The sequence below is a fragment of the Gymnoscopelus braueri genome (assembly GCF_963280865.1).
Source record: "Gymnoscopelus braueri genome assembly, chromosome: 14".
Taxonomy (NCBI): Eukaryota; Metazoa; Chordata; class Actinopteri; order Myctophiformes; family Myctophidae; genus Gymnoscopelus; species Gymnoscopelus braueri.
In genome coordinates, this window is record NC_137619.1 from 40758671 (window position 1) to 40829882 (window position 71212).

General features: G+C 40.3%; 4 protein-coding genes across 7 annotated transcripts in view; 2 read left to right on the forward strand and 2 right to left on the reverse strand.

Moving 5' to 3' along the window:
* Positions 1-432: 432 nt before the first annotated feature.
* Positions 433-12243, forward strand: snx5 (sorting nexin 5). Its single transcript, XM_080448975.1, has 13 exons — positions 433-606; positions 1476-1580; positions 2027-2137; positions 2512-2633; positions 3073-3196; positions 6547-6642; positions 7192-7297; positions 7865-7940; positions 8253-8292; positions 8398-8484; positions 9546-9705; positions 10301-10386; positions 10511-12243. The coding sequence occupies exons 1-13, from the start codon at positions 568-570 to the stop codon at positions 10559-10561; spliced, it is 1203 nt and encodes a 400-aa protein (XP_080305101.1). The 5' UTR covers positions 433-567; the 3' UTR covers positions 10562-12243.
* A 5903-nt stretch (positions 12244-18146) lies between these two features.
* rrbp1a (ribosome binding protein 1a) lies at positions 18147-41841 on the forward strand. 4 transcript variants are annotated; one of them, XM_080449233.1, is made up of 27 exons: positions 18147-18425; positions 21254-22067; positions 23423-23571; positions 23732-23854; positions 24626-24778; positions 26809-26927; positions 27386-27539; positions 30048-30186; positions 31355-31536; positions 32785-32819; positions 33280-33355; positions 33647-33684; positions 33818-33899; positions 34018-34058; positions 34176-34257; positions 34353-34427; positions 34524-34616; positions 34716-34805; positions 34952-35044; positions 35143-35214; positions 35529-35624; positions 36236-36319; positions 37734-37817; positions 38644-38727; positions 39919-40017; positions 40412-40555; positions 41320-41841. In XM_080449233.1, exons 2-27 carry the CDS (start codon positions 21272-21274, stop codon positions 41356-41358), a joined length of 3222 nt encoding a protein of 1073 aa, XP_080305359.1. In that variant the 5' UTR covers positions 18147-18425; positions 21254-21271; the 3' UTR covers positions 41359-41841. The 4 variants fall into 4 exon arrangements, with proteins under 4 accessions (XP_080305359.1, XP_080305361.1, XP_080305360.1 ...); XM_080449235.1 differs by having other exon boundaries at positions 37734-37811; XM_080449234.1 differs by having other exon boundaries at positions 33650-33684.
* A 2452-nt stretch (positions 41842-44293) lies between these two features.
* On the reverse strand, positions 44294-49040 carry cfl1l (cofilin 1 (non-muscle), like). The gene is made up of 4 exons (XM_080448866.1): positions 48890-49040; positions 47346-47638; positions 46993-47069; positions 44294-45103 (listed from the first exon to the last, which is right to left on the reverse strand). The coding sequence occupies exons 1-4, from the start codon at positions 48890-48892 to the stop codon at positions 44988-44990; spliced, it is 489 nt and encodes a 162-aa protein (XP_080304992.1). The 5' UTR covers positions 48893-49040; the 3' UTR covers positions 44294-44987.
* Positions 49041-51411: 2371 nt separating this feature from the next.
* LOC308100643 (uncharacterized protein) overlaps positions 51412-71212 on the reverse strand; it is a 24215-nt gene continuing 4414 nt past the window's right edge. Inside the window, 34 exon segments of the mRNA XM_080449708.1 lie at positions 51412-51692; positions 51927-51985; positions 52080-52196; positions 52430-52508; positions 52810-52878; positions 53064-53128; positions 53223-53280; positions 53377-53442; positions 53611-53647; positions 53937-54148; positions 54324-54335; positions 54543-54715; positions 55537-55697; positions 56541-56615; positions 57659-57744; positions 58002-58194; positions 58196-58372; positions 60162-60295; positions 60477-60595; positions 61211-61280; positions 62497-62915; positions 64023-64139; positions 65829-65907; positions 66361-66425; positions 66680-66764; positions 67151-67193; positions 67638-67922; positions 68561-68572; positions 68669-68852; positions 69833-69993; positions 70092-70166; positions 70256-70341; positions 70442-70525; positions 71023-71191. Coding sequence (XP_080305834.1) covers positions 51669-51692; positions 51927-51985; positions 52080-52196; positions 52430-52508; positions 52810-52878; positions 53064-53128; positions 53223-53280; positions 53377-53442; positions 53611-53647; positions 53937-54148; positions 54324-54335; positions 54543-54715; positions 55537-55697; positions 56541-56615; positions 57659-57744; positions 58002-58194; positions 58196-58372; positions 60162-60295; positions 60477-60595; positions 61211-61280; positions 62497-62915; positions 64023-64139; positions 65829-65907; positions 66361-66425; positions 66680-66764; positions 67151-67193; positions 67638-67922; positions 68561-68572; positions 68669-68852; positions 69833-69993; positions 70092-70166; positions 70256-70341; positions 70442-70525; positions 71023-71191 — 3850 coding nt within the window. The 3' untranslated portion in view covers positions 51412-51668.

Here is a 71212-nt window from a genome sequence, read left to right on the forward strand (position 1 = left end):
TTACCTACCGCTTAACAACAATAATTATAACTAATTTAGACATAAATATGCCGTTATAATGAGAGGGTGTCGCAAGAGCGTAGTTATGACGACAGAACAGGATATAACAATACGAACCATCCGCCACGGACACGTATATCTCGCGTGACCAAAGAAATCGCCAAACCTACCTGTGGTTTCTATCTACTGATCTTTACTCATATCCGGTCTAGAGCCTATCTACTGTATCCGGGGATTTCCACATTCACATACACCTAAACATACAGGCTACTTTCGTATCCGTTATGGACCGGATCTGCAAACTACAAAGTGAACGGATTTCAGTCTTAAAAACAGAAACAAAACAAAGTGAAACATGACTGATGTGGCACAAAAACCAATCAGTGTGTTTTAAAAAGTGACATGGTCCAATCAAAATAACCTAAGGGCGGGATTTAGTCTGTCATCGGGATGAGGGCGAGAAGAGCGATTTGACAGGTTGTGTCGGCTAACTAGCCTGCCAACAAGGAACATTCTTCTGACCTACTAGTCATTTTTAGTTAATTCGTTTGGTTTAAGGATTTCGTTATGATGGCATCTACCCCAGATGAGAGTGACAAGGAAAAGGTAAGTCATGCGAGCTCAAAAAAGTAACACTACCCGCAGGTTAAGCCCCGTTTGGCACAACGTAGCAAAAGCCACAGCACTAGCTAATGTGATGCTAAGCAATGTTAACTTCTTGTCTCACTACTATCTGTATTCGTTGCATGTTGAGTTGTACACTGTACAATCCTCAGTGTTCATTTAACTCTATGGTGTTATTTGGTTCCATTTATTTTGTACAGCTCTCAGACTTCCAGATAGATAAGGGTCTATTTGGTTCGATTTGTACAGTCAGAGTTAAATGAACACTAAAGATTGTATTGTGTATAAGCTAGAAACAGAACAATGGATAAAGTCCATTTATGGTCACTTTATCATAACATAAGCCAAGCTGCTTTGTGCTGCTCTGTGCTGGTCTGCCTGCAATGACAAGGAAGTCAAGGTCTTATTAAAATATCCACATCCCCTATTCCTCATTGAACTACTTGCCCAATACAACAGGTGCAATTGGCATTTGATACACAAAACATTAGACTATTCACACATTTGACATGTGTCAAATGTGTGAATTACAGAGAAGTACAATTATTACTTAAGTTGCTTAGCGTAGTCTCTTTTGCTTAGAATTTAGTCTTTTTCGATTAATTGAACACACAGGACCCCAATGGAAACAAGCCATAGTGCTTTCTTGGGTTAGCCTTTTAGTATCCTTTTGTATGAAACTGTACCTCTGTGCTTTTTGTGCAAACTGTTAATAAAGTATTCAATCAATCAATCAATAGCAGAGATATGTACAACTAGTTAGTTATTGTCTGCATCAAGTTTATAACATTGTCTGTTATGTATAGTAAGTAAAGAGCTTTGCCTAATGTATGTTGTATGTTCCTCCTTAGACACGCTCTGTGTCTGTGGACCTAAACAACGATGCCTCTCTGTGCATCGACATTCCTGATGCACTCTGTGAAAGAGACAAAGTCAAGTTTACTGTCCATACTAAGGTAAAAACAAAACTCATCTACTGTAGACATGCAAACAAAATACAATACCCCCTAATCCTGAAAGCTTTTCTTTGTTGCTCTGTGTTTCCCCTACTATTATACATGCCCTGGCCAACAACAATCCCTGCCAAGCAAACACAATCCTTTTCTCAGATATTAAAACCATATAACCTACCCATTAATTTGCAAATCTATAAGCATTACATGACGTGACCTCAAAATGTTACTTAATTACAGAGAAACTATCTAGATATAAACATTTTTATATTAAGTTGCATAAAAACAAATATGATCACCAGACATACAGTACAATAAAATGGTTGGTATGATGTGCCCTTCTGGGCCTGGAAGAAATTCTAGGGGAAACACTGTATAGAATCTTGTGAATACATTTTGCCTACCTGGAGTTAAGTGCCATTTTGCCATTTAACCAAATTCCTACACAGACCACGCTGAGCTCTTTCCAGAAGCCAGATTTCTCTGTTCCGAGACAGCATGAAGATTTTATCTGGCTACATGACACTCTGGTTGAAACCGAGGACTACGCTGGCTTAATTGTGAGTCAACATACAGTATCACCGTATTTTCCTGTCAGAGAGTTCTATTCGACTGTCAGAAAACACTAAAGAATCCAGGACAACAATGGTTGAAGGCCGTTTTTATTTCTTCATTTTCATGTTATGAATGGGATATTTCTGCCTAAAATCCATAACCACTTTAAACCTAGCATCCCTCTTTTGGGCATGTCTTTATAGGAGCTGCTATCGAAAATAGCAGCTCTACAAGCCCTCAACTTCTAGCACTGTGGCATATTGGGAGCTTGTAGATTGGCTATTTCCATTATTTTCAGAAATAGGGCTTATGTGGTTAATGAGAAATGAAATGTGTATTCAGTCATGTACATTCTCCTTTAATTATGTCTCATTTATAGATTCCCCCAGCCCCTCCAAAGCCTGACTTTGAGAGTCCAAGAGAAAAAATGCACAAGTTGGGGGAAGGTGAAGCCACAATGACCAAGGAAGAGTACACCAAGATGAAGCAAGAGCTGGAGGCGTGAGTGTGGCATATTATCTAAAGCCTAGTAGTTTATACTCCGTAGTGCCTACTGTATGTGTGATAAATTAAGCTTCAGTCAAGTTCATTCACACACTGTTGTACAACAGTATGCTAAATTGATTTTTCAAGGAAATGAAACGTGACAGGTGAAAGGCATCAGGTTTTTCGCTTGAAATCACTATTCATTATTAAAAATTATTCCATTTAGTGCAATATCATTAATGCTTTATTTCCTTTTCTGAAAAAAACGTCCTTGTTACTATAAAGGGCTATCTACATCAAGTTGATGGCAGATTCCACACTACAACTATAATGACAACGATATATGGTGGTTATAGTGCTTGGTGTTAATGGCCCTTTAAAAGTTTGTTCCAGGGAAAAACAGCTTTCTTTTTTCCATTAGTGATTATGTGCTGTTTGTTTCTCATGTCTTCAGAGAATATCTGGCTGTGTTTAAGAAGACTGTACAGGTTCACGAAGTCTTCCTTCAGAGACTGTCCTCTCACCCAGTTTTAAGCAAGGACAGAAACTTCCAGATCTTCTTGGAGTATGACCAGGATGTGAGTACCTTGTAAACCATATTGCTGATTTCCTTTCCTGGACTGTCGGTTGGACAGGAAGTAGAGAGTACAGCAGACTTGTGACACATGGCCTACATCCTGCTGAGGTCAGCTTTAATTCCTATCTACTCTGTCAGCGCTGTTGATTTGCTGCAGCCAGCTTAGTGTTAAACCTTTTGATTCATTGACATTGACAGAATGTAGTGCTAGATTTTGCTTAAACTATATATATATTTTCAAGATATTTTTTTCTGCTTTAATCTTGATAGTGACACTGAGAGAGAGAGAAAGGGGATGACATGCATTTAAAAGCCTGGGGTCGGATTTGAACCCAGGCCGGCTGTGGGAAGGACTATAGCCTTATTTAAGTGGTATACTATGTGATCCAGTGTTGGGGAAATAATGTATGAAGAAAGATTTAAGCATTTTGAATTTAACACATTGAGTGCCAAAAACGGTCCGGACCGTTTTTGAGAAGCCATGCGTTGTGTGCCAAAAACGGTTTTTTTTTTCTTCTCAGCACCAGGAGATATCATTTTTCGAAGATTTAGACTCCAATCCACTTCCTGGTTAACTTATGACTTCAAAAGCCTGTATCTCGGCTCCTGTGTACCTTTTTTCTAAAATATGTATTTTTGACTATTTTCGACTATTTTCAACTGGCTGCAACTATGGAACGGATTACCTAATGTTTTAAATGTTTTCCCCCCGATTGTACGAGACCTCTATGTGTGTAATGAGGGGATCACCTTGAGGACGGTGATCACTGAAAATATTTTGTGACTACTTGAAAAAGGTTCAAAAATGGTTAAAAATCCAGGCACCGACTGTACCCTGTTTTAAAAAGACCCTGGCACTCAATGTGTTAAGCAATTTGGATTTAATATTTCCTGGGTGCTTAAAATTGATACATTCCCAGGAATATATTGGTTTGAAATCAGGAAGCCGGTATTTCATACACAAGCTTAAGTTCATTTCTGAAGCAAGAACCCTCTGAACAAAGTAATTTGCTCACAATATACAGGGTTCCCATACATCCTGTCAAAGCAGGAATATTTTTGATGCACTTTTCCAGTTCCAGACAATGGTCCAATGTCCTTGAAAATTAGTAGTAGTTTGCAGATTAGTTCAGATTAGATTTACATAAGGTAATCATACACAGGAATCGGTAGTTGTAGATGTTGTGTTCAGATGTAGAGGTTGTGTTCAGATGCACCCTATCAGAAGAATGCTATACCTTGCTAAATTGTGTCATTTAGCCAGCAGCATGTTTTGAAACAACTCAAACAGTTGGATGTCTTGAACACACATGCCCCTTGAAACCTGTAATAATAATGCATTCAAACTCGAGTCCACTGAAATGTGACTATTACACTTTCAGCTGATTCTACTAAATCAGTAGATTTCTAGATTTTTCAAAAATGTTCAAAAATAGCAGATGTACAAGATCGCAGAGACTTAGCCGACCATGTGGCTAGCCTGTGAGAGAGGGATTTGAGCAAAATGTCTACCAATTCATATGAATTATATCAAAGATATTTAAAGCTCTTCAAAAGTAAGTATAATGCCCATAGTCCTTTTTTATGTGAAGGAATTTCTACAATAAGACAAACTTTTATTGTGTGTGTGTGTATTGGCTGCTTCTACCCATATTTCTCTTTTTGGGGGGTAATAAACAGTAACTTGAATCAATAATTGACCTTGAAAGTTGTCCCATTGCGATGTCAATGAATCATAAAAGTCTCTAGTGTATCTGCAGCAGTGACAGGGTCTGAAATTAACAATTGCCAAATGCAGGGTAGATATATCATTTGGGGTGTATTATGTTTTGGAAGCCACCCCACTCTTTGGGTGGCTGAGTTATTTTGCAAGAGAATATCGGCATTTATGGTTCAGTGCCTAACAAAAGATCAGTATTGATGGCTCATAGCACAGGCAACTTTACCGCAATAAAATATCAGCATTGATGGCTCAGCGCAAGTAAGATTTGTAACAAAATATCAGCCTTAGTGGCTTATTGCACAGTAATTAAATTACATTTGTTGTTGAGAGACTGGCACATTTTATCTTGTTTTTGCAGTGGGGGTGGAAATGTTATTGTCTCCGCCAGGCCGAAAGGCATGGCGAGAGAGTATGTTTTACCCTCCGTCCGTGTGTCCGTGTGTCCGTCCGTCCGTCCGTCTGTCACCAGCTAATCTCCGCCACCGTTGGCTTGATCGCAGCGAAACTGTGCACACACACTCCCTGGATGCCAATTCCGAACTTCTGCCCCAAATGTTTCACATGGGCCTTTTATAGCGCCACCAGGAGGCCGATTTGTGCAAAACATATTTTTTGACAGTACTCCTACAGATTTTGTCCAAAAATCTTGCAAATCGGTACACAGTATCTCTATAGTCATTAAACAAAAAAATTCTTTCAGATTTTTCATATTCCATCCTGATTGGCTAAAAATGGCTTCCAAAGTTTACAGGAGTGCTCCATTTTCAACAAAATGCCTCAAATCATGAACACAGCATGCAATTTCGGAGAAATTTTGCACGCGTATTTCCACTATGCCGAGGAAGAAATGCCACTTGAAAATGTTCAAATCAGCCTCATGGTGGCGCTATAACAGGCCGATTCATGTTTTTACCTATAACTGCACCGATCTGTGTAAAACTTTGTATGCGCACTCCCTAGAGGTCAAGGAAAAACCTTTGCCCTGCATTTTTCCCATCTGCTTTTTATAGCGCCACCAGGAGGCCGACTTATGTAAAACACATTTCTTTATATTACTCCTTCCGATTTTATCCAAATTTCACGCAAATCGGTACACATGATCTCCATAGTCATGTGATCAAGTCGGATGTGTTTGATTTTTCATATTCCATCCTCATTGGCTAAGATTGACATCTTAAGTTTGCAGTAGTGGCTTGTTTTTAACAAAATTCCGCAAATCATGAACGCACCGTCCGATTGCGGTCAAACTTTGCACGCACATTCACACTATGTTGAGGAACAAATGCCACCCTTTTAACATTGGCCTGTTATAGCGCCACCAGCAGGTCTAATTTAGCCCAAAAAGAAGTTGCACAAAATGCCTCAAACCATGAATGCAGTGTCCGATTGCCGTGCAAGGCCTAAGAACAAATGGTACCCTTTAAACATTGGCCTATTACAGCGCCACCAGGAGGCCACAATAACCTACCTGACCTGGCGGAGACCTATAGTTTTTGTATTATGTTGAGGAATGGTGGTTAATGCTGAGATCCCAAGTCCCAGTATTCAACCCTGCAAGTAATCTTCTCTTTGGATTTGGGACAATTCATTATTGGTTTTCCCCTCTTCCAAAAAATGTCTCTCTGTAGCTCACTGTGCGAAGGAAGAATGCCAAGGAGATGTTTGGAGGTTTCTTCAAGAACATGGTGAAGAGCGCTGATGAGGTCATCATCTCGGGGGTAAAGGTGAGTCCTCTGCATGATCTGACTACATGTGTGACCGCATCAGACGGCACATGACACGTCATATCTCCGTTGTCGAGTGGAAACCTTGTATGTCCGGGAAAAAAATGACTTTTCCCGATGGATCTAATGGAGTTATGAGATCCTTAGTCATAAACTCTAATACGTTTCATTGTTTAAGCTCTTTGAACCTGGTGTCCCTATTTTGGGTATGTCATAGGTGAAATATGTCCAAAATGGCAAAAACAAGCTCACAACACGAACACGTTGCATCATTCATGACTATTTAATAAATTTTTTTTTAAAGTTTTAAAGTATAAGATTGGGCTTAATTGGTTGTAAAACCCACAGAGACATAGAGTTTGACCAATAACATTGATCTACATATAAAACCAATAAGAGGTTTCCACCCGATGACTATATTCAGATGGTGGCCATTTTGCCCTTACGTCATCATACCACCAAGTATGACATGAGAACAAAATGCCTGCTACGTGGTCGATCGACGGTTGTTTTGATAACTGTTTTTTTTTCTCCTTTCTTTTTTTCTAGGAAGTTGATGACTTCTTTGACCAGGAGAAGATATTTCTGCTTGATTATTACAGCAAGATAAAGGATTCCACTGCTAAAGCCGAGAAGATGACCCGCTCACACAAAAGTAATTAAGGGAACACCCTGTGACTAATGGTTCATGGGTGTGAACTGTGAATGCATGTCTATGATACCAGTGGTGTAAAGTAACTAAGTACATTTACTCAAGTACTGTACTTAGGTACAATTTTGCTTTACTGAAGTATTTCCAATTTTCTGTGCTTTTGCTTCTACTCCACTACATCTCAGAGGCAAATATTGTACTTTTACTCTATTACAATTATTTGAAAACTTTAGTTACTAGCTACTTTACAGATATAAATTATTTATATTTTAAAACATACATTAACCATCCCTATTTTAGGCTATTTGAAATTTACGATTTACAAGTTCACAACGCATCGCGACGGGTTGTGAGCTTGTAGATCGGCTATTTTCAAACATTTTTTTACTTTTACTTTTGGTACTTTAAGTACATTTTGATGCCAATACTTTTGCACTTTTACTCAAGTAACATTTTGAACACAGGCCTTTTACTTGTAACAGAGTATTTCTACATTGTGGTATTACTACTTTTACTTTCTCTTCCACCACTGTATGCTACATTACTGATCATTTACCTCTTTCATTTCAGATGTTGCTGATGATTACATTCACATCTCTGCCACTGTCAGCAGTCTATCTGCTGATGATAGTACAGCACTTAAAAAGTGAGTACAATCTATTATATTGTGTTTTGCAGAGATTCACAGCTTCTAAGATTATTTGCGGTGGTCACAAACCAAGATGGGCCGTGGATTTTAATTAATTGCAGGAAGAGTTATGTAGATAGCTGGTATGTGTGTAGATATGCTATTCCTTTTGACAAATGATGTAGCCCCATCGCTGTGATCTTTATATCACTTGAAAACAAGGCAGGTGTAGGCCTGTCACAATTATTACATAATCGCCTCATCGCAATTATTTGAGATGGTCGCAATTATTTTTTGCATAATCTTCATAATCCCTTGCATTTTTCTCAGGCACTTGGAGAAGTTGGCAGACTTGTTTGAGAAGCTCAGGGTAAGGAGAAGCTCATCTGCCAACGAAATGAGGCAAATGTTGTTACCTTTTTGTTATCTCCTCGTGCACTATACGATCTAACATGCTTCACATGTTGTCCCGCAGAAAGTGGAGGGTAGAGTGGCGTCTGACCAGGAGCTCAAGCTCACAGAGCTGCTAAGATACTACATGAGAGACATCCAGGCAGCCAAGGTGAGGCATGTTTATCTTCTTTTATAATGGAGACGGAGGACGGTTGCCTGGCTTTATGAACCACTTTAAACCTGGCTTCCCTATTCTGGACAACATGATGGGTGAAAAGTTGTACAAATAATCAAATTTGGGCCCCTGACAGCCTGACAGCGTGTCGCGGGTTCGATTCCCGTTCCCGACGACCTTTGCTGCGTGTCACCCCCCCCCCCATTCTCTCTCCCCATTTCCTGTCAGCCTACTGTCCTATCAATAAAGGAATAAAAGCCCCAAAAAAAATCTTCGAAAATTGATTATCTACAAGCTCACAACACGTCGCAAGCTTGTAGATCAGCTATCTTCGTCACGCGATGAAGTACTGCTAACCTCCTAAATCCTGACCTAAGTTTTCTGAAAAACTTCAAATATTTATTCAAAAAATCTTGAAAAAAATGTATGTTGCTATATACTGTACATAGCAACAGGAACCCCAAAAGGGGTTCCCGTCCTGAAAGGTATAGTTACAAAAAGGGGTTCCCGCTCAAAATGGGTTAAGACAATATTTACGGTGAAATAGTTGGCACCGGGCAGCCTTTCCTTTGGCAGCTGAGAATTATCAAATTTAGCTCACGGCCAGTTCTTTTTTTATCAAATTGTTGAGTCATCTGACCTTTCATGCTTTTTCATACTGACTGAGTGTCAGTATGAAACATTTAGTTGTTGATAGTACCAGTTTTTTGTTTTTTTAAGCACATGTTTTTTTTTATCTAGAAATATACTGTGTATAATTGGTGTCAATAGTGGAGACCTCTGTGTCCTCTTGTTGAAACATTTTGGTTTGCTTTCCAGCATATAAAAATGTAAGTGTTTTTATTTTTATCCGATATGAGGAAAATACATTTAACTGACAGGTTGTGTAGCATAATGCAATGGAATGCTACAGCAGGAGGCTCCTTACAGTTATATCTGTGAGTCTACAAAATGGGTTTAGAATGTGATGTAGTGTTTAGTGTGACTTTTGCCGTGTTCTGTTACAGTAGAACCCTTTAACAATGTTTGTTCAACTATGGGGGCATGTCTGTTAGGACCTTTTGTACAGGCGAGCGCGGGCCCTAGCTGACTACGAGAACTCTAACAAGGCTTTGGATAAGGCACGACTGAAGAGCAAGGACATTCCCCAGGCAGAGGAGCATCAGCAGCAGTGCTTGCAGAAATTTGACAAGCTATCAGAGTCTGGGAAGAAAGGTTTGTTGTGTCCTCCCCTATACATGTTTTGACTACTTTGTGAATTAATTTACGGAGAAACTGCAATCCATAAGATTTGTGTCCTACCCGGGATTCGAACCTGGGTCTCCTGCGCGAGCACTGACATTTCTACTGCTGAACTAAGATAGCCTGATTATCGGACTGAAGCTGAGTGGAGATTCAGTCTGAAATTGGCTCCAGTGTCGGGGATTACAAGGGGGAGGGGATTAGAAATTCCCTAAACCAATCCTAAGGGATCCCCACGCCCACCTCCGCCTCTCATTGGACAACGCATTTTGTACCGGAGAAGTCTTAGGTTCACATTTACAACTCCAGACCAAGAGGCAGTCCACTGCCAGTGGACTGCGGGCGTGGGCGGGGTCTATGGTATGGAACCAGGCTAGAACTAAGCCATTTGGGGAGGGAAGATATTAAGCTTTGCATTATCATGCAATACCTCTTGTCAGCCAGTAGTGTCCTACCTGACCAAAGGATATACTAATATACCTGTATGTCATACAGATTGGGTAAAAAATTATAGTATTCAGAGTGCAGCTTTTTAACATGTCCTTTTGCCACACTATTTCTGCTTCAGAACTCACCAGTTTCAAGGGCAGGCGAGTGATGGCCTTCCGGAAGAACCTCATAGAGATGGCCGAGCTAGAGATAAAGCATGCCAAGGTGAGCGCAGTGATTATTTGTACTGCAATGAAATGTTTAATGTGAGGAATGACGAGGTGTTCCAACACCCCCGCCCAAACATTGTGACAGAAGACAACCTTGCTATTTATTTTTGTCTCTGCAGAACAACGTGACTCTTCTGCAAGGGTCCATCGACCTGCTTAAGGGTATATGACCTATTTCCAGCTGCTCGTGTCCCACCTTCAAAACGTGACTGGACTTCGGCGAAGGGAATCGTTGCATCTCCTGGGCTTTGCCTGAGCCCAAATCTAAACCCCCCCATCCTGCTCCTAATCCCAGGGTCAGATGCCACTTTAAAAACTTTGCATAAGAGCAAGTGTCATGTTAGCAGTCTGTCTCCATGTTTACAGATTCCCTTTCCCCAGATCCCTGTTTTGTTCTGTCCATGATCCATGGAATTTACCAGTCGCCAGAGACTGAGGCTGACATCACCCTAAGATCTTCCATATTTTTGCATCCTGAATATTATATTTTTACTATGAATATTCTTGCTTCCTTGTTTTCATTATAATAGAGATGGTGGGATTTTGCCTTTTTGATGATGTTTTTGCCTGCATAAAGGCACACACTAACACTTTGCTTCCTCGCATAAACTTAAACACAGATTGGTAGCATTGAGCCTATTCTGGCTTTTATTTAAAACATCTATTACCATTTTCTGGGTATAGAGAATGTGTCGTTTTTTTTCTAATTGCTTATCCGCTCTAACCTTTTTCTTATGATTCTTCTCTTACAACGCATAAAGCTGTGGCTTTTTCTTTTGCTTGGCAAATCAATGGAGGAGTTGCAGTGGGACTGTTTCACTCAGACACTTTATACAGTGTAAAAGGGTGTGGGACTAGTGCCTGGAAAAAGTGTCTTCATGCTGTGCATTCCTGGGCTCTGAGATTAGTGTAGTACCGAGCCAGAGTTCTCCAAACCACTAGAAAAGTGCTGATCAGTGATTAAGAAGACAAGAGAAATCCCACTGTGTTCAAAAATAGCTTCACTGTACCTCAGGAATGGACACTTGGATTGCCCTCGCATTCCTTCCAGTCAGTAATAACTGGGTCCAGATCTCACCGTTGTCAGAGATGCACACTCCCTTGACAATTACGATTACTGCTTATGCATACTACATGAAGGCAAATCCATCGCTTTATTAGCTAAGATAGCTGATTAGTGTTGGCAATCAATTTGAGGGTTGGAGCCGGGGGGGAGGTGTGAAGGCAATCTGTGTGGCCCATACGCTTGTATCACACACACATTAGAGCGGGTGCTATGAGGAGGGTAAGCAGCTATTAGTTCATTAGCTAAATTATTTGAACAGCTAACACATTTATGTGAGACGAAGTGATAATACAAATGAAGAAAGCAACGAGTCTGCGTTTCCTCAGAGCGTTTCATTCCTTATCGTTTTAGTTGCTCAGGGTTGTACTATCTGCCTGCAACTGAGATAACTACATTCACTTGCTCCTTCCACTTGGAGCAACACTTCCCATCCACTCATTCCTCGTCATTAGCCGGCCTTAGCCGGTGTTTTCATCATCACGTTTACTTAAATTTGCTTTTGTCTCTTTTGGATTTGAAATATATATAGCTGTGAAAACTCACTTTTTCCCCCTTTTGTTTTTCTTTTTTACAAATTAAAGAATTTGTTTCGACAAAATGCACTAAAATGAAAACTACTTTCCAATCATTCCAACCTCAGTGGAGTCTTAAAATGTATTAAGAGTTTTTGATAATTGAATGTATTTCTAATGGATTCCAACAGTGTGAATTACTTGATGTGTTTTACTTACAGAACATCAGCATTTTATAAATTTGTTACAACTAAATAAATCCTACTTTCCCAAATTTGTACTTAAAGTCTATTGTTGGGGGGTGGGGTGTGTGTAGAACATCTGTTTTTCACACCACATGCATTTTAATAGTTATAGTGCTTGGTGTGGACCGCCCCTTAAGAGCGTTTTTTTTGCTTGCAAGGGCCAGTGTCAGCTCTAAGCATAAGCAAAACAGAATACCCATTGAGGAAATGCATCCCCAAAGCCACTAGATGGTGGTGTGTATTCTTACCCACAATCCTAGCTCCGCTGGCTTTGTGTGCTGGAGGTTCCAGGGTGAAGTTGCCAAGTCCACGTCTAAAGGCAACGTCACCCTTACAGTGAGAGCTGCTGGACACTCGTGGCTACACGTGTATTTATGTCTGTGCTAAATCCTAATGTGTCCAGAGTCCTGATTTGGGTCAATAAGGCATATCAAGCAAGCTAACAAAATATCAGTGTGCTCATCATGGGAATGAACCCCAAAGAAATGTACCCACATATCCAGCTTAGCGAGCATCACCTAGCAACCCTGCCTAAATAAACAAATGATTCAGCAGTGAAAGCCTACTGACCAAGTTTGTGTTAAAACAAACTTTAGAAGATTTTGAAGCATTCTCCAGTTCTTCCACGGGGTCTACTATTACATATATTTTACTTACAAGTGCATAAGCTAGTTGATCCAAAGACCAAATCACTTGTATGACCAGTGCTATTTGAATCTACATGATCTATTACCTGAGTGAAATGACCTGTCCATGCAATTAACTGAGATTTCAAATGAAAATACAAGTTGCATTATAGCATGCTTGAAATAAGACTAAATTCAAATTGGACTGTCATATCATGTCATATCATATACCGTATACAGTATAGGCTCTGTGTAAATAATTTCTGGGGTTCTCAATATTGACAGCACCACACACATTGTCATTGTCACACTGACCTCTGTCAATACAATAACTGGCTGAAATTACAGACTAAACCCACTGAGATCACAACGCATCACAGGTGCAAACAGATAATTTGCCAGCTATGATCAAAGCAAACAATGTGTCTACAAGCATGACCTGCTGATGGTGAACTATGTCTGTACTTGGAACAAGTGAGTGAGTGAGTGAGTGATTGATTGACTTGAGAGAGTCCAGCTATTAAGACATTTACCTGAGGAGGACCTACTTTTTGGACCAATAGCCCTGACATCAATAGTGATTAGATCACATGAACTCATTATGTATAGCACTACAGTGTTTAATTATAACTCTAGATGAAGAGGCCTCTGAAACCATTGTATCCTCTCACGTTTTCAAAGTGGGGTCCGGGGAGTTGTTTAATTTCACTATAGTTCAACTGACTTTTTTATTATTACAATACAAAATATATATATATAATATCCGAACAATATATTTTTCAATGTCACCTCTATGTTATTTCTAATGTACAACTGTGACATTCTTACAATGTAATTTAGCCAAAACATGGCCTGATGGCAGTTAATTTGGTGGTCTGTGAAATAAAAAGGAACTGAAGGAACTGACATAAACCCTACTGTCCCTATTGTGGGGGCAAACATTCAGTGAAAGGTCTAGATCAGCTATTTTCAGCAAAGAGATTTGGTGTAGAAGGAAAAAGAAAGGAGGGGGCCTAGTATAGAGCCCTGGGGAACTCCGGCCAATGAAGAGCAGTATATAGGGTTCAAGTGGTTAAAAGATGCAGCTGTGGGGCCTGGTGAAACCAAATGCTTAGCTTCTGTTCTCTGAAACTGGTGTGGTTGATACTGATTGGTGTAACTGAAAGTTACACCTGATTAGATGGGGTGCTTGTGTCTGTGTGTCTGTGTGTGCTGATGTGACTGTGAACAAAATAACTTGACAGCGGAAATATCAACGTTCAAGGTCACAGTCACGGTCAGGGTCACAATTAGATAATCGTCCATCTCTCAGGAACAGAGAGATGCAGAAGAAGACATGTTGTTGGTACATGTTTGCATCCCCAGGTGATTTTTTTTTAATGTCTGTCTGTCCGGAGCTAATCTCACAAACCACTGGCCCGATTAGCGCCTACATTTATTGTGCACACTGCCAGTATAGCCACAGAAATACCCCTGGGCCCCACTCATTGTTTTTTTTTAAATATTGGAAGTCAATAGGGCTTGGATTGGGCTGAGACCATGTCCAAATTTGGAGTAATATGTCATAGATATGTCATAGATGATTGATGAATAGACGACTGACATCACAGACACAATGAAGCCACAATGGAGCCATGCCTTTCCCATGTGGATCCCAAGATCCACATGATCTATTATCTTCCAATAATAGATTTTAAAGGATTTTTACTTCCATTCCAAACAAACTCTTGCACTGCACAAATGTATTTCTTCTTTTTTTATGCTATATATATTCAACAATACATACTTATTTGATGTTCTTAATTCATAACTATATGAATACCCTAATCTTTGAGAGGCCTGGGGCAGATAATGTGCTGTAATGCACCTCTCTGTAAATTCATCTTTCATTTGGCAGATACTGTAATTACTCTGCCCGCAGCAATACATGGCAGAGTATTGTAATTGCCTCTGTCTGTGCCTGTGAACAAAAATAACTGATGGGTGTATTTTCATAATACTTGTTTGGAATGATCTGTAGGCTGCTGAATAGATAATTATAACAGATAATTAACTGTAGGGTGAACAAGGGTCAAGGTAACAATCAAGGTCAAGGTCAAAATTTAGAAGAAAATGGATATATTGCTATGAAACCTGATGTCTGCTGTATTTGACTATTTGTTGGCAATTTATTTTAATCGCTAAAGTAACAGGTCAGTGATCAGTAGGTTGCCGCAAAGAGATTATATTTTTTTTGTAGAAAAGGTCAAAGGTCAAGATCCCAATTAAGATAAAATTTTGCCTACATAATGGGTTATATCTCAGGAACAGAGAGCAACTACATATAAATCAGGCATTATCAACTCTGATGAGACTAATCAGAACATAACACAGGCTCTAAGAAGTAGAATGCGCACATTAAAAAGGGGCGGTCAGCAGAGCGAATATGTCCACTAGTACACAGGTAAATATGAAAGCAATGCAAATAGAGGATACTTTCCCTGACTTGGGTTCCTGTGCATCAGAAGCAAATTCACTAGTGGCTTATCATACCAGTGGGCAGAGAATTGGTTTTATCTTGGTAAACTCTTCACAGCCCCGAGGCTCCATATCTAAAAACATGATTGACCTAACCATGTCTTTTAATACTTAAGATGCTGCTTGTTTGGTAATAATGGGACGGTAACAGATTCAGTGATATGTATTTATTGCTGCTTAAATGAAGGTCTTATTTTACAATAGAAAATAGATCTACTGTAATTTTAGAAAGGAGTCAATTAATTATCATCTGACATGATATAAAAAACACACCTATTATAGATTGCTAAGTAATAGCACAGACAAACCTACCGTTTACGTCATCATGGATCAGTGTTCCCACTTATAAAACCTGTTTTGCTTAAGCTGCCAGTGGAAAGTCCAGGGTCTAAGGATGCTTACGTTCTTTTTTTATATGGTTTACTGACTGTCCAGGACACTGAAAAGGGCTGCTATTCAGCATGGTCAATATTAAGATTATTACAGGATTATTCCAAAATCCTGTACATTCCTCATAATGACATGATTTAGAATGGTGTGTGTGTGTGTGTGTGTGTGTGTGTGTGTGTGTGTGTGTGTGTGTGTGTGTGTGTGTGTGTGTGTGTGTGTGTGTGTGTGTGTGTGTGTGTGTGTGTGTGTGTGTGTGTGTGTGTGTGTGTGCGTGCGTGCGTGCGTGCGTGCGTGCGTGCGTGCGTGCGTGCGTGCGTGCGTGCGTGCGTGCGTGCGAGAGAGAGAGAGAGAGAGAGAGAGATATGTTGTGAATTAATTAGCTACTATATTATTCACATTATTGGTAGGAATATTCACTCCTTGACTTAAGTATGTCCCTGCCAACCCTGCCAACATATATTTTAAAATATCTTTATACAAACAAGTTAAAGTTAGTTTTATACTTCAGATGTTGCATCAGTTGGAACCTTCTGCCAGAAACAGTCTATTGTGTCTTAAGAGAAAGGAAGGTGTGGTGGCATATTCAAAACACTCTTAAGTACACACAGTGTTGTCACAGCTTGGACGTCAGAATAGCTTCAGGTGACCTTTCTACACATTCAGCAGGTGTGGCTGGTCACAGCGACGTGGGAGGCCTCTTGCTGATTGTCTAACCAGTGGGTAGATCTCTCTCCACTCTGTGACTGTCACGGACAGACCGGCCCATCGGGAATTATACCGAATGCCGATGCCCCTGATGGTCCAATCATACCCTTACCCTCTGCCACAGTCCCGAAGGGCTTTAAAGGACCACATTGACAAAGAAATATATTCTGTTCCATTGCCTGAAACCTGTTCTCTGTTGCTTTAGTAATTGTTGATCATGGCTGAAAGTAACTAAGTACATTTACTTAAGTACTGTACTTAAGTACAATTTTGAGTTATGTGTACTTTACTTGAGTATTTCCAATTTCCAATACTTTTACTTCTACTCCACTACATCTCAGAGGCAAATATTGTACTTTTACTCCACTACAATTACTTGAAAACTTTATTTACTAGTTACTTTTCAGATATAAATTATGATATTACGAAACATACATTAACCACTTTAGCCCTATTTTATACCTAGGCTATTTGAAAATATCAGATCTACAAGCTGTGAGCTTGTAGATCGGCTATTTTCAAACATTTTTGTACTTTTACTTTTGGTACTTTAAGTACATTTTGATGCCAATACTTCTGTACTTTTACTCAAGTAAATTTAGAATTCCGGACTTTTACTTGTAACAGAGTACTTCTACAGAGCAGTATTGATACTTTTACTTAAGTAAAACATTTGAGTACTTTTTCCACCACTGCTGCCAGGTCCCACCTGATCACGTGGGAGTCCTGACTGCTCCAGAACATACTGAATAACTGCAAGCTTGCATAATGTCTTCAGATTAATATTATAGTACAGGTCATCATCAGGAGTGATAATACAGCCTCCTTCCACCATGCAACAGCAAATGGTGTACTATAAATCTTACATGGGCATTCTCCCTTGGGCCGAACCTTCTTCCAGGAGGTCTCTGAATTGAATTTCCCTAAATCATCGAAGATCCGGTTAGAGTTTTTAACCACATTATGTACTCAAGCTCTCAAAGGCAAAGAATGAATGAATGACCCGAGCCTAGCATCCTTCTGGGAGAAGCTGTGTAGACGGTGTGCTCAGCCAGCTGTTTTGGGGGTCTGTGTCAAACACACTTATGCTGTCATATAGTGCTCCAGAGTAGCACCCAAATACAAACATCCTTGTCCCAATCAGTGGTGGAAAAAGTACTCAAGTGAAAGTATCAATACTGCAATGTAGAAGTACTCTGTTACAGGTATAAAAGTCCGGAATTCAAAATCTACTTGAATAAAAGTACAAAAGTTTTCAAATGTATAAATTCATGAAGCATTGTGAGCTTGTAGATCGGCTATTTTCAAATGAGCCGAAGTAAAGTAGTTATGTATGTTTTGTAATAATAATCAAAATCTACAAAGTAACTAGTAACTAAAGTTTTCAAATAATTGTAGTGGAGTAAAAGTACAATATTTGGCTTTGAGAAGTAGCAGAGTAGAAGTAAAAGTACTGAAAATCGGAAATACTCCAGTAAAGTAAAACTACCTCAAAATTGTACTTAAGTGCAGTACTTGAGTAAATGTACTAAAGTACACCACTAGGGCCTCTGTTGTGAGTGACGACTGTCAAACGAAGAGTGGCGGACACTCAATGGGGTGGACTACAACCATAGAGTTAGAAAAGACTACAACTCCCGGAAGGCTTTCGCTTCCTCGTCGCGTTACAGCCAATCGGACGGGTTGTGGTCTAATGGTCGCTATGTAGGGCACGGGGCCAGCACAGCGTCTAGCCAGCTCAAAGTGCCACGACTTCACACACACAGTCAGACCCACGGCTTCTCAACTGGACAGGAGGAGAGCAAGCAAAGGGAAACAGCAAGTTGTAGCTAGAGATAAAAAAAAAAAGAGGTAGTTAAGTTGTACATAACGGAGATTTGTTCATCCACACAACCCCCACCAGCTTCCTCTCTCTCTCTCTCAAACCCACCCTCATCCTCTCTGAAGCCTATATATCTCCATCACCACAGAGGGTAAGTAAAAGAAGGGAATCTTGCACATTTCTTTTTTCATTCAGTTGAGCTAACGTTAGCTAGCTTGGGGTTAAGCTAGCCGCTGCTGTTTGTAGTTCATTGATTCTGAGCTCGAGCTGTGATCTACTAAACTACAAGGAAACGACCAGATGACAGTTAGACTGCTTAGCGGTGTGTTTTTTATTTATTTATTGTGAACGCAGTGAGTGATACGTGTCAGTCACCTGCAGGGCAGGATGCAGATGCTAAACCCAGCCAAGTCCCACTGATGCTGACAACTTTTCTAGTAAAAGCTGGTCTTCTTTTAAACCACCCGGCATCTCGTCATCATAGCCGCAAGCAACTCTTTTTAGATCCTATTTTACATATCTGGAATCTAGAGTTGGCAAATAATACCAGCCCTTGACATCCAAGCAGAAAAATCTGATTGTATTAAAACGACATTAAACTCACCAACATTGCAGCTGTACGGAAGGCTTGAATTATCCTCTTTCTATCTGCAAAGTTTTTGTTTAATTACAGATCCACCGTAGACATGCTATGAGCAGTGGTGGAAAAAGTACTCAAATTCTTTACTCAAGTAAAAGTTAAAGTACCAATACTGCAATATAAAAATACTCTGTTACAAGTAAAAGTCCAGAATAAAAAATTTACTTGAGTAAAAGTACAAAAGTATTGGCATCAAAATGTACTTAAAGTACCAAAAGTAAAAAGTACTAAATATTTGAAAATAGCAGATCTACAAGCTCACAACGCGTCGCTGTGAGCTTGTAGATTGGCTATTTTCAAATAGCCTAGCTATAAAATAGGGCTGAAGTGGTTAATGTATGTTTCATTATATCATAGTTTATATCTGCAAAGTAATTAGTAACTAAAGTTTTCAAGTAAATGTAGTGGAGTAAAAGTACAATATTTGCCTCTGAGATGTAGTGGAGTAGAAGTAAAAGTATTGGAAATTGGAAAAACTCAAGTAAAGTACAAATACCAATTTTTTTTACTTAAGTACAGTACTTAAGTAAATGTACTTAGTTACTTTCCACCACTGGCTATGAGCTACTTTCTGTCAATAAATTCCGTGCAGGTGATTATTTTTTCTAAGTTTTGGAGTTTGGAAGCGCTCGTTTTCCATAACGCAACGTCTTTGCTGCCTCCTGCATTATGTGGCTTTTAGGAACCGGTGGTCCGCAGGACCGTTCAGTGATTTCCAACGAGCGCTTCCAAACTCCAACACTTAGAAAAAGTATCACTTGCACGGAATTTACTGACAGAAAGTAGCTCATCATAACATGTCTATGGTGGATTTTTAATGAAACAAAAACTTTGCAGATAGAAAGAGGATAAGTCAAGCTTGCAATGTTGGTGAGTTTAACGTCGTTTAATACAATCAGATAGGACTCTTCTGTTTGGATGTATGAGCTCAGCTGTCAAGGGTTGGTATTGCAACTCTAGAGTCCAGATATTAAAAATGGAATCTAAGAGTTGCTTCTACCAGCATCACATGAAAGAGTTATGGTCATTATATTTCTATAAAAACTAATTCAATGAAAGTCAATGAATGAGAGATTCCCTTATAGAATGTTTGCCTTAACTTTTGCAGCTCAAATGTTACAGTTACAAATGAATACATACATGTGTATATACAATACATATATACATTTACTGTGAATAGCATTTATTCAAATGAAGCTGCTATGACTTGACAGACAGATAATCACAATTGAAGGTAATAATAGCATTAATTGTGATTGTGTTTGATTTAGGTGTTACTGTGTGCTATCATACATAGGAGGACCATCAAGGAAACAAGTCCACAGGACTTTTGTGTTATCCTTTTAGCTCAAATTTCTGACTGTACCTTGTGCTGTTTACATTTCTGTCTAATAAAGTATTCAATCAATCAATCGTGGACAGCTCCTGTACAGTTAACTTAATGCTGGTATACAGAATGAAACCTGAATGAAACACACCCACAATTAATGTCATTACTTTCACGTGTGTTTACCTGTCAAAATGCCTGCTGTGAATAGGGCCATTGGTTTGGTGTTCCCACCTGACCTCAGCCGCTTTCTGCCCCTGAAGCACACTTTCTGGTTTGTTTTGTCTGTCGCTGGGATAAAAAAAAAAAAGCCACATAAACGGCATGCATTGTAAAATGGCAACAACTGTGACTAATGGATGAAAAGGGTGTTTTTTTTATCTGATTGTTATTGTTTGCTAATTAAGCTGTTCTAGGATGCACAGGGTCCTTTTGGTTCTTCCCATTAGAAATCTGAGATTCAATGCAGTCTTATTTTTTCACGTTTGTTAATTATTTTTGTAAATTATTTTACTTTTAAAAAAAAATAGCTTATCGATTATTTAATAAGTCAAAAGTAAATAATCGATAGTTGCAGCTCTAGAATGGTAGAAGACATACCAAAAAGCTGTAACTTTTACTTTCCATAAAATAGAAATCCTCATCAGAGCCACTCATATTCTAATACACGACACTTGTATAATATTCTATACGTATATAAGTGTCTGGTACTGAACCACAGCCACGGTGAGTTTACATTTTTTCCAAGGCAAGAACAAATAATAACAAAAGCGTTAATGCTTGTCTTGAAATTCTGCTGGGATTGGGAATGCGTGTTTAGTTTGGGCCCTTTTTTATGAATGGTTTTTATGAATGGTTGTTCTGTTAGCAGTTTAGAAACAAGGTTAAGGTTAAGAAGGCTTTGTTTAACACATTGACATTTTTTCCATGTTTCTATTTGTAAAATTCCTAGAGCTCTCATGCCTTGTATAAGAGAATTCTGACGCTGGTACTGTGTTCTTTCTTCTGACAGGATAGTCCAGACTGAATCATGGATATCTACGACCCCCAGACCCTTGGGATTATGGTTTTTGGTGGATTCATGGTGATCTCTGCCATTGGCATTGCACTGGTATCCACTTTCTCCATGAAGGAAACCTCCTACGAGGAGGCCCTCGCCAAGCAGCGACAGGACCTGGGCAAGATGCAGCCCCTTCGTGCCGAGAAAAAGAAGAAGGACAAGGCGTCTGAGAAGAAGAACAAAGGAAAGAAGAAAGAAGAAAAGCAAAATGGAAAGATCCCAGAGCCAGAGAGGATCTCAGAGGCCCCGGCAGCAGAGCCTGCTTCTGCCCCGGTCGTGGATGCAGCTCCGGTCCCCGAACCTGTCTCTGCCCCTGAACCAACTCCAGCCCCAGCAGCAGCCACTGTTACCCAGCTCAAGGCTACTGCTGCTGCGGCTGCTGCCCCAAGCCCGACTGTTGCTGAGGCCTCACCTGTTCCCTCATCTAAAGAAAAGAAGAAGAAGAAGGTTGCCCCAGCTCCAGCCCCAGCCATGTCTGCCCCTGCCCCAGCCAAGTCTGCCCCAGCCGTTTCTGCCCCTGCACCTGTGCCAGTCAAGTCTGCTGCTCCAATCCAGGCCAAGTCTTCAGCCCCAACCAAGTCTTCCCCAGCTCCTTCCAAGGCTGCGGTGGCATCTAAGCCTGCACCCGTGCTAGAGGCTGTCACCAAGGAGGTCCCAGTCATGGCTGTGCCACCGGTAGGCTCTCAGCAGACTTCCACTGCTGCTGTGGCTGCACCAAAGGCTTCCGAGCCCAAGAAGAAGGCTTCCAAGAAGAAATCTGAGCCTGGTAAGTGATAAGAGTCAGGAGAGATGCACTGACCTGCGTCGGAGATGGTGGTAGACCAAATATAGGAGTCGATGGCTTGACAAGGGGTGGGTCGAGCAGATTTGAAGGTTGTTGTGACCAAAGTCTAGGCAAAGTACATGAATTGGGAAAACCCCCTACACACACACACACACACACACACACACACACACACACACACACACACACACACACACACACACGCAGCTATTCCAAAGGTCCACTAGATGTAGCTCCCAGATTTAATTGTGTGTAATGCTGAAAATAGCAGATCTACCAGCTCATGATGTGTTGCGTTGTGACGCATTGTGCGCTTGTAGAACTGCTATATCTGTGCGTGCACCGGCAACAAAGTATAAATCGTCTCTCTCCTTCTGTAGCTGCTCTCCCAAGACTTGCTGTTACTAGTTGTTTTAGTCAATTTGCCAGGTTCAATCATGTCTAAGTACTGACTGACTAAATGTATTTTTATGTTGTTATTTAGAATAAATTATGTTCTCCAATTAATTAAAGCCTAGGTAGGTATACTTCTCATAAAAAAAGGTCTGGACATGTGTACAGATGGAAAATCCCACTTGCCTTTATTCAGCAGGACAAATTGCCAAGTGGGTCATTTGTGCTTGATTCGAGATAAGTGACAGGATGTTAATTAGCCCATTCTTTTGAATTGATGGAAATAGTTGTCTGGGCAGGAAGTGCATCAGCTCTGGTGATCGTATAGTTCTGAGATGTCTGGTGGTTAGACTGCAGTACACACACACACACACACACAATTTTAAAGACACACACAATCTCCTGATGAACCTCCAGTGTGTGCATCATCCCATCCATGCGAAGTTGTGCCAGTGAAACAGAGGTGGGCAATGTCTGGCACTCCACTTTGGAGGGCATAGCGCACTGGCCTGTCTAAACACCACTGCCCTGTTTTGTTAACTGACAAAGCCTCTCAGTGCCCCAACAATGGAGGGGTCTCTCCTCTGCCAGAGGGCTGTCTCTGCCTGGTGCCACAGTGCCCCATCACTTCGCCCAGCCGTAGCTGCTCAACGGCAGAGCGGGAGCTCGCAACCCAGCCATTGCCCCGAGGCAATGGCTGTTGTGGTGGCAGTCTGGTGAGGCACTGTTGTGGTGGCAGTCTGGTGATGCACTCAAAAAATGCTTGGCTTTTACCCTTCAGCGTAGCCATGAATTGAATCAACATGGAAACTGCCTGGACCTTGAGAGTTTATTATGACTGTTTTGTTGGTATGTCTTCCCATACCATTCTTTACTGCTTTTGTTTCTAAATGTTTCTCTGGAACACTATTGTGTCCGTCTCTCTCCCTTTCTCTCTGTCTCAGTGGTGGACTCCGTGGACGGCCCGCTGTACCTGCCTTACAAGGCCCTGGTTTCCACCATCAGCAGCATGGTGTTCAGCGAGGGAGAAGCTCAGAAGCTCATCGAGATCCTGTCTGAGAAGACCGGCATCGCGCAGGACACCTGGCATATGGTACTGTATGGGAGACTGGGCCGGAGGGGGAGGATGTGTCTGTTAATACTTGGAACACTAGCACAACTGTCTAGGCACATGGCTGTTGAATGAATGTAAGACTTGGAGGCTGATCAACTTTCCTGTGTGTGCGCGTGTTCGTGTGTGTGCGTGTGCGCAGGCCACTCAGAAGGGAGACCCAGTGGCCATCTTGAAGAAGCAGCTGGATGAAAGGGAGAAACAGCTGGCGGCTGAACAGGAGGATGCTGCCGCTGCCAAGAATCGTCAGAGAGAGCTCTCCAAGGTTAGACACGTCTCTGGGTCTCTGGGTGGGCAGGAGACTTGTCCTGCACAAGTTCACCACCTATTCAATTTACATTAAGTACTGTTTTTAATAAACAATGTAAATTAACGTCACACCAGTAGTGTTGCCCATAACTAAAAGTAACCTGCTAGAGCAGACCCCTCAAGACTAAGAGTCAGTAAGAGTTACCACTTAAGCGCTAGTTTAAAAAATCTTGAACATCATTTAAAAAGTAGTTGATATGTATGTTCAATATGTTGCATTGCGAGCTTGTAGATGTATTGGTATTTTCTAGCATTTTTCTGAAATTTGTGATTTGTTGCCTATGCCCAAAATAGAGACGCCAGGGTTAAAGTGGCATAAACTTTTTTCTGCTTAAAATGTGTAATTTGAGTCATACGACACAGTCGTGCAACATAGTATACATTTATTTCAGAAAAACTCAAAGGGGGAAATGTTCTTCAAAACAGCATGTGTACTGTAGTATACTCTCACACAGCAGAGTTGGTTTTGCTCGCCCTACAACTCTGCAGCAAATATGTGCTGATGATAGGCCAACCCTGACCAGCGTCTGCCTGCTGCCAAGGCAAACTGATTGGCATTTGTTTGCTCCCAGCAAAGGGAAACTAAGCGAGGCAAACTTCCTGAAACTGAAGCGAAATGTGTCGGCCACTCAGACACGTTATGATTAATACTCAGCATCCGTCTGGTAGATGTGCTGTTAACGGCCTTCAGTCTAAAACTCTGACTGTCTTGCCTCTTGTCATTCAGGAGCTGTCTGCTGAGAAGTCCAAGGTGGCCAGTGTGGAGACCAGACTGAGCTCCCAGCTGAGTAAGCGAGAACAAGAAATGATTGCTCTGCAGGCTCGCATGCAGGCCAGTTACCAGGACCACGTGGCCCAGACCCAGAAGCTCAGTGCTAAGGTCAGCTTTCATAAACAATCATTTTTAACAGCTATTTTCATTGTGTAATTCAGATTGTAGCACAGTTAGCTTGTGTGTTTTTTTTGTGTGTATTTTTGTTGGTCGGAAAACTAAAATGTACTAATATAAACTTATTTGTAATCAATGCATTCATGGAACAAAATGCAGCTCAATTGATTTCTATTATGCCAACTTAAAGGAGAATTTTGGACTAAAGTTTTCTTACCTTTTCTATGACGTTATGATATCTTAGGATGAATGGTACAGTAGAAATTTTTCATAACTCCACCCCTGAGCCACCACAGCTTAAAAGGTGCGCGGATAGGCCTTAGGTTAGATCACATATTTTAACAGCTTTTTTTTAATTTATTTTTTGTGAGATCTGACGTTCATAGTGACAGAACACTATGCAACCAAAAAAGATTTCAATCTCGTCTAGCGAGACTTCTGTTTTTTTTTTTTTTTTTTTTTTGGGGGGGACAGTGTTTTGTCACTATGAACGTCAGATCTCACAAAAAAAAAGAAAAAAAAAAGCTGTTAAAATATGTGATCTAACCTAAGGCCTATCCGCGCACCTTTTAAGCTGTGGTGGCTCAGGGGTGGAGTTATGAAATTTTTCTACTGTACCATTCATCCTAAGATATCATAACGTCATAGAAAAGGTAAGAAAACTTTAGTCCAAAATTCCCCTTTAACTTTCATATTTAATTGTTATTCATTTGGAAGCTGTTAACTTAATAAACTGGATGCGAACTATCAGTATGGAAAATGTCTATTTGTTTGCAGTCCAAAGATATTGAGTCTTCATTGATCAACTGCAATGGAAGACAACAACTAATGCAAAACAAAGCATAGTCTAATAATGGCATTATGGTGTCCCTGTACAATCTTGGAACTATCTGTGCAAGTTTCTCTGTGTACAGTTATTGGCGAGCATAGATTATGCAACTACAACTTAACTTTCACACTCTTCACACAAGTTTCGCTTTCACTTCTGTGCCTCATTTGGTCAAATGGAAATGGTGATAATTTTTATAAATAGACTACTTCATCAACAATTTATTTCTTTTCTTTTTCTTGTTATACATGGAATTTGATTCATTACATTTTCAACTACAACCCATCTTCCACATTTTTCTTAGGTTTCATTTCACTATTACTTCACCAGGCAGTGAAGGCGTGTCATCTGTTTCATGACATCATGCACGTAGCAGCATGAGCTGTTATTGGTTACCTTTTGAGGATATATCCTGGACAAATCATGTTCTAGACAACTTGGCTTACAAGCTATGCGATTAAAAACACTTTTTTTTAAGACTGGGAACGAATCTGATTTTTTTCTTTTCTTTGACTATTCAAAAATAGCAGATCTACAAGCTCATCGCGCGGCACTCGGTGCCGCGCTATGAGCTTGTAGATCTGCTATTTTTGAAAAATCGTGAACATTTGAGCAAATCTTTGAATATATATATATTTTTTTAACTCAAATCTTTGCTTCTGGGGGATTCTACAAATGTCTTCTAAATCCTAGTTTAAAAAAATAAAAAAATGTTGCTATAATCAGTGGTTCTCAAACTTTTTCATGTCAAGGACCCCCGAAATTATATGAATTTTGGCCGCGGACCCCCCATCTCAAAATATTTTGTTCCAGGGACCCCCCCAGAAGTTGTAACAGAGTTAAAAATGTGCGCTACAGAAAAAAAGATATTCAAAGATTTGCACACATTTTCACGATTTTTCTAAAAATCGTGCAGATCTACAAGCTCATAGCGTGGCACTCTACTATTGTAGATCTACTATTTTTGAATAGCCCAAAGGAATCTTAAAATGACACAGATGCGTTCTCGGTCTGAAAGGGTTAAGCAGGGCTCATTGAGTTGAGTACTCAATTATTCCTTTACATTTCATATGGCTGGAGGCTTTTTTCCGCAGCAAAAATCTTCTGCATTTTCAATGCGGCTATCAATGGCACAAACCTGCATGTTTCATTGACGGCAAGTTAACTCTCCCATCATTGTTCCTCCAATCAGATCCTTAGCCTGCAGGACCAACTGGAGAAAGGCCCCAATGCCCAGCTGGCCCGTGTCCAGCAGGAGAACTCCATTCTCCGTGACGCCCTTAACCAAGCTACCAGTCAGGCTGAGAGCAAGTGAGTTTTTCCAGCCCCTGGGGAGGGCATGATGGGAGGACGTTTGCATTTGTGTGGGAGGAGGAAATGACAGTAACTGAGGGCCAATGGTTTGCAGATCTATAATGGCCTACATTTTACTTCTAAACACTGAGATTTGGTGGAGGTTACTTTTGGGTTGTTGTACAGTGTATAATTACAAACTTAAAAGTTATGTCTGTGGAGCGTGACTGTGTTCAGACTGGGGGCCGGCATTAACCACTTAAGCCCTGTTTCATACTCGTCGTATGATGGCGTCACGTGAAAATGGCCAATCTGCAACTTTCAGCGTCGCTCTGCAGGTTGTGAGCTTGTAGACCGGCCATTTTAGCTCTTTTTGAAAAAAAATGGAAAATGTTAGCCTAAAATAGCCTAGTGTTTGAGCAAGGCACGTGTTCTGACTCTGTAACAACCCCCCCCCATCTCTCTGGCCTCTGCAGACAAAACGCAGAGCTGGCTAAGCTACGTCAGGACTGTACCAAACTAACCAAGGAGTTTGCAGAGAAGACGGACAGCCTGCAGGCTGAAGAGAACGCCAGGAAACGTTCGGAGGCCAATGTCACCGCCGCGGAGAAACAGCTCTCCCTGCTGCAGGTAAGACTAGCATGTGTGGCACAGCCATATCAACACCATTGCTTTCCAGGTTCAGATTGAATGAACATTGATGCAGTCTTCTTACTGCAACACCCTGCTTAACGCATTCTCGCCCGCGGTACTAACACGGAGCTAAAGCATTACAACGGGGATTAAAGTTCTGTTACTATGAAAGATTTCACAAAGATCTCCGTACCTGCAGTGCTCTACCTTTTGAATAGCAACGACCCCCAGTTTGATCAAAAATGTTTCGCTGGGACCCCAATCTACACTGTAAAATCCTCAGTGTTTATTTGAACTCTGAGAGTGTTCAAATGGAACCAAATGGACCTGTAAAGGTCCATTCGGTTCTATTTGTACACTCTCAGAGTTACAGACCCCAGTCTCCATTTTGGACCCTTGGTGGTCCCTGGACCCGATATTGAGAAACAGTGCTCTAGCGCAAGCCTGGTGTCACAACGCTTGGATGTATTACAAAATGCAGTTCTAAGGAAACTTTAATCACAGCCGTTTTCATTTCCCCCTACAGTACAGTATGTGTTGTGCAAAGTAACATTAATAATGTAAAGGAAGTTTGTTTTATAAAGTCCCACAGTATTAACCTAACCTCACATATCGAATAAAAGTTGACAGCCTTTTAAACCGATCTTAAATTCTTATGCTGCATGCTGTAAATTGTGTGGCTGCTACTTGGCATAACATTTTCCTGTGAACTAGCCCTCCACCCGCAGTTGCTGCATGAGTCATAGTAGTACAGCATAGTGTGCAAGCTTACTGTAATTGCTTTTTCTTATCCCTCATTTGGTTCCTGCTGTGCCATGTGGCCAGTCAAGATAAACAGTGCTGTTAAAAGTGCATTTTATTTTTAACATAAAAATTGTACAGGACCTGCAGCAGGTCAAACTTTCAATGGGATATTATTTTTCTGTTTTTAAACCGTGAATAACTATTGATGTACAAGGTAGCACTTAAAATTGCTTGCTGCTCACTACTGCCTCCCACTGTTCATTTTTATTGTGTAGGAACTTGAGGAGCAACAGGTGAAGGTTTCCGTTTTAATGCAAATAAGTGCTGCTCAGCGAAGCATTTACAGTTTTATGTCGACTACCACCAGACCGTAACGAGACTAAGAAGCCTTTTTAAGGCATTTTCTACAATATATTACATGTATCGCAGACAAGCAACACTACTGCCTGCAGTACAGTGGGACTTGGACATCAATGAAGTTCTCTCCCATTAAGTTCTCCCATGGGAGAGAACGACACACTGTGGCCAGCAGCGTCATTCTAGAATTTTGAATACAGCTTTGATAGAATTCTCCATTCTTGTTGGAACAGCTAGTAAATCGGCAAGCCTAGGCCTTGTCCACCTGTCCCCCCAGCCCCTGCTTAATGCCATGCTGCTGTGTGAAGGTTGATGGTGTTGTAATCACACAGCCCTGGGCTTTGCTGGAATGCAGCCACACAATAATGGGGCTGTGGGGGAAATGCTTTTCATCGCCAGCTGGAATGCGTGCGTGCCCAAGCATCACTCCACTATAGCCATCTATAAGTGTCTGTTAAATGGAGCCTGACCGATGGCAGATTTTTTGGGGTCCGATCCCGAATAGGCCTACCGAAGTTTTGACTGATATCTTTGTACAAAAAAATGCAAAATCTTGAAAAACTGTTTGAAAAACTTAGATTTGATTAAAATGTTGATACAATTTCTATTTGAGTTACAAATGGATAAATAAGTGAGGATTTTGTTGTGTGCACGATAGCAGAATGCTGGTCAGTCAAAGTCAAGTCTCTGCAGGGAGCAAGTGAGTCAGCGCTTCCTGACGGTCAAGTGCTCGTTTTGGCTAATCATTTACCAGCTTCCCTTTCCAACAGTTTAAGGGTGTATCAACATATTGTGCAATGGCATAGGTCATTAGTCGGTATACGTACGTGTGGTCCAGGCTCTTTAATGGTAATTCAAGGTTGTCGGGTTGTGATAGTTCTTTGACCTCAGAGGAGTCACCTGGCACCTCATACGGGAGTCCAATGTGCAGTTCCAGCATTTTCTAAAACTTGCAAAAACAAACAATTTGCATACTGTAAACAGTGTTTTATGTCTTTTTTCATTTATAATTAAATATAGGGTGCGTTCGGAAATGCGCACCGAGAGCACACTCACATATTAGTTTGCATTGGCCAGTGTGCTCAGTGCTATATATCCGAAAGCACCCATAATAAAAAAAAGTGACATGCTGTGGTGTGCACAGAACCTAACCGCTTTCTCAATTCCTCTAAGCATGCACAGGCCAAAGAACTGTGACTCTCACATGAACTCTCCAGTGATGTACTATACTTCACCTTTTAGCCGTTTTGACGGCATGGGGGAAAAAAAAGTATTTGATAGCAAGAGGATGTGATTCACATGAACTGCTGATCAACATCCCTACGAGAGTGGAATAATCAAACGACTGTGAGCCTCTGCTGCCCCCTGCTGTTTGACTAATACATGTATATGATGTTCCAACAGGCCAGTCATGCAGAAAGTGAGCAGGCTTTGCAGAGGAGACTCGAGGAGGTGTGTGAGGAGCTCAGGACCGCGCAGACCCTCAACGGCAGCCTGCAGGCCAGCGTGGAGAACTCCCAGCAGGACAGCGGTGCCTACTCTGGTAAGGCAGTCCACTTAAAATCTTTATATATGTGATTCTTTGTCCTTCTCAAAATAACAGTGATTCAAAATGCATCACTGTTGTTGTGTCATTGTGTTTATGTTATTGAATAACGTGATATTTCCTGATGCTTTATACTGTACTGGGATGACTATTTTTGTCCAGGGCCAGTTTGGCTAAGAAGTTATAATAGCATTTTACATGTTAAAACCGTGGAGGGTTTTGAGCTCAAACAATGTGAAAAGGTGCTGCCTAAAACAAATGTAGATAATTGTTAGGAACAAGGTGGTCCTTGTTCCACTCTCCTAGTAGGAAAAAAGCAAGTTCATTTAATAAAACCTTGAACTTAAGACATTTATTTTTACATGTTGACACTAATCAAAAGTGATTTTTTTTTTACTGAGCGGCAGAATAAATGTCTAGGTTATAATAAAGAGTGCAAGAAAATAATCTACTTAGATGAGCATTTACCATATTTTTGCACTTATTACCTTATTTTACCCTAACTGTATGGTCTAAATTAATTGTATAGATTATTTGTATAGATTAATTGAATTTCTTTTTTTATATAATCAACAAATTGATTATGAGAATATGTTCCATATTCAAATGGAGTAGATTATACTCTCCTGAGTAGATTGTTTAGAATGGTGTAGAATACCAAATATTGGGAGTATGATCTGGAGCATTGGTTCTCAAAGTGGGGTCCGGGGACCCCCAGGGGTCCTTGAGGGAGTTCCAGGGGGTCCCCAGCTAAATGATAGATTAGGCACCAAATGGACCCTTATGGGTCTGTAACTCTGAGAGTGTACAAATGGAACCAAATGGACCCTAACGGGTCCATTTGGTTCCATTTGTACACTCTCAGAGTTAAATTGACATAGATTTTACAATATAAATTGCGGTCCAAGTGATAGAAATGCCATTAAATGGGGGTCTGTAGCCCTAATGCATGTCAAACTGGTGATCCTTGAAATTAAAATGGTTGAGAATCACTGCTAGAGCGGTAAAAAATCTTCTCTTATGGGGGTCCCTGGCATATCTTTTGAAATGGGGGTCCGCAGGCTAATAAGTGTCAATTTGGGGGTCCTTGACATGAAAAAGTTTGAGAACCACTGATCTGGAGGACTGAGTAAGTGAGTATTGACTGTGATTTGTGTGTCTGCAGAGCTCCAGGTGCGTTTGGGGAGCGTTGAAGCTGAGCTTGGTGAGCGCACTGCACAGGCAGATGCCCTCAATGTCCAGCTAGAGCAGACACAGCAGGAGAAGAGCCACCTGGAACAGCAGGTGACCTCCATCAACTCATTGCTAGAGGCCAGTCAGAACAAAACGGCAGAGGACAGCAGCCAGGTAAGAGTCTGGCAGAAGTTGTCCAGCTTAACCCATTAACCCATTAAGGCCTGAGTCCGATTCTGTAAATGTTTTCTAAATCCTAACAGATTTTTGGAAAAAATATGAAAAATATTTTTTTACGATTTTTCAAAAATAGCAGATCTACAAGCTCATAAAGTGACACAGATGCGTTCCAGGTCTAAATGGGTTAAGACTGGGAACGCATCTGTGTGTCATTTTTAGATTTCTTTGGCTATTCAAAAATAGCAGATCTACAAGCTTGTATGAGCTTGTAGATCTGCTATTTTTTGAAAATTCGTGGCAAAATCTTGGATTACATATTTTTTTAAAGCGGACATTTGTAAAATATTTAGTTCTAGGAACCCCCAGAAGCAAAATTTGAGTTACAAATGTCCGCCCAAAAAAAAAGAGAAAAATTCAAATATTTGCAAAAAAAAATCATGATTTTTCAAAAATAGCAGATCTATTAGCTCATAGCGCGGCACTCGGTGCAGCGCTATGAGCTTGTATATATGCTATTTTCGAATAGCCAAAGAAATCTAAAAATGACACACACAGATTACATTACAGTCATTTAGCAGACGCAGATGCGTCATTTAGCAGACACAGATGCGTTGCCGGTCTTAAAGAGTTAACTGACTTTGCCAAAGACGGTTTGATAAAGGTAGCTACAGACTGTGTGTAAACATGTCAGTGTGACTGAGTTGACATTTAGCTTTCAGCCCTGCCTGTCAGACTGTGATTTAAGCTTTTCCATTGTCATTGGGTTAACAACGAGATGTAGTGCTCGGGTGGTGCGGGGTTAAAGTACCTGTCCACCACCGCTAGAGTCTGTGGGTTTGAATCCAGTGCGGTACAACCGGCTTGGCCAAGCGTACATATAATTGGCTAGTCTAAATGTAAAAATAAATGTAAAGAAATGGATAAAAACAGATGTTAGTTTACGTCACACATGCCCACCCATCACTCAGAGCACTCGTGCATTGTGGCACCTGTCAGACTACATGATTATGGCCAAAATGTTGTACACTGCTAGAACTTTGTTGGAGCCTAGGAGGACTCCATGGAGACAGCCACCCTTAACACCGTCTCATTAACCGAGCAAACCAGCATTCACAACAAACAATTTTGCCCATGATTTGAACATTTAATTTGGGACTGACAGACAAAATCCTAAGGTCTGTGTGTACAACTTAAGCCACAGTTTACACTTCTAAGAACGTCTTATGACTTTTCAATTGACAGGTGGACACCACAGAAGTACAGCAGCTAAAGTACAGGTATGTCAGTTTTAAGCCTACTGCGATTCAATTTTAAGATCCAGAGGGCCCTATTTTGCACGTCTGAACTCATTCAGTGCCCGGCTTATTTATGGCTCCGAGTGCCACAGCCAAAATTCATTGTAAAAAAAAGTGCTTAGGAGCCGAGATACAGCCTTTTTCAGTAAGAAGTTAAACAAAGAGTGAATGGAGCAAAATATTTTCAAATCATCATATCTTGGGTTCTGAAAAAAAAAAATCAAAAAAGAAAAGAAAATGTTTTTTTTGTTTGTTTTTTTACGTCTTAACTCATTCAGCGCCAGGTCTTGTGACTTAACTTAAGAACTGGAGGCGTGCGTGTCCAATGCTGTTTGGCTATTTTGAGTGGCCAAACGGCATTGAGTCAAGTCATAAGACCTGGTACAAAATAGGGCCCAGAGTTTTTGCACTTACTGAAAGGCTTGCTGCCTCCTTCTCTCAGCCTCCAAGAGAAGGATGATCAGTTGGCCTCACTCCACGAGGAACTAAAGCAGCTACAGATGACGCCGGAGGTTACGGTAAATGTTCTAAACATCGTCTTTTACTGCATCAGTCACCATAAAGATAAAGTTCTTGCACTGTAAAATCCTCAGTGTTCATTTTGCCATTTGTAACTGAGTGTACAAATGTAACAAAATGGACACTTACAGGTCCATTTGGGTGACATTTGTAAACTCTGAGTTAAATGATGATTTTTATGTGTAGCAGCATCTTGATATTGGTTGAGTATGCATAATACATTGTTGTGAATGGCCTATTCAAGTATACTTTGGCCCTGCTAGCTAATCACCGTTTTTGTGTCCTACCAGCAGAACACTGCTGTTGAGACAGAGCAGACAACCAACAGGTATTTGTTGTTGACTAACCACATGTTTTGGTTCTGATTATTTCTAGAAAACTGAATTTGCATGGTTTCTCATTAGTTACACTTTTTTTTTATTATATAATGTTTACACAAATAATGTTTCCCTTCATTTTAGTGAAGATGCCAGCCTTGTGGCATCACTTCAAGAAGAACTTAAAAATCTTCAAGAAGAAATGGAGAAACTTAAAAATACACCTGTAAGCTTTACCATCACTGTGTGCTGTGATGTTGTTCTCTTTCTTTATTCACTTCAAAACACCAAAAGCACCATCAGTCCAAATTAAAAAAAATTACACTTCTGTCCGTTTCTGATAGCAAACGGACAACTCTGCGGAGCTGGAACTACTGCAGAACAGGTAAATAATGTGAGGCATGGTGTCTGGAATCAACCAAATGTTAAATCTCACAATGGCTTTAATTACTTGAATGTGATGTTTAACTGTTCTGTCCTTATTTTTGGGCCGTGTGACCAGTCTAAGTGAGAGAGATGTCCTGGTGACATCACTACAAGAGGAGCTGAGAGAAGCCGGGGAAAAATCAAAGGCCCTGGACAGCGTAAGCTTTTTATCTGCAGGGTTTGTGGGAGTGACACTGATATTTACAGCTTTGTTCCTAATCGCTTTCCTGACCCCCATCTCTTGATCCCACAGCTGACAACATTTCAAACTGAAACCAAAGAAACTTTGCAGACACTCTTCCCACAGATACCCATAGAAACAGAGCAGGTAGGAAACCTTTCTCAGATTTCTTTGAAAAATATTAAATATGTACATTAAAGATCACATTAATCGTGCATGTCTCACTTTTTCCCCCTTTTGAAGCCCGACTGGTTGCAAGTCTTTGCACAGAGAGCACAGGAAGTTACCTCTCACAGTCAGCAGAGTCGGGAGTCTCAGACGAGCACTGAGCTACCGGTAAGCCACGATGACGCTTTGTTAATGTGACCTTGTGGTTTGAATATCGCAGGGAAGCGGAAGTTATGATGTTCTATTCTTCTTCTGTCGCTTTCCCAGGAGTTGTTGGAGAAGCTGAAAGAGGCTGAGGAGAGTCACGGCTCACTGCAGGCTGAGTGTGATCAGTACAGGACAGTCCTGGCTGAAACAGTAAGTTACTCCAGCCTAATTTACAGTCTGTCACACAACTGTGAGATGGAGTACACATTGAGCTTCACTTCAAACTTTGAGACATTATGACATGTATACACACGCATACACAGTATATACATGGTTCTGCATTCCTTGTCCTTCAGGAAGGAATGCTCAAAGACCTGCAGAAGAGTGTGGAGGAAGAAGAGCTGGTATGGAAATCTAAACTGGCTGACTCTGAGGACCAAGTGAGGGTGGTGAGTAGCGCTATGTGTCTTAATCCCAAGTGGATTTGACTGTTAACCGCTTTGCTTTGCTTTGACCTAACCGTTATTCTCTAATACACCACCACCAGGCTCAGGAGAAGGTGCTTACTTTGGAGGGGGAAGTTGAGAGCGTGAAGACTGAAAACCAAAGCGTGGAACAGGTGAGAATTTTAAAACCTGTGCCGGCACGCGTTTCTTCAGGCAAGCGTCTTTGTTAACCACATGAATCCTAGTGTCCCCATTCTGGGGTGAACATTCGGCGGAAATAGTTGATCTACAAGCTCACAAGACGTTGCGTTGCGACATATTGTGAGCTTGTAGATCGGCGTGGTGTAGTGGGGAAAAAAGGATTGGGCCTAGTACAGACCCCTTGGGACTAAGTATTGTGTTTAAGTGGTTAAATGTGTGTGTGTGTGTGTGTGTGTGTGTGTGTGTGTGGGTTGATGGAACTTCTGCTTTCTGGTGTCTCTTGTAGTTGAAGGAACAGGTGATTCTTCTTGAGGCCCAGCTGGAGAAGCAGGCTGATCCTGCCCCTTCAGAGAGTCAGGAGAGCTCTGAGGAGCTGCCACAGGTACATGGAGAGTTCATTAGCCTAGGGCTGTGCTCAATTAATCGATACGGCAATAATAGTATTGTATTCCCTGCTGATCATCGCATCGATACAGAGGCTACCATATCGACACGGCAGGAAATGCTGTGTGACGCGGCTTAAAAAAAACAAAAAACATCAGCTATGGTGTGTTTGTGTGTGTCTGAGACTCAGACATGAGTTGCAGTAAAAAATAAAAGTGGAATATTTCATTTGCATTTATTAATGATTAAATCTTTTGCATTTATCCATCAAAACATTATTTATTTGAATTTGTACTTATTTCCTTGCTTTTGGTTTAAATGTTATCAACTAAGTTTTTCAAATTGATTTGGAAACTTTAACCTTTCTGACAATTATATTGGTCAAAACATCAGCGTTCGTGGTCTAGGACTCTGCAGAAGTGAATTCAGTAGGACACGGTCATTATTCAAAATCAACGCGTATCGCGATATGTATCGTGGCCTCTGTATCGTGATACGTATCTATCGTGAGGTTGTAGGCAATATCCGAGCCTTTAGTGTGTTTGTATTATTTTGTTTCTATGTTCTGTTGTTGTGCGACTAAAATGAAGTTGTCTGCTGTGTTTCTAGCTGAAGATCATTCTGTCAGAGTGTCAGGTCCAGCTAGAATCAGCACAGAAGGAGGCTCAGACACACAAGGATGAACTGGCACAGGTATTATTCATTTACATCATTCAGTGTCTACAGTATTCAAGCAAACCGTGAATTTCTTTAAATGTGATGTCAAGTAATACTTTTAATTCAATTACACCTTTATGCATACTTGATACTGTATGTAAGAGGAATATATTATTGATTCATGTAACCAAGAAGGTAAGTTAACTGATGATGTGTAAAACAAAGGCAATAGAGTACTGAAGTCTGATGTCAAAATCACACGCCCTGGGTCATAAAGACATTTTTATAACCCATTGCTTTCTTAAATCACTTGTATAATAAATAAAACAAATAAAACAATCTGGGCATTCTTTCAAGGATATAACTGTGTATTGTTTATGATATTGAGTTATATTTGATACAGGCTGTGATTTATTTGAAGGTGGGCTTGTATTTTCAGCCTCAGGATAAACTGGTAGTTTTCTGGCGTCAGTTTATGCTTGTAAAATGCCTGAACTCCATTTTATTTTTGAAACAAGGTTTTATTATTAAGAGATTAGAAAATGGAAAATAGGCCACTCAGGTGGCACAGTATTTAATTGCCTGACCACCGGAGGTTGGGGGTTTGAATCCACTGTGGTTCATCCGGCTTTGTCGGGCATCTACACGAACACAATTGGCCCGTGTTCAGGGGAGGGAATCCAGGCAGGGAGGGTGACACTGCACGTAATCCTACGGGCTGGGGGCAGCACCTGTCGATCCATGTTCTCTGGGAGAAGTGGTGTTAGTGTTCTGTGTGGAAATATTGTTAGTGGGAATGAAAACATAAGCGCACCACCGGAAGTGGAGCGCTGAGGGCAGACCAAAACCCTGGTTTCCTTGCGCACGGGTGCTCCATTCAGCTTGTCCAAGTGAAAGAGTAAAAAACAGCAGAGGGCGCTGTTTTTCCTTTTTATTTGGCCATGGGTTCCCAGATTCCATTTAGTTTGACAGTACCATCGTGAAAATAGCAGATCTACATGCTCACGATGCCTCACAGATCTGCTATTTTCACAATTTCTTCCTTCTAATATTTGACAATTTGGCCAATGTTTAATTTGTATTAAAAAGGTATTAAAAGTCCTTAAATTGTCACTGATACCCTGTATACACTTATACTGTTGTTTACTGTTGAATGAGAAAACGATGTTCCACATGTAGCTAATCATTTGGGCACCCCCCCCCAAATAATTTGGGGTCCCGACCCACAGATTGAGAACCACTGTACTAGACCGCTAGACTCCTGCAGAACCATGCTGTTAAAAAAAACTCTGTCAATTGGATTTTGAATGGGAACATTGCTTTATGACCCAGGCGTGGCTTTAACATCAGCGCTTAGGTCCTCTATTCGGAGGCATTTGAATGCGTGATTGATTGGGCTTATGTATCTGGGGTTATGTATCCGGTGACGAGCACAAGCTTCCCGTTTCAGGTCAGAGAGCAGCTGAGCGAGGTTTCGAAGCGTGCTCAGCAAGAGCAGAACGGCCCAACTGAGATTCAACCCAGTCAGGTTAAGGTGCACAGGTCATAGAGCACCCTTCACATCTTGTGTGGGAGAGTACTGGACAGCGGACAGCCATTTAACCCAGCCCACAAATTCATAAAGATCCCTCCTGTCAATTAAGCCCGATTTATACTTTGTTGTATGACACACCAATAATAGACAATGTACATACTCACCTGTCGGATTACGATGCGTTGTGAGCTTGTAGATTGCCTATTTTTGGTACGGGGTACGGGATACAAATCTAAGCTGAGCGAGGTCCTACCGTAATTTTTTACACCAAACAAAGATTGGTCCAGTCTTTGAGATCTGTAGCTACAGCTACACCAACCGTTGTAGGCGTCACCTACAACTACATGGGCACTCCAGACCTGGTTAAAAAGTGTGTCCTTGTTCCAGGAACTTGCCACAAGGATGTGGGCAATGAGTAATAATAAAAGCCACTAACGGAGAATGTATGCAGTATTTCCAGTCTGTCCAGTACCTCCCTTATCTAGCAGCTGTTTATGTTATGCACCGTTTGTGTTGACCAAGTGCTCTTTGCTTCACTCCTAATCCTAACCACTGCTGTTTCTTTACCCTTTGTTTAGCATGCTCATTTTATCCTGTTCGCTGTTCATTCATTTCTTTTTAACAATTCTTAACGGCAACTAATTGTTTTGTTTTTGCGTGCTGCAGGTTAAAATGAAAACTAACATGGCACACAGGTCGAACAGCTTTGTCATGATTATGTTTATTACTGTGTGTGTGTGTGTGTGTGTGTGTGGGTGGGTGGGGGAGAGGAGACAGACAAATGTTTGCCTATGAGTGTCTTAATGTTGTCTGTGTGTGTCACCAGGTTCAGTGTGAGTTGAGTCAGATGACAGAGAAGTTTCAAGGGGAGGAGGCTCTGAAACAGCAACTCTCTGAGGAGTATAAACAGGTAAAGGAAGTGTACCGCTTTTCTACATTTTACTTTCATGTGCTTGATCAAGAGTACTGAGCTATCAGTCTCACCCTTGTACATCCCCTGTGTACACACTGTAAAACACTATTACGTTCGATAACTTTGAAGAGATCTTCCATTGCAATGCAACATTAATGCTTAAATCCGTAAGTTTTGTCTTCTCCCAACGGACAGAGGTAATTGTAGCATCTGGATTTCGAACTAGGGTCTTTCGCGTGGGAAACCCAACATCTACTGCTCATCCGAGAGAGAATCATGTTTGGCTTATGCGCTGCGGGCAGGGTTACTTGTCATCCAGTGATTAGTGTCATACATGCACCATGGTCTACAGTTCTCTATGACGTGTGGCTATGTCCAACCACTGAAGATATGCCATGTTATATTGTATTAACATACTCTACCATATAGATTGGTTAAAATAATGTTTTATTAATAAGAACAAGTCCCAGATTGCAGCTTTAAAATGATTTACCAGATTGATGCATCCAGGCAAAGTGATATCTGCACAGAAATAGTGGTAGCAGGAGGAGCAAATTTGGCGATGACACTTACACTCACTCAATTTTAAATAACCATTTTACCATCTGTATGCCTACAAACCAAAGTACGTAGAATCCAACTGAATTCCGTGTTCGAATAACCTTGTCCTTTTGATCAGATCTTGCTCTTTTTGCGTCTCAGTTTTAGTCATTTGTACACGGGAACAGTGTGCAGTAGGTTAGGGCTGTGCTCCTTTTACATGCATTTACAATGCAAAAATGCAATCTTCTAGGATACTATGTGACATAGTTAAACCTTTGTGGCACATATTTGCATGTGACAAGCCATAGTAGACCAGTGAACTGATTTTGAGCAGTGATCGCCTATTTCAACATCCATTGCACTGTTCACATTCCAGGCCCAGTCAGAAGTGATTGATTCCCTGCCTTATATTCCAAATATTTTCCCATAGTTCAGTGTTAAAAGGGAAACTGATTGTACGTCAAACGTGCATAAACGTGCAATTAATTTACAATGCAAAAATGCAATCTTCTAGGATACTATGTTGTGATATAGTTAAACCTTTGTCGCACATATTTGCATGTGACAAGCCATAGTAGACCAGTGAACTGATTTTGAGCAGTGATCGCCTATATTTCATCATCCATTGCACTGTTCACATTCCAGGCCCAGAGTGCGGTGTCAGAACTTCAGGCCCAGCTGGACCTCCTGAAGGCTGCTGGAGACGCCCCACAGGCAGACACAGAGGACATCGCCCAGCTAAAGGTGCTGTAAAAAAAGAAACCTTTTTTTAAGACGACGTACTAGGTCTTGATGTCTGAAAACGAATTTCACCCACTTTTTTACTCTGTAAACCTGTGATGTGACAATAAAGCTGATAGAGAGTCTTCACCCTATGTTTTGCATGTTCCACTTGGCAGTGTCTTTTTTAAGCACTTTCAACCTGAAACACCTGTTTTGGGCATGTCATTATAGGCGGAATGTTGCCAAAAATAACTGAACTACACGCGACACGACATGACACATCATGTTTGTTGGTACGACCAAGCATAAAACGAGGCTAAAAAATGTTTAATGGAGAAACTGTTCCACTTTTTTGTTTTGTTGCACGTATCGTTGCTGCCCTGGGAGTAATGTTTTCTATCACTCCAAAATACAGGAGCGTCTGGAGAAGGAGAAGAAGCTTTCTAAAGACCTGGGCCAGGCAGCCACCAAGCTGCAGCAGCTCCTCAAATCTACTCAGGAGCAGCTCACCAAAGAGAGAGATGCTGTACGGACACTACAGGAACACCAGCAGGACAAGGTGACAGGACCAGCAGTGTAGTGCAGTGCTTCTCAAACTTTTTCATGCCAGGAACCCCCAAATTGATATATATTTGGCCGCGGACCCCAATCTGAAAATAATAATAAATAATAATAATAAATTTTATTTGTAATGCACTTTTCATTCACAAGGAATCTCAGAGTGCCACATGGTAAAACATCATCAATCATATAAAGTTAAAAGCAGGATTTAAAAACAGACACAATAATGTTGTGCCAGGGACCCCCAGAAGCAAAGATTTGTGTTAAAACGTTCGCTTTAACCCATTAACTGCCAGAGGTATTTTCATATTTTTTTAGCCAGTGCCAGAGATTTTTCATTGAAAAAAAAAAAAGTACTCTAGCCGAGATACAGAAGAAAAATCATATCTCCTTGGTCTTTGGGTCAAATTGGAAAAAATAATATATAGAAAACGTAGATCTATGCGACTGGCACGTGGCGGCTTCAATAGGTTCGCGTAGATCTACGTGATTGGCAGGCAGTGAATCAGTTAAAAGAAACATATTAAAAGATTTGCACAAATCTTCATGCGCTATGAGCTTGTATATCTGCTATTTTTGAATAGCCCAAAGTATAAAAGGTTAAAATTATTGTGATGCTATATTCACACATTTTGCTGGGGACCCCCTGGAACCCCCTCAAGGACCCCACTTTGAGAACCAATGGTGTAGTGGATACAGACATGTTTCCATTTTAGTTATGGTCTTGAATCAGTGTTTAACTCTTCTTCTGTGTTGTTACAGGGAGAGAATGTGGAACTGAAGGAAGGAACTTCTGTCTAAGATGGAGGCCAACTTACCAAGGACACTACAGAAATCTGCCAAATATGCCTTATAATTACCATAGTTCATCCTTTCCAAAACTTTTTTTTTTGTTTCTTGTACTGTAGTTGATTGCAATGGTTGCAAAATTAAGAATCTTTTTGATATAATGAACATTTACGTGTAAGATGAGAAATCATGCTGCAAATGGTATTTAAACCCACATTCCATTAAGAATTCTGGCTAAGTCAGAAGTGATTGATTCCCTGCCTTATATTCCAAATATTTTCCCATAGTTCAGTGTTAAAAGGGAAACTGATTGTACGTCAAACGTGCATAAACGTGCAATTAATTTGTATGTCTTTTTGTATGTGGTTGAATGATGGGAACATTTTATGGTACAGCGATGCAATATATTTAGGGCCTGCTATATTGTGTAGCTGGCTGCTGACAAAACTATATGAAATTGAATTTGTATGAATGAATAAACTATAATGTAGCTATTCGTATGTGAAGTTGATAATTTTTGCACTATGCACTTGATAGCCTACTTGGTTAAAAAGAATAAGAAGATACCTGGTTAAAGAATAAAAAAAGACAAAACACTGGTCTTTATACCATCAGCTACTCTGCTTCATGACAGTTCAAGGGTCATCAACAGACAAGCCCTGGTTTTGGCCTTTTCATCGCTTAAACTCCAACTTACTCAGGAAAAATGCCTGAAGAATTATGGTAAGTGGAAGAGCTAAACAGCTTATGTCAATCACAGGGCCCTGAGTGCAGATACTGATTGTCTCTTCCACTTTTTGGTTTCTGCAAAACACCGACCCAGCGTTTGGGGCCAGACCGGTCTGCAGAAGACGCATGATAATGTGAATTTACAAGACTGGGGGCCTATTACATGAAAGGAGAATTAAATAAGCCTGGATTTAAATCAATTCCAGGTTTGACAAAGTCTGGTCCGTACAGCCTGGTTTATTCCGTTCCATGAACGCCAAGCCAGGCTCAAAAGGAGTGACTTTGTCGAGCTAGACCTTGTCAAGCCAGGCTGTGTCGAGCCAGGATGGTAAAACCAGGCTTCACGTATTCCTATAAAAGACCATGAAAGTCGATAGCAGAATCCTTGAACTTGACCAATCATGGAGTCCAAAACCAGAGCGGCGTTCTTCTCTGTGGCTGAATAGCAGCACTGCAGCAGCGTCACAATAATTTTTAACCACTTAGCTTTGGCTATTCAAAAATAGCAGATCTACAAGCTCATAGCGCAGCACAGATGACAGCCCTGATGCTGTCATAGTGGACAATATTGGGATATCCTTTAAAAAAAACAGATCCAAGAAATATTGAAGTGCATTTATTTATGCACATGCTGTCATTTCAAGATGAAAGTACGAATAGGCTACAGATATTATCAGTGAATTTCAACCCTGGAAAGGTCCATGTTGAAACTGATGTTTTGAGGTTCTTGACTGATAGTAAGTACACCGACTGCCTTGGCTAGAATAGAAAAAGGATAACTGGCTGCTGTTACTAGGCCCTACAGGTGCCTATTCACAATTGTTCCATATCTGGCATCCCTATTTTGCATGTCATAGCTGATAAAAAAAAAAAAATTAAAACATTAAAAAAAGCAGATCTACAATCTCACAATGCATCACTAAGCAATGTGTTGTAAGTTTGTAGATCAGTATTTTTCTTTAATACGGCTTAAGTGGTTAAAGGTTGTGCGATTGGGCTGTTTTGCAAAATGCGTTTACATGGCTGTGTTTAGGCTTTCGAGCACTGGTTCTCAAAGTGTGGTCCGGGGACCCACAGGTGTCTCTTTAACCACAAGCACCATTTAAAAAAATATATTTTTGCTGTACATTTTTTTAAAGGTTGCCTATGACTTAACCAAAATAGGGAATGTCATTATACTTTCACCAGCTAGAAGGTAATCCAATGAGAATAATTTAAGATAATAGGTTTCCCTCTCCCCACCTGCATTATATAGTTGTACAATTGTGTAATCGAACAACTAAAATCTTATGGGATCCCCAATACCAAATCTTTTCAAATGGGGGTCCACCACCAAATACATACTGTAACAATTTGGGGGTCCTTGCCATGAAAATGTTTGAGAACTGGTTTAGAGAGCAGGGACATTATTGGTGTGTGGAGGCGGTGTATTTTGGTATTGGATGTAAACAAGTAACGTCAAGATGGGGTCAAATCAATACTTTAAACTGAAATACTATTTACAGAGAATGTGCTTATTCACTGCAGTTACGTTTGTTGTGCCTGAGCCTCTTTAACATGATCTCCACTTTGCATTATGGGTCATTTTGTATTTGTTCACTACATTTTGAAGTGCATTCTGGAAACGCATGACACCATAGACCTGTGTTTCTGGTCCAAATCTGCTGCCTAGCCAATCTACGGGACAATTTAAACCCAAGACTACAGTTATGCACAGAGAGCTTATTTGAATAGATTTGGATTGATATTACTTACCTCAAATACGGTCATAGTCTTTCAACTAACTCAAACATCGAAGTGATGTTTGTCTCGCTCCATTGTAGCCTACCAAATTCATGAAAAATAAATATAGCTCGTTTAATCAAAATGTGAATTAACAAGCCAACATGCGAATTGGCCTATGGAACTTAAACAGTTTGGCCCATCAACCTAATAACTTGCTGTATTTGGACCCATCATAAAAATTAATGTTTACAAGAGCTCAGCTGCCCTGCCCCTCATTTGACATGTTTCAGGTAAGCTTCCTCTTGTCAAATGGATGTGTCCAGTAGCACTGTAGTGGCCAAAATATTGCATCGTTTCCCTTTATTATTACAAAAGGAGAGAAGTCCTGCAAGAATTACCCAGTGCCCTTCCCAAGATTGCATTTTCTGTTATCATACTGACATTCTATCAGAACTAGACAGCAGTCACTATAGTTAAATGATAAGACTGGAAATGGTTACAATTGGCCGATTTATTGAACGAAACACTGGAGGCAGCTGAATGATTAGTTACATTTGTGAATGAATTTGTGTAACTTAACAGCAGTGTGAACTTGCCTCTGTCCTCTTTGTAAGTGTTGCCCAGTAAAGCTGCATTAAAGTAGGTTACATCATGTAGGAATCAAACTGCCATATCAAACTAAACAGATGTTGCCATTAACTAGTGAGAAGAGATTAACAGTCTGGTCTGATAAAAAACTAAACGGAATGCAATCGTTATTTAAGTCACTATGTGTAGTAAACAATATGCTTAAGAAACTTAAGTAACTTAAAACAAATGCAGGATTTCAAACATGCATTTTTACGAAACAAGCAGAAACTAGCAAAAGTTGTACATGAACAATTGAGAAAATAATCTTGGCTATAAACTATGGGTTTTACAAATTAACACACACCTGAACAAAACTTTTCAGAATCAAAACCAGTGTCACTAACAGTGTTAAGTCAGTTTACATTTAGGCTTTGCCTTAAGTGAGATCCATGGCCGTATCCAGTGATGAGCCCATGCTTAGTCCTACTATCCCTTAAAAACTCTTGTTGAATCCATCCTGGATGAAAAATGAATCCATCCAATAACCTTAAATCTATATGTATGCAAGGATAAAGTGGTGGTTATCGGGCAGGCCTATAAGTTGGCATCGAGGGCTTTTAACACTCTCTCCCTTCCAGCTTCTTTACGACCGATCTCCCTCCCAATTTGTCCACAAAGAACTGTTCATCCTTGAGGTCGGCGATGTCGGTCAACTCCCATGCATGTTTGATACCTGAGGAACAAAAAGTGTTTCTTTGAGGCACATGTGAACTTGACATTTTTCCCCAAAAGTCATAAACCAACGATCTACAGATTTTTTTTTAAATGTTTTTTTTTTTTTTTTTTTTTTTTTTAGCTTTAATATACAGGGTTCCCACACATTTTTAACCAATGAATTTTCTAAACTTTTCCATAACTTTCCTTAAGTATTTGACCCAATTTCCAGGCCTAGAGCAGGCATTCCAGGCATTGATAGCACACTGGGGTCATTATTTGACCATATTATGGTCAAATAATGACCCCAGTGTGCTATCAATGCCTCAAGACAGACTCGAGCGAAGGCGAAACACGTGAAAAAACATAACAGCTCTACAAGCTCAAAATATATCACAGAGCAACATGTTGTGAGCTTGTAGATCTGATCTGTTATTTTTGTCACGTGACGTCCTATATACATTAGGCCGCTCTCACACAGCTCGTGCAGCACAGCACTTAATTTGACCACGTTACATATTTCACGTAATGTTAGACATGCTTTGGGACATGTTTTTCGGAAAAGAAATAGCCAAAACTATGTATATCCAAACATTTTCCAAAACATTTGATTAATTCCAAACCTTTTCCCAGGCCTGGAAAACTGTTTTTCTAATTTCAAAAATATTTCCAGGAATTTCCTGACTGTGGGAACCCTGATTATATAAAGCTGCAGTGCAGTCCATAACTTATCATGCTTACCCAGGACTAGAACAAAGATCTCCCAAATTTCTACCACTCATTCAAGAACCATCTAATAAAAGGCTAAAAAAAGAACCCAAAAGAAACTACTCTTTAAATAATGGTAAAAATATATACATGTTTTATGCATTAAAATAAGTTCCAGATTGCAGCTTTAACACATTTAGACCAGGAAACGCATCAGTCATTATTTTGATTTCTTTGGGCTTTTTTTTTTTTTAAATCATTAAAGTTTGTGCAAATTTTTGAATACATGTATATATTTTTTAAAGCAAACATTTGTAACTCAAATCTTTGCTTCTGGAGGTTCTTCAAATCCTACAGTTTATTGAAAAACATACGTTTCTAATTCTATATCAGTGGTTTTCAAACTTTGTCATGTCAAGGACCCCCAAAATTATATGTATTTGGCCATGGACCCCCATCTGAAAACAATTTGTAATAGGGACCACAGAAGCAAAGATTTAAGTTAAAAATGTTCCCTTTACAAATATATATATATATTCAAATATTTGCAGAAATTCTCACGATAATTAGTTTTTTAAACTATGAGCTTTAAGATCTGCTAGTTTTGAATAGCCAAAGAAATCTTAAAATGACAAAGACCCTTTCCCGGTCTTAAGGGATTAAAGGGCTCAGGAGGTGGTGTGGCCATCCGGGAACTGAAAGGTTCCCAGTTCCATCACTGCCTCCTCCTGGCTTTGTGTCCTTGAGCAAGACACTGGACTCCTAACTGCTCCCGATGAGCAGGTTGATGCCTTGGAAGGTTGCCTCTGCCGCCTGTGTCTAGGGATTTTGTTGTCCTAACCATTATACCTAAGCCTACTGGATAATAAAAGGTAATTTGTTGGGCACACAAGCCAAATACATTATTCTCCTTATAAACCAGCTTTAATACAATAGAAATGGGGCAGTAACTCACTGATCATCGTCAAGGAAATGTGGACAAATAACCATCAGCCTTGTTCTTTGGTTTATGGCTTTGAAATATTTTTTAAATGCCCATAAATAGCCAAAGTCTCAGGGAATAAAATAAAAACATCAGCTGCCAGGCACTCGTAAGCGAAGTCTAATTTATACTCCTCTGCACTACGGCGTATAAATCAGGCTTTAGGTGACTTTCAAATTACTTCAACAAATGAGGGGAAAACCTGTCAGAGCCCTTACCAACAAACTTCTTCTTTATAGCGTCCTTTGAGCTGGCATACTTCATCTTGTCCTTGATCGTTGCACTTTCCGGTGCCCTGTTAAAACATTTAAGATAAGAAACAGTTTTTTAGTTGATGTTCAACACATGATTAAAATCTCTATTAACCGCATTAACCCTGGCATCCCCGTTTTGGGCAAAGAGAGATTTGTCAAGATATTTCCAGAAATGGCTCTACATGCGCTCAATGCGTTGCATTCTTAGTTAGGTTATTTTTGAATAGCCAAAGTATAAAATATGGCTCCAGTGGTTAACATAAGTGCACAGAATATATAGAGTCATTTATATTACACTCTTAACTGTGTATACCTACCACATGATGAAGATCAAGTCATTCTTGGGGCTGACGTTGGTTTCGTAGGCACAGTCGTAGAGAGCGTAGCGACATGCAGTGTCGGGCACCTTGCTCATGATATACTTGAACTTGAACTCTTCGTCCGTGAGGTCTTTCACCCGTACTTTACTGGTTTCGTCTGGGATGATGTAGTTGCCGTCGATGACGAAGAGGCAGAACTTGCAGTGCTCCTGTGGGTCCTCTCCAGCCATGTTTAACCTCATCTTGTTAAACAGGTGCAGCACATCTTCGACGACCTCTATTCCAGATGCCTGTAACAGAACAACAAAGATGTCAATGGCTATGAAAAAGAGGTAGATTATGCACATCCCTACAGTTCTTGATACAAGCGGTGCTGGACTAAAGAGACTCAAAGTAAAGAAAGGCAATGTCTGCTCAGTGAGTCGCATTGCAATCTACACATTAGCCTCGATCTTGAGATACCTTGTAGTGGATATTTTGGCCCAAGGGTGGCACTGCTAGAAAGGCCAAGGGGTCACCATAATCAGTCATCCTCTGAGTTTTAAGGTGCAGAGGACAAATCCATGACAACCCAGCCACTAGTTTGAGATTCTTGTTTTGGTGGTGGACACATTACCCCCCTATCTATCTATCTATCTATCTATATCTATATCTATATCTATATATATATAAAAGTGCTAAACAAATGCATAGATGTATACCTACGCTTACACAGACATCCTTCCCTTTTATCTATGCCTTCATTGCGTTGTTCATCCCAATAAAAGTAGCCTAGATGACAATTGTGTGACAGATAATTGAACAGTAATCATGCAGCATGCTCAACGTTCATGGCCCATTCTGTGATGTCCCCAAAATACACATTTTGTACTTGCATCAAAAAAAAGTGACCACATTTTAAATAATACTGGAGAAAAAAAAAAGAAAAAACTATTAGCCAAGATTAGACACAACAAACAAAACAAACATGAAAGTGTTTGACAATTGCATTCCATGAGTGCAGTGTGAATGCTTGAAGGCCTGGCCTCTCTCTCTCTCTCTCTCTCTCTGCCACACATTCCAGGTAGAGAGAGGAACAAGTTAGCACACGTCCGCCCTGAGGCATTCTTTAAGGACAGGTTTGAAGTCAGACTGAAAGATCTCTCCATTTCAGAGAGAAAAAAAACCACACCTTGAACAAGAAACCTTTTCCATATACTCCATTCATTAAAAAAAAAAAGAAAAAAGTTTATTTGAAAGCACACACACACACACACACACACACACACACACACACACACACACTCTCTCTCCAAATAAATGTCAAACTGTGCAACAGAACGGCGAGAACGTGCACAACACGTTTCATTTGAAAGATTGTTAGATAGTGGGAGACACAGTGCTGGCTTTAGGTTTGGGAGTTTTACACACAGCGCGTGAAACACGCCAAAACTACCACCAGTCGACGGATATATTCTCTACAAAAAGAAATGAAAGCCACTAAAAAAACCTTTTCTATCAAGTTTTAGAATTAGAATAATTAACTTAAAAAAGCCACTCACCATGTTTGACTGCTGGTGGATGTTTTTTAGGAACCAAGTCGGGAGGGAAGAAGAGGAGCGTCAAGGAAGGAGCTTGTTAACAGCAGCTGTGATCTTTGCAGAGTTAGAAGGGAGGCTGGTTTTAACGTTTCATGTATACGTCCGCGTACGACGGTGCCGCGCGCCCGAAAATAGCCGATCTACAAGCTCGCGGCGCGTCGCGTCCGCCATGCGCCGCGAGCTTGTAGATCGGCTATTTTTTTCCCCGAGCGGCTCGAGTGGGAGGAGTCATAGATTTGAGCAGCGCGAGCGCACCTCTGCCGTGAACTGAACGTACTAGACACGCCTCTTTCTGCTTTTCCCCCCTCAGGTGAGAATGACCAGGGTTGCCATGCCCGCCTATTGTAAGTGAACTTGGGCTTGTTTTTTCCAGTAAAGTCGCTTGTAATTTCAATATTATATTATATTATATTACTATATATTTGGGCTTGCTGTCTTAAAGTTGTTTAAACCAGTGGTTCTCAAACATTTTCATGTCATGGACCCATAGTATGTATATCTGTCTGTCTCTTATATGTCATCATGATTTGTGTGCATGGGGATCTCATCTTAAACAAGCTCAGTGCTTAATGAGTCTTCCAGTTTAGTAGACCTTGTATTGTGAATTTGTACTTCCATGTACTGTTGTTCTCATGTCTTACTAAATAAAGTACATTAATCAATCAATCAAACCCCCAAATTAATTTGTATTTGTCCCTAGCCTAAACCCCCATCTGAAAATAATGTTTAGCCAGGGGAGCCCCATACAAGATTTAAGTTTAAATGTTTAAAAAAATCTTCCAAATCTTCCAATTTTTTCCACCCCAAGTTTTGAAAATAGCAGATCTACAAGCTCACAACGCGTCGCATCACGACGCTTTGTGAGCTTGTAGATCGGCTATTTTCAAATGGCCATTGTTGTATGTGAAAGTGCAGATGTGGCCCATAGTCACTTCTTCTGGGCTTGTTTTCATAGACATGGTTGCTTATTTCTCTCACAAGATCTGGCAACACTGAGGAGAACCCACAATGTTACATTTATTTGCACGCTTCCTTCTGTGTTGCGTTTTAAACAACATTTAAGAGGAAAAAAATCGAAATAAATTGTGGACGTTGCTTTTTTCACAACAGCGGCGTTGTTTGTCATCGTATCCCGGTGAGCTAAAAGTCAAGACTTTTCATTCTCAGATTAAAATCCCCCCCACAGGTGAGTCGGAGCCAATAAGGGGAGGGATGTGCAAATGACACCCTTATATGGAGAACAGACCTGCCTGTCCAAATGTTAAGCATTTTGGGCGAGATGCGTTTCAACAGCCTTATAAGGGCAAAAGGGTTGGAAAAGTTGACTGACAAGAAGTAGACACACACATGTTTTGCAGGGATATTAGATTTAAATGCAACTATTGGTAAAACAATTATAATACATACATTTAAAAAAAGATATACATCTTTTTTTAAATGTATGTATTATAATTGTTTTACCAACAAATATTTTTAAATAGTTATGTATATATATATATATAGAGAGAGAGGGAGAGAGATAGAGATGTATAAAGATCCATACTGTGTGCATCAGATGTCTTTCCACCAAACAACACACATTTGCTATGATTGAATAAACCTGTTACTGCCAAATTTCACATCTCAAAAATTAAATGGCAGAAAAAAGAATTCTGAGATCAGTTGGCTTGAGATTTGTTTTCATCGAGAGACTGGTTTCTTTGTTAGATGGCTCATTTAAAACAGAATGTCATTATAGTTATAGTGTGTGAATTCACAAATGGGAATGGGTCCAGAGTAGGAGTAACGTGGGCCCCGGTAGTGCTGTTCAGAGCAGTGGTGGAAAAAGTACTCAAATGTTTTACTTAAGTAAAAGTATCAATACTGCAATGTAGAAGTACTCCGTTACAAGTAATAGTCTGGAATTAAAATTTTAATTGAGTAAAAGCACAAAAGTATTGGCATCAAAATGTACTTAAAGTACCAAAAGTAAAAGTACTAAAATGTTTGAAAATAGCAGATCTACAAGCTCACAACGCGTCGCGATGCGACGCGTTGTGAGCTTATAGATCGGCTATTTTCAAATAGCCTATGTATAAAACGGGGCTAAAGTGATAATGTATGTTTTATAATGTAATAATTTATATCTGCAAAGTAACTAAAGTTTTCAAATAGTTGTAGTGGAGTAAAAGTACAATATTTGCCTCTGAGATGTAGTGGAGTAGAAGTAAAAGTATTGAACATTGGAAATACTCCAGGAAAGTACAAATACCTCAAAAATTTACTAAAGTACAGTACTTAAGTAAATGTACTTAGTTACTTTACACCACTGGTTCAGAGCCAGAGGTGTGTCTCTGAGTTGTTTCAGAGAGATAGGTGTGGTGCACTGTATAACCTAAAGACAGGATTAAAATCCATTACACATCATCTTCTAAAATCCAGCCTTCATGGCCAACTACAAAATGGAGATTTTCTTCAGTGAATAATGATTATGGACAAGAGGAGAGACTGTAATTCATTGTTTATTTTCCTCAAGGGGCGATAGTATACAATAGCAATGGTATACAAATGTAAATAAACTACTTTCAATACAGATCATTTTCTTTGTAAACGTAATTGTACAAGACGTTTAATGTTCAAGAAGTTTAATGAAAATATGTTCTCCCCCCCCAAAAAAAAAGAGTCCTGTGTTGCTTGTCTGTAAACTTGTAGATCAAACTGCTCAACGGGGACCCATTCTTCAGCTGTAGACAGGCCTGCTCTATAGCATTGACACACTTAGCCACTAAGTGGAAAACACAAGAACACCAAGTTAGTGCACAGTCTTCATCTATCAATGCACACTTTTTTGTAATGTATTATTTTCTTTATTTTAACAATTGGTTCCAAGAGGCCAGCATCAAGATTATGTTAACATTGCAGATAAGCGACATACAACAGTGTCTGACAGAAAAATAGGACACTATGTAAATCAGAAAACATGGTTAAAACCAAAAGACAGTTAAGATGTTAAACATACCTGAAACATGTTAAGCTCCACCTCACCAGACTCATTCTCGTCCATGGACTTGAAGGATCCTATTGTAAATTAGAAAAAAAATCTGATTCAGCTATAACTTCATGAGCGTGTATTACTGTAGTGATGATATCTGGACATGAGGATGAACCGTACTGAAGAGAGACTCCAGGCGGACCAGGCAGCACACAAAGTTGTCAAAATCAATGGTGAGATCTGGTTCGCTATAGCGGGCAACGATAATCTGGTGCAGGGGGTTGTTGAGAGAAAAACCTTTAGAAGAAGACAAAGAGCAGAGTGAATGCTTCAAATATGTGTCTGACACAAGGTAGAAATGCCCACTGAAGTGATTGAAACATTGATGTTACATTGTAGAAACTGTGGTACAAGAAAATTTTTATCATGTGATAATTGTGAAATTTTAGAGTTTAGAAGCATGTGTTTGCCCTTGCTCAACAGAGGTTTCCGTGGAGAAATGGCAAACACACCCAAAATTTATATCTCACCAGCATCCTCCACAGCCAGGCGCATCTCAGAGGAACTCATACAGCCAGAGTTGTCTGCGTCTTTGTCCCTGTAGAGAGCCTGGTGGAGATGGGGAAACATTAATATAAACCCTACAGCCAAACGATGGGACACTTTAATCAGCTACTCTGAAACTAGAAAAAACATTCATCGAGCAAAGCCATCTCTGACTCAGTGATATACGTTGGATATCAGTGAAATATCTGTGACCAGATACCTTCTCGATAACCCAAATGACATACAGTAGGTTTCTACATATCTGCACCTCCCGAAACATAATCCCATTAGACCTTTAGCATTGGAAAATGTCAAGTGACTCCTAGGGGTTTGTGTTAAGAGCAAAAAAACACAAAGTACACACCAGGAATTTTTCAATCTTAGTCCACAGGATCTTAAATTCCACTAGTCCCAGTTTGCCAGTTCCATCTTTCTATGAAGAGAGTCAAGGAGGAAACAAGAAATTCTCTGTATCACAGACAACTGTGAAGCCTGATTTATACGTACAATAGCCATACAACGTTTCATCGCGACGTGTTTTGAGCTTGTAGATATGTTCATTTGTTATAAATTAAATAAAAATTGAGCATGACAATAGAAGGCAGAGAGAAAGGATACATCCAGCAGGTTGACCATGTTGCGGCACGTAGCCAAACTGAACCCATTGGTTTTGATGTCACTCCCTGAAAAAGATCATCATACAGAAATTGAATGATTTGGTTTTCATGCTACGAAACCACATTTACTTGGATTGGAATAATACATCATTTCACTTACGCTTAGTCACCACACGGTTCAGAATTCTTTGCAGCTCAAATGCAGAAATCTCACTGTCCTAATAGAACAAATAACATAATTGCTACAGTACATGATCAAATGTATATTTTGAAACCCAGTTTAGCAATATTTATCAAAATCGTAACATACTTACATGTCCAGCTAGTTTCTCAAACAGATCCTTAAACCGCTCACCGATATCATCCTCATCCACTTCAATCTGAAAGTGGGAAGAGTATTCAGTATTTCAGTATTTTCATGCTCCAATGCAACATTAATCAATTTAAAGAAAAGGAAAGTACACAGTAAAATCTGCTGTGTTCATTGAATTAAAGTGAAATGAACACTCAGAATTTTTTATATTTTTTTATAAGGTCTAAGGTTTCACCTCTTCCACATGGCAGTCTACGATGTCATCCAACTCTCTGAAAAATAGATATACAGTAGTCACAATATGATTTTTGTAGTATACAATAACTTGTTTTAATAAAAACCATATACAGTAGAAGTGTAAAAGTCTCCTAGTGGCACCATAACGGCACAGTCAGGTCTTGAGTTTAAATCCAGCACAAGCCCTGACCTGTTTGCCATCCGCACTCTCCACCCCTTCTTCCCTATCTCTTTCTATGCGTTACATAATGAAACAAAAATGCAAGTCTTCACAGCATGCACACCGTCAAACGGTAGTTCAATCTGTGACTAAATGGAACGTACTGGAAATCGGCCTCTTTCTCAGAGAACACCCGCACATAGAAGTCCCCATTCTTGTTGGGCTCAAAGGTGGAGGGGAGGATGAGGTATTCCCCGGGGGGGAGACAAAAACGGCTGCACACTTCTCGCAGGTTGATGAAGGTCTCTGAGCGAGCTGCTGACGCGTTGCGCAAGAAGAAGTCGCGTTTCAGGTGGATTTGCCTCTTGCCAGCATACTGGAATATAACACACAGTTTAGTCACATGAGGGCGCCCTAACCCAAGACAAGCACCGTTTGTGACTACCCAGACGGGGTAATGACACTATTGCATATCATGATAATATGAAATCTTTATACTTCATGAGAAATGATTGGGATGTTATTCTGGGTCAATCTGTTTGCATACATACCTCCTCAGGCACCTAGAGGAAGCAAATCAACAGAAAAAAATCAGTGCAAAAGTGATAGGTATCATTTCATAATCATCACCATAAAATCTCTATTTTAACCAAAAGCCTTAAATTAGACTGCAATTGCATAGAATAGACCTGGCTTCACCATAGTAGCTTGGTAGCATTTAAATAGCATTTTAAAAACACAATAACAACAACCATAATCAATATTTCTACCTCGTAGATGGCAAATCCAACAGTCTGCATGTCCCCCCCCATCTTCCTCATGGCACGTCTGTTCTTCTGCATCAGGCCCACCAGGAATGTGCATCCCTCCTCATCACCATCATCAGCATCATCATCCACCTCCTCCAGCTTGATGACAAACTGGGGGTTCGTCCAGAAAGTATCTGGGAAGGAGAGACTGGGTCACTGTGTGCAGCACATGCATCAGATAAATTATCAACTGGATCAGTTAAAAAATGTAAAGACTTAGTAAGTCAGAAAATTGTTATATTGAAAGACTTTGGTTGGTTACAATGATAAAACAGGTACCATAAATCATACTGATTGGTTGATAGCTATGGTATAATAAGGTACATCCCTCCTCCCTCTTATTGGCAGCTTAATGCCTTCGTTATAATTTATATCACTCAACAGCTAACAAAAACATGATATATTGTGATTATTTTACAGCTAGGGGTTGCCAGTCTGACGCGCAGTTGGGCATGCTGCTGTATGCACAATGCGAGGACATGGCTGTGATTTCCAGTAATCACAACATAGTGGCCTGTCATGAGGTATTGCTGGTTAAGCGTTACCCACTTTAACCCGAGCATCCTTATTTTGGGCATGTCATTATAAACAAAAACATAATAAAATGGCAGATCTACAAGCTAAAGCTGCAATCAGTAAGATTCATGCCCTACCCGGTTTGAACCCTGGTCTCCTGTGCATGCCTAAATCTCTTTAATAGAGTACACATGCTTGCTCAGGGGAGATATTACATTTTGACCTTCAGGGCAGGCAGTACTACTTGTCAACCAGTAGGGGTTCAACCCGACCACAGGATCTAAATTTCTCAATAGAAGAGCAACTACAGTTATGTTCATATTGTATGAACATGCTCTACCATACAGATTGGTCAAAAATACACTCAAACAAAGGAGTTATGGATTGCAGCTTTAAGTGCTTAAGGAGAAGAGATCAAGGTCGGTGTTATATTAGGTACCTGGAAAGTTCCTGCAACCCCCAGCAGTCGAGCCCCTTCTCCATCCCTCGTCAAACTCTGACAACGCCCACTTCTTGTGTTCATCATCTGTGAGCACATCTGGGGTGAGGTTACAGATCTCCAGTCGAGAATAGAGGCGCAGAAAGTCCTTAAACGATATCCTGTGGAGAGAGGAGGAAGAAGAAAACTCATTAAAAAGGGTTGAAATGGCATTTTTACTTATAGTCAATATGCCAGTCTGCTTCACACGTGACACATGAGCTTGTAGATCAACTATTTTCACAACTAATCCTACGCAGGGCGTAAGTGGTTAAGACCAGTGATGAATCTTTGTCATATGTAGAGTATTGTCTGGATGCTGCGTTTCACCCTTACAGTAGTATGTGCTGTGTGTGTGTGTGTGTGTGTGTGTGTGTGTGTGTGTGTGTGTGTGTGTGTGTGTGTGTGTGTGTGTGTGTGTGTGTGTGTGTGTGTGTGTGTGTGTGTGTGTGTGTGTGTGTGTGTGTGTGTGTGTGTGTGTGTGTGTCCTGGACCATCTAGCTGCAGACACCAATGGGGTCACGTGACAGAGCAAGCCTCTGTAGTATCAGGGGAGGTGTAGGAGAGAGAGCAAAGGGTTAACTGTGTGCAGCAATATGGGTGTGTCTCACCTGAACTGGGTTAGCCACACCAGCATGCAAAATGCGAAAGAGCTGTGGAACAGCCATGTTGACATATGCACTGTATGCCTCTACTGCACACAGTTCCTACCTTGAGGTCACACCTCTTTACCTTACTCTGCCAAACTTGTATTGCTCTGTATTGCTCTTTGCTCTGGACAAAACGTGTCAGCTAAATTGTCTAAAATGTAAATACATGCAATGGATGCAATTGGTAGCTTTAGTTGCAAGCTGTCAATACCTATTGGTTTCAAAGAGGAGTTGCAATTCAAAGACAGCAAAATATGAAGAAGTCGAAATTTGTAGGCAAGGTGATGAAATATAGCAATTTTTTGTAAGGTTTACCAGAACTCTCCATCTTCGTCACGGTTGGTCAGCCTAGCACGGTCGTCATCGCTCACGTACCGCCACTCAGAGGAACTATACAAAATATACAATACATTCACAGTTAAAATGGGAGGATGTCTAGCTAGTGTACCAAAATCACTGCTTTCCTTGTATGGACTATCTGTCAGACAGAATCACACCGATTCATCTTCAGAAGCAAAGACATTTAGAAACAAGTGAGTAAACAGGTTGTTGTTCAAAGAGGACACACATCCAAATGGAATGTCATCTATCTGTAACACCCTAGGCACCCAGTACAAGCTCTGGAAACACATTTTCCATAACAACGTAATTGCAATGACTCCACACTGGGTGTGTCTACAGTATGTGTGTATGTTGTTCTTGTGGCTAATGATGGTGACTGACTGAATACCTTAGGTCTTACTAGGTTGGGCTCCATTATGTGAAGTAGGTAACCAATGGCACATTCACAATTGCATAATGTGTTTGCTGTCATATACGGTGTACGAATGCACTTGTTGAAAATGCCACAGTCCATATATAATGGTGAAACAAATCTGTGTGTGGCATAATGTGCACAGCATGACTCGGGTACAATTACAAATCAGGCAGGAGATGACATGTCTCAACAAGTGAGATACATAGCGAATCAAATGCATCTCTGCATGTTAACAATGCCGTTCTTATGGCATGGCTCTACAGAAGGCTAGGAGGGCCAGTCAGTGTGTTCTGTAGACCACACCTTCCTCCACAAAAAAAGAATTCCAGTTATGTTTTAGAATTATTTTAATATTTAACATTATTTCTTATAATTAATATCAATGTCAACAGGGCTCTGATTGAGCTGAAACCTTTGGAGTCATACATGATAGATGACTGTCATCACAGGCTGGCCACATAAAGCTCTAGAGATCCACATTGGAGCCACGCCGTTCCAATATTTCTCAGGATTTCTATGCTTTATTTCTTAAATAGGAGAGTGTAGAGAGACAGGAAACCCAGGCCAGAGAGAGGAGAGACATGCGAGACAAGACCAGGAGTGGGGTTCAAACTCCGGTCCTTGCGGCTCACAAGACAGAGTCACCAGGCAGGCACCCGAGGCCATCATTACTTACTTGTCACTCCAGGGTCCAGTCCATTCCGTCTGACCCCAGGGGTTCCTCACCCTGACCAGCTGTACCATGTCCCCTCTGTACTCCACCTAGACAACAATGTAAGTGTCAAATCATTCTTAATCGAAAAACAAGAGAGTACACACATACAGTACCACACCTCATACCACTTCACTCCGTATGTCAGTAAAACAAAGTACTGTAGAATAATCTCTAGTATTTCTGAATACCTTCAAAATGTTATCTCTTGTCATGCGAGAGGCAAGAGTTATTAGCTTAACCTAAAATAATGGTCCATGTATCTATCTAGAACTACTTATGCGGGACGAGACACCATTTCCCTCACCTGGTCTGCTCCAGTCAATGAGTAGGCATGACCTTTCACCAGTTTTCTGGACGTGATGGCTTCCGAGTCTGCTGAGCTGGTGATCTGGAAGGGGGGGGACATTCCAAATAAGATACAACAAGTATGAGGTAAATAACAACAGACAACATGAATCATGAAGAAAACACTATGTCTATGCTTGAAATAATCCAATCAAACAAACATCAATTGAGCATCCCAGAAGAGAGCCTCTCTCAATGGCTTTTCGGATTATTTTGAAGAGGGGAGGTCCTGACTTCTTAAGGTCATGGCTCTCAGCGATGCCCCCAGTGAAGTCCTCAAAGCCCTCAGTGGTGGAACCTCCAGAGAGGGCCTCATAACATCCATTCACCCTAAAAGATGGAAAAAAGTTAAGAAAATACCTAACTGAAACAGACATTTAGATAAGATGGAAACAAAGAAATCAGTGTCAGACAGATAGACTCCCTAAATCCGTTTTATGGCGGTGAGCCATCTAGAAGAGCGTTTGGCTGGATGGCTGGATGGATGTCCACCAAATGTTTGAGTGCCCTTGTAGCTGTCCATGGTAAACCACTTCAACGATCAATGCCAAATTTCTTGTGCATGTTGCCAGTAGGCCAATGAAGTCAATCCCCCAATTGTGTGTGTGTGTGTGTGTGTGTGTGTGTGTGTGTGTGTGTGTGTGTGTGTGTGTGTGTGTGTGTGTGAGTATCACTATATGTATATATATATGATCAATCAGAGATTCACAGGAAAGCCACCTCTTTTAGTACATTTTTATGGAACAGTAGTAAGGTCTCGAGAATAAAAAGAAGCACCTTAGTGTTATATCTTACAAGAAATGCAATATATATAACATTTATATATTCTTTAAAGGGTGGGCTAGGTCTACCGGACCCGGAAATGTTTTTCTGGAAGCCAAGATTAGGCCCCAATATATCGGTAACTGGTTTAATAGGGAACATTGTCCCACATGGACCCAAATTGAAGGGCACATTCTTAAAGTACAGACCTTTCCTAAATCCCTTACTGTTTCATGTAAAAAATATACTATATGAATATTATAAGGCTTATACAATAGCACTAAAAGAGAAATGGGAAAGGTGTCTTGATATCCAGATCACAGATGGAGCGAGATTTAATGAGAAATGACAGAAGTTGCATCAGTACCAGGTATAAAGCTCTACAATTACAAACATACCACATACATAGAGCATAAAACCAATTCATCCCTCTCTGCCCCTGCTGCGAACTGGATACGCTCATACATACTGGTGGTGGCTGGAGATTGTGCATGTTCTTGAGAAAGGTCTATTAAGGGAAATATCTTTATCTCTTGTGATTACAATGTTGGGGGACTTGGCCAGATCTAACCCTTCCCTCCCAAATGATAGAAGGTTTTATTAACTAATGTATGAACTACTGTATTATGGCTGCAAAACAATGCATCATGTGCATCATATGTAAGTGGAATCATGAGGAACCCCCTAGTATCACCTAGCGGATTAATGAGGTAAATTCATGTAATCCTTTAAAGAACATGCGTAGCCCATGGCTGTTCCAGGACTTGGGATCCATGGATGAGTTACATGGAATCTATTTAATTTAATATTTTATGTGTTTATCTCTGTATCTTAAAAGGTTAGGGTAAGTGATTTACTTTGGTTAACATAAGTGTTAAATAGCTCTATATTCTGATAGTACGCATTGCTACAGTATAGAGTGTTTGTTCAGTAAAAGGAGTCTCCATGTCTCTCCAGCTCTTTATTAAACAGACAATGCATTTTCAGTACTCTCTCCTGATTGGCTTAAAATGTGTCACCTACAGTACCTGAAAATGTATTATATTCTGTTTACTAAAGAGCTGGAGAGACCCCTGTGACCGAACAAACGCTCTGTAGCAATGATTACTATCAGAATATAGTACTTTAACCTTTTAACAACAACAAAAAATATCACTTACCCTACTTTTAACTTTGTGGGATGGGAGGGATGTCGGAGAGCCTATCTCTGTGTGGTATCGAGAAGAGGTGGTATGTGTATGTATAGTATGTGTCAAATGCTATATATCTTTTGTTATTATGGCACTGGTTTTATGTTATGCAAGTGAATAATAATAATGAATAAACAACATTAAAAAAACATGTGATTTATTCATACTTAGCATAGGCCTTCTCCAGAAGGGCACTCCAGAACTCAGAACCCTCCTCTGAGTGAACGAAAAGCAGCTTCCCATCTTTGGTGGGCAATCGGTCATCAACCACCACATCCGTCCAGTCACCAAACTGCCAGAGCTGAAGATCACAACACGACACTCCATAGAATCAACCCTCGACAATGCCTCTTTTCATGTGCTATAATCTTTTGTTGTTGCTTTAGTGAGGAGAACTGTGAGGGTAGGGTTATTTGGAGGCACGGTGTGTAGGTATTACATAACTGCCTCAGACAGTATTATTTTAATATGTCAGAGAGTACCTGAAAGTGAAAGATGCCGGCGTAGCCCTCATCAAAGCTTTGGCCATGGGGAACAACCCGGGCCAACACTGACTTGTTCAGAGTCAAGGACGCAATGGCTGCCAGAAGCCAGCAGTCACCTGTACACAGGAGTTTACTGTGAGAAGAAATACTAAGCACAACAAAGATTGTAAATTGCCAATTGCTGACATCAAACTAATTATAGGATCAAATATGGGACCATGGCGGAAATAAGTGTTCTTACTTTAACATGTTATCCTTGGATAGTTGTCTTTTTATGTGTCTGATAGGCCATAAAGCCAATCAATCAATCAATCAATCAATCAATAGGTGTTTACTTTGACGGATCATGCCTCGGTTAGGCAACTGTCATTCTTTTGTTCTCTTATAATTACCGGCTTCATGCCGGTAAAACAACAGAATGTAACCTCTCCCACACATGCATGCGTGAGACTGGGTGTAGACTGAATATAGCAAGTATGGAATTTGTACATGGTGACATATAGGCTACATGCTGTAAGCGAGTGTGCTGTAGAGAGGACTGCAATGGGTGTGCCCTTTTGTAAAATACTGGTCTTATCATATAATCTAAAATGATTTGAATGCCATTTGGTTTGCTTTTACTTTGTTTCACCGGGCACTTCCTTCAAAGTTAAGTTACAGAAGGACAGGGATTCTAACCAATATAAGAGAGAGAGAGAGAGAGAGAGAGAGAGAGAGAGAGAGAGACTTACCAAGTGCTCCTTGGCATATATCAGTCCTGGATGCATCTTCAATTATGAATTTTGGATCGGAAACCAGTTCCTGATAGAAAACAGACAAACAGACATAATAGTGTTTTTCTTTTCTTACTCTTCCCACTATCAGATGAAACCTTGAGAACTAACTGCAGTTATCATTGTTGTTGTTGTTCAGCTCATTTTGCAGTAGGCTAAGAGGCCTATTTGTGGCTACAGGATGTTTTAGTTAGCCTACCAACAGTAGCCATGTGAAACAGGTGTTTCGTTCAGTTTAACTGTTTCTTTCGATGATTCTTCGATGATTAGCTATGGGTAAAAGGAACACTAACGTGAAAAACATTGCCTTTCAAGACAAGTAGGCTATAACAATTATGATGTTATCAATATTAAAATATCTATATATAACAATCATAACAGGAAGCAGCACTATCCATTTCGTAATTATCAAAACAAAATAGTTTAAGTCACACCCAGCCCAACACTGAACCAGCTGGAGGAAATTCATAAATGACCTATGCTCCCCAAAGAGCAAAAGCCTTAGGGTTTAGGTCAAGTCAAGTCAGCACCTGCACCATTATTTGGCGAATGGAGATTGAAGGCGTCTTCCTGAACAACAAATAGCCAAACAACAGCAGTTTGCTATTGGAAACCCCTAGGTCTAGCATATTTAGTGCATGGCAGTCCATGTGAAGTGACTCATGTGAGTTGATTTTGTCATACAAATCTACACCCAGTGGTGTAAAGTAACTAAGTACATTGTCATTTACTCAAGTACTGTACTTAAGTAAAAGGGTTTGAGGTATTTTTTACAGATACTATACTTTTACTCCACTACAATTATTTGAAAACTCAGTAACTGTAAACAAACAAACACAACTAGTAACTGTAGTTACTAGTTACTTTGTAGATTTTGATTATTATTACAAAACATACACTAACCACTTTCAGCCCTATACACTCATGTGAGCTTGTAGATCTGCTATTTTCTAAAGATTTGTATGCAATTTGAAAACTTCATCCTGCACAAAATGAGTACTTTTACTTTTGGTACTTCAAGCACATTTTGATGCCAATACTTTTGTACTTTTACTCAAGTACATTTTGATTACCAGACTTTTTACTTGTAACAGAGCATTTCTACATTGCAGTATTGATACTTATACTAAAGAAAAACATGTCAGTACTTTTTTCCACCACTGATATTTTTAGTGCATGGCTGTGTCTATGCGAGGTGACATCATCATGAGAGTTGTTTTTTCGTCATCCAGATCTACACCCACCGTCGGTCTCTTCCAGGTGACCCCTCTGGTCTTGTAGGAGCCTGGTCCCAGCTCCTCGAACCCCAGGGAGGCGGTCTGGGCCTCGAAGGCATCATCCGTGAACAGCTGACCGCGGTCCAGACAGTCCCTCCTCAGAGCCTCGAAGTCCTGGTTCAGGTACTTCACCGCCTGCGCGTTGGTGCCCACTCCCTGCGCCTTCAGTCGGTTGTGTTGCAGTTTGGACGCGATCCCCGCCATGCTTGCCATTAAATGGTGGAAACCTGTTAAACTGCGGTTGAGGACTGGCGTGTGAATGAATGTGTGTCGATCCTGGGCTGGCTGCAGGCAGGGTGACTTTTTGCCTAGGTTACAGGTTGTTGGCTGGGAGGTGACAGTCTCCACCCTCTTACGCACAGGTTGATACACCCTTTTGTGTTGGTCTGGTCAGATGCAGACATATAGCCCTGATACGAACTTCAACATAGTGTTTGCACTTTCTCCATTTACGGCCCGTCCATCTACACAAACGTTTAGATTTCAAATATAAAGTGCTAACCCCATGGCCACAAATGTTAAAATGATTTACGGGCTCTCAGAAGTACTTGTATGTTCCGTATTGTTAAATAAAAAGCATTTTAATCCGATTGGTGGCCATTTTATTCATAGAGTTATAATGTATCAGAGTGCAATACACCTTCCAACCGACAAGGTCGCGTGGTTGAAAGCGTGGTGAAAAAACGTGAAAAATGGCCACCGATCAGATTAAAATGCTTTTCATTGAACAATGTGGAAGATACGGGCACTTCTGTGGGCTCGTACATAGTTGTTACATTCGTGGCCATGGCTTAAGTATTTTATATTTGATATCTGAACGTTTATGTAGACGGGTCGTAAATAGAGAAGGTGCAAACACCAGGTTGAAGTTCATCCTTGACGGTCGTGACAGACTACCAGCGTGTGATGCATGGCTAATGCAGACAGAGCCTGACAGTTGTGTGATAGTGAGTGATACTGATATATTGAATTGCCCTTTCTGATTAAATAAAGGTTAAAAACAATGGTGCTGTATGTGATAAAAAATGAGTGAATCTGAATGAGTGGCAGAGGTTTCAGTTGATCTTTATTTGGTTTAGGAAAGCACACAATGCAGTGATTTTAGCCAAACTGGCTAAGAAGCAAAATATGGAAAGAACATTTAAAAGAATTGTGCAAATCAACTTTTCTGAGAAGGCTAGGCCAGGCCTAGATATTGTAGACTGAAAAGCCATCTCCTTTAGTTGAGCTCTTGTTTTCTTGCTACTATTAGTTGATTGCCAGGCACAGAGAACTTGTCCAACAGCTCTAGGAGCTGGATAGACTAGATTGACTTGCATATTATTATATTTAAAGAAAATACACACCTGTGACATATCTAGTTCAATCTTCCCTCCGTGATTTTCGTCCATAGTTTTGAACATTTCTGTATGAATAAAACATATAACTCACATTTAGATCAACCAGATACATGTTTATACCAGATATGTGTGTTTATTGTTGGTTGCACTTACTGAAGAGCATTTCCAGTCGAATGAGGCACCCAACGAAGCAGTCAAAATCAATGGCATAACGGGAGTCTGCGTATCGATCAACAATCCCCTGCAGCACAGCACTGTTGACTTGGAAACCTTATGGGAGGAATATCCAACACAATCAGCACAGTGATTCTCAACCTATTTAATTTCAAGGACCACCAGTTTGATATGCTTTAGTTTAGGGCCACAAACCCCCCATTTGATATGATTTATGTATTTATTTAATCTCTGGGACCCCAGTCACCTTAAAATTCTCTGTAAATGTAACTCTGAGAAATAGAACTATGGACCCTCAAGGGTTATTTTGGTTCCAATAATGGAACTAAATGTACCCTTTAAAGGGTTCATTTTATTCCATTTTGTACTCTCTCAGAGTTACAGACCTGTAAAAGTCCATTTGGTTTCTAAATATCCGAGGACCTAGTCTATTAGCACAAGGCAGGTTTCAGAGACATCATGGTATTAGTTCTAATCATAGCAGTCATAAGGGTGGTGTAAGATGTAAATATGTAGGCTTTACGATACACGGCCTCTCCCATGCTTGTTTGTGTTCAGAGACATTTAATATGAGCGTTTGTGTGCGGAAGTCCCCAAACTGGTTTATCCGGTCTGTATGCCTAATATACTTTATGTCCACCCACAAGAAAAACAGAGTCATAGCCTATTTACTGTACATTAATAAAAAATACAGTTGATACATACATATACGTATGCTGTATAGCTTGATGTTTGGTTTCCATAATTTCAGTTACTCTGTTTCTATTTTTGGACCTCATATTGTCCACAATACACTTGTTAGTGGAAGATTGCCCAGACAAATTCCTGAACAGGGTGGTTAAAATCTCATCCATATCGGGAGAGAAAATAACCCATGCCTCATGGATCATCTACTGTTTTATCTCCTGGTAAACAGTGGTATTTAGCATTGCACGTAGTCGTGTGGCAGTAGAATTATTGCTACCCGCAGAGTATTGCAATCAGTCCTGTCTGTCTGTTTTTGTTTGTTTGTTTGTTTGTTTGTTTGTTTGCATGTTGCTGTTGTTGTTTTTTGTAAGGTAACTTGTGAATGAATGATTTGGAGTGATCAGTCAGCTGTCCCTAAGATTATTAACTTTGGGGCAAAAAAGTCAAGGTCACAGTCAAGGTCAAAATAGAGAATGGATGGGTGGATTTTCATGAAACCTAGCTGCTCTGAAGATATGATTACAATTTGGGTCGAAAAAGTCACGGGTAAAGGTCACAATCGATAGAGACATAGAACAAGAGATGTTTGCACCTCTAGGTGCGTTTGTTTAATTTATGTTGCATTAAGCAATAGCCCTCATAGCAAATAAAGCAAATTGAATTTCCTTTTAATAAAACATGATTCATCATTACCGAGATCATCATTATGTTTGCTGATTCATAAATACTGTATACCATAATCGTATTTAGTCTTCCCTTAGCATGACTTATGTGTGAAACTAATAATGTATCATTGTAAGTTTTGTATAATGCTGAATTTATATTGGATTTCTACGTATAATATGTGGGATTGGTGTAGCTTAAACTGTAACCACTTAAGCCCTATAGTTATACAACAAATATCTTATGTAGCCCATCTACTAGCTCACAACAAACTTGTAGATCTGCTATTCTCACTACTTTTAAAACATTTTAATTAAAAATAATAATAATTCTTTAATTTCTTAGATGCTTTTTTGTTGAAAATTGTTTATAATGACATGCAAAAAAATACGTTGTTGAATGACTGATATAACATCGTTAGTGATGTATTTTTACCTGCTTTTGTCAGTGCACCTCTCATTTCATGGGAACTCATGGTTCCAGATTTGTCGGAGTCATGACTTTTAAAGATTTCCTGCAAATGACAAACACCCAGGAGTATGCATCATATACAAGTGACAAAGGTGCATGGAACCAACAGTCATTTTATTAGAAACTACATAAAAAAAGAACATAGCCTACCAGGTATTTTTGGATTTTCATCCAAAGCTTGTGGAATTCTATCAGTCCCAGTTTAGCACTGCCATCAGTCTTGAGCATGTTAAGGTTCATAAATTAAACTTTTTCTTCAATTCGGGGGATTTTTTTGGGTGTTTTGATGCCATATACACATTAATGTTATCTAAAGGCAAAACAAAAGAAATGCATAAGTTTAAAAAAATCCCACCCTTAGTTTAAAACATCGATTTACTGTTCCACCATGACTATTCTCAAATCTTATTTCAGAACTAAGCACATGGTTGCAAGTCTTGTTAAATGATGAGAATAAAGAGCTGGTTTGTCAAGGTTTAGTGTAAAAAGAGGATACATCCAGCAGGCTCACAATGTGACGACCTGTCTCCAGGCTGAAGCCATCCGTTTTGATATCAGACCCTGGGAGGAGGACACAGTTGTAGGGACAGTGATGACACTAATTCCCAGTTGATGAAAAGTAAAGGCTATGGCATGCATTAGGAAAACTGTAAACTCTACTTACTTTGAGCGACAATTTGATTCAAAACTTGAACCAGTTCAAAGACCGATACTTCTGAATCCTGTATGGGGAGAGAAATTTATTATTATTGTACAACTGTAGCTCCACGTTGAATGATGTTATTAAATTCCTTTTATCGCCAGTTCATGCTTACTTTCCTCTGCAAAACTTACATTGCCGGCAACCTGCTTGAAGAGGCCTTTGAATCGTGGATCAACATCACTCTCAGATAGTTCTGCCTGGATATCAAATGCAATGTTCAAACAAGTTTCACTTTGGTGAATACTTCATATTCACCAAAGTACCAATGCATGGATTTAGATCTAATGCAACATTAAATCCATGCATTCTGGTTGAGTTACAGTGCATCACGTTTATTTGAGCAGGAAGGCACAGTTATTACAACAATTAACAATAATGTCTGTTTGAGAGAATAACTAAATAAAATACATAAGAAAACTGACTTGTGTTACCTACAGTACACATTCAATGATGGGAAACCAAGGATTAAACATTAACAAGACAGACCTAAGACCTAAAAGGGTACAGTTAATATACAGTATATTATTATTATATATTATATTATAAAGGAATATCATTATTATAATCTAATCGACTTTCCTACCTCCTCCTCCTCTATTTTAGCATCAACGTCTTCCTCCATTGGACTAAAAAGGAAAATGTACTGTTTAGGAACATTATGTTGGAACAGCAGGGAGTAAAATTCAACATTTCAAACACTTTTCCACGTGACATTGCAGTCACAGGAACCCTGGGTGTATGGAATATTGTATCTAGGAACCAAAGCTGATTATGTCAGTTGCCCTTCATCTAAATGCAGAAGATACAGAAAGTGGGCTAAACATTTATCTTAGGCAAGCTGAGTTCTGCTGTGTGATTCACACCTTGTTTCTCCCAAACCAACACAGACCAGACTGTGAAGGTTTAGGCCACTAGATGGCTGTATTCACTAGCTATTGATGAGTTAATAAGGAAGTAGTGGAAAAGTATGTTTCACATCTTGATGCAATTGGTTAGAAGTGTGCGTCTATGTGCAGAATAACAGTTTTGTTCTTTGACGGCATGACGCGTCACCCAGGATCAGCTCTTACCTGGTGGCAGCCTGCTTCTCGGAGAACACCCTGAGAAGGAAGGTGCCTTTCTTGTGAGGCTTGAAGGTTGAAGGGATGATGACATATTCTCCCGGGGGCAGGTTATGGCGGCCACACACCTCACGCATATTGATAAAGGAGCTCATAGCCACGAACTTCTGCCTCAGCAGGACATCTGAGCCCAGGTGAACATTGCTGCGACCTTTGTACTGAAGAGTAAAAGAAGTGAGCAAGGAAGGAAGAATGGACATGGAGGATGGAAGGAAAGAGCTCAATAAGTGTGGTCTAAAAGCACCAAGTTGCATTTCACAAATCATAAGATGTTCAACAGCATGAAGCAATGGTGGTTGTACAGAATAGTAATCACTGGCGGAAGGTAACTAAGTACATTTACTCAAGTAGGCTACTGTACTTAAGTACAATTTGTATATACTTTTACTTTACTGGAGTATCCAATTTTCTACTCCACTACATCTCAGAGGCAAATATTGTACTTTTTACTCCACTACAATTATTAGAAAACTTTAGTTACTAGTTACTTTGTTGATTTGGATTATTATTACAAAACCTATGCATATTTAGGCTATTTGAAAATAGCGATCTACAAGCTGTAGATCTGCTATTTTTTATACATCTGGAAACTTGTGAAATGGGACATTCTGCAAAATGAGTACTTTTGCTTTCAGTACTTAAGTATATTTGAATGTGAATACTTTTGTACTCTCACTCAAGTACATTTTGAATACCGGATTTTATTTGTAACAGAGTATTTCTACATTGTGGTATTGGTACTTTTACTTAAGTACAAAATGTGAGTACTTTTTCCACCACTGATAGTAATCAGTTTTGCATTTAGAATTTGAATGAATAAGCAAATTCAGCATTGCTGCCAATGCAAAACAGGCGATGAGTTGGCTACAAACCTCTTCTGGAACCTACAGGAAGGAAAGACAGAAACACATATATTAGGGATTTTTATTCATAATTTGGAAAGCATGAGGTGCAATGGGATCTCATATTAAATGTGCAACAAAGCTGTAAAAACCTGATAGATGGAAAAGCCAATGGTTTCCATGTCACGGCCGAGCCTCTTGTTCCGCCGGCCGTCTTTCTGCATCAGACCCACCAGAATGGTACAGCCGTCCTCCCCATCCAGAGGGTCATCGTCCACATCCTGCAGACGCACCACAAACTGCGGGTTGGAGGCGAACGTGACTGGAACACAAGGGAGATAAACAAACCCTCAGTATAATTGATCATAACTGAAGCTGCCAGGCAGGACTTGACCATTATAAACCGTAGAATAGTACACAGCAAAATCATCAATGTTACTTTATCCACATGAACCCTGGTGTCCCTATATTCTGGGCATGTCATAATAGGTGAAAATTAGGGGAAAATAGGTAAACATTCAGTGAAACTAGATAAATATTTGTCAAATATAGCCGATGTATGTGAGATTGTAGATCTGCTATTTTTGTTATTTGACATACAACAAAATATATAGGGTTTGACCACATAAAACCGTAAAAATAGACGATTTACAAGATCACAATGTTGTGAAATTATTCACGGCTATTTTCAGCAAAGAAATTTGGTATAACTAGTGGGCCTATTAGTATATTGAGCCCTGGGGGACACTTGTCAACAAAGTCTATTGCTATTTGCTACACATTAACTGAGAGCGTAAACCATGACAATGTACACTAGCTGTGTGAGAACTGGAGTAAAGTAAAGAATATCCTAATGCAGGGGTCTTCAACCTTTTCAGGCCAAGGACCCCCTGACTGAGAGAGAGATGAAGCAGTATATATTACACTATATATTACATAAAATTGCGTTGCAGATTCAAGCTTTTCATAGATGTTGTATTCATGTTAATGTGTATTTTCAGACATTTAACGACTTAAACCGTCAATACTTAGTAAACTTTCACTCTGTACTTGGTCTGCTCTTTTTTCCCCTCTTTGCTGAAAATAGCCGATCTACAAGCTCAGACTGCGAGGCGTTGTGAGCTTGTAGATCGGCCATTTTCGGCTAAAGTTGTCCTTAGGGATGCTATTGTTCAAGTGGTTAGTGTAAAAAACAATGATCCTATCACACCGAGATTTGGCGGACCCCCTGTAGCAACTCTGAGGACCCCCTAGGGGTCCCGGACCCCCTATTGAAGACCCCTGGCCTAATGACTACAGTACCTTGATGATTGAGGCAACCTCCAGCAGTAGAGCCAACCCTCCATGTTCCATCAAACTGATAGTTGTTCCAGTGTCCCACCTCATCACTCATCAGTGCATCTGGGGTCAAGTTACAGATCTCAAGTTTAGAGAACTGCTTGAGGAAGTCTTGGTAGGACATCCTTAGGTGAGGGGGGCGAGAAACAAGGTCGTTTAACATTTCTGAGCTCACCATAACTGAATACTGAGTACTGACAGACCTCAAATGCCATGGATTTACCAAAACTCTCCATCCTCAGAGACGTGATTCAGCTTGGGTTTCTCATCTGCAGAGACATCGTTCCATTCGCTGGACCTAATTGTGATGAACAGGTGTTGCTTGAGTTGGGAGCTCAACAAAATACTGTTGATCTATGAATATTGTTGATTATGACATTAACTGACCCATCACTCCATGGCCCGTTCCACTCCACCTGACCCCAAGGGTTCCTGATGCGGATCAACTGAACTGGGTTGCCATGGACGTGAACCTGAGAGAGAGTACAGCAATGTGCAATGTGTTTTGTATTGCGGTCTATAAAAATCTGAAGATTAGCAGGGAAATACCCTGCCTCATGCAGTGCTATTTACCTCTTGTGCACCGGTGACGGAGTACGCATGTCCTTTGACAAGTTTACGAGCTGTCACAGCCTCCGTCTCATAGGAACTGGTAATCTGAGAAAGAAAAGTGATGCAAGACAGAAATGTAAACCTATTGCTGAAATTGCAGTAGCCTGTGTCCTGTGCTCCTAGAGAACGAAAACAGTGTAGATCTGATCCCGAAGGGAAACTGGAGCACACAATTGAATTATACTTTTTATGAGGTGTATTATGCACCTAAGAAATAAATAAGGGCAACTGTGTGCTTCAGTTAAAGATAGTCCGCAACAATTTAAGTGGAAAAAGCGGCACTCCAAAACAAACATGCAAGAAAGGACTCAGTTTACCATTTTACGCCTTCATCAAAGTTGAAATTGGATTATTTTTAACTATATGTTTTGTTTGCTGAGCACCCACAGCCAAGGAATGCACACAGAGGACACTAACCCCTGTGTGCATAGGTGTGTGCTTAAGTTTCCTTTTGGGATCCAGATCAAACCTATTTGGTGATGTGTGTTTAAGAACCAAATGAACAATCAGTTTCAAACAATGAGGACGAAACCTTGACGTACATCTATGGAGCAGCCCAGCAGGGAGCCCAGGCCCAGAGCCCTCTTGATGATTTTGAAGAGGTTTGCTGGAGCCTTGGACAACTGGTACGTTTCAGCTATCCCCCCTGTGAAGTCCTCAAAACCCTCGATGGTGGAGCCACCTATGAGAGCCTCATAGCTCCCATTCAATCTGTCAGCCAGACCAACAGAC

Bases quoted from the DNA above. Each gene is read 5' to 3' on its own strand.
- snx5 (XM_080448975.1), top strand. From the start codon at position 568: ATGATGGCATCTACCCCAGATGAGAGTGACAAGGAAAAG. The intron at 1,581-2,026 runs GTAAAAACAAAA...ATTCCTACACAG, and splicing joins AGTTTACTGTCCATACTAAG to ACCACGCTGAGCTCTTTCCA. The intron at 2,634-3,072 runs GTGAGTGTGGCA...TCATGTCTTCAG, and splicing joins ATGAAGCAAGAGCTGGAGGC to AGAATATCTGGCTGTGTTTA.
- rrbp1a (XM_080449233.1), top strand. From the start codon at position 21,272: ATGGATATCTACGACCCCCAGACCCTTGGGATTATGGTTTTTGGTGGA. The intron at 34,617-34,715 runs GTAAGCCACGAT...TCGCTTTCCCAG, and splicing joins AGACGAGCACTGAGCTACCG to GAGTTGTTGGAGAAGCTGAA. The intron at 35,215-35,528 runs GTGAGAATTTTA...TGTCTCTTGTAG, and splicing joins AAAACCAAAGCGTGGAACAG to TTGAAGGAACAGGTGATTCT.
- cfl1l (XM_080448866.1), bottom strand. The intron at 47,070-47,345 runs GTAGGTATACAC...ATGTTTTAACAG, and splicing joins GACTTGATCTTCATCATGTG to GGCACCGGAAAGTGCAACGA. The intron at 45,104-46,992 runs GTAAGGGCTCTG...TTTGTTCCTCAG, and splicing joins TATAAAGAAGAAGTTTGTTG to GTATCAAACATGCATGGGAG.